General features: G+C 38.7%; 2 protein-coding genes across 2 annotated transcripts; both read left to right on the plus strand.

Moving 5' to 3' along the window:
• Positions 1 to 11,034: 11,034 nt before the first annotated feature.
• sp8b (sp8 transcription factor b) lies at positions 11,035 to 14,892 on the plus strand. The gene is made up of 2 exons (XM_088327902.1): positions 11,035 to 11,171; positions 11,360 to 14,892. Exons 1-2 carry the CDS (start codon positions 11,151 to 11,153, stop codon positions 12,668 to 12,670), a joined length of 1,332 nt encoding a protein of 443 aa, XP_088184028.1. The 5' UTR covers positions 11,035 to 11,150; the 3' UTR covers positions 12,671 to 14,892.
• A 3,964-nt stretch (positions 14,893 to 18,856) lies between these two features.
• Positions 18,857 to 29,355, plus strand: macc1 (MET transcriptional regulator MACC1). Its single transcript, XM_088326115.1, has 5 exons — positions 18,857 to 18,996; positions 23,034 to 23,129; positions 23,224 to 25,208; positions 25,290 to 25,478; positions 27,557 to 29,355. The coding sequence occupies exons 2-5, from the start codon at positions 23,042 to 23,044 to the stop codon at positions 27,758 to 27,760; spliced, it is 2,466 nt and encodes an 821-aa protein (XP_088182241.1). The 5' UTR covers positions 18,857 to 18,996; positions 23,034 to 23,041; the 3' UTR covers positions 27,761 to 29,355.
• Positions 29,356 to 58,735: the final 29,380 nt, after the last annotated feature.

The following is a 58,735-nucleotide window of genomic DNA, read 5'->3' on the forward strand; positions in this document are numbered from 1 at the left end:
AAGGAATGAATGGCATAAAAACTGGATATTAAACTGCTAGATTTTTTCAAAAGTTTAAACCCAGCCGCATATACAATGATGTAGTTAATTTATGGATCAAGTTGGACAAATATGTGAAAGTCAAGGTCTGCAGGCCACATGCAGTCTCCAAATGTTTTCTTGGGCCTATGAGATAATCTATGATTTATTACTGTAATATTATAAATACAGTATCATGGTTCACTTTTCACCGTTTAGATATTTTGAGGAGTTTCATCGTGCGTTTGGTTCTGAGTTCTGATTGGCTAAACAGTCTGCCCGCCCCTTTTCTGCCTTTGTTTGCCTATTCATCAATAACATTGTGGTCTTAGTTGTATACATTACGAAAAAAGAAAAGTGCGTACAAATCGTATTTATTGGGGCGGAGTTTCTTTAAAAGCCATCATGTGAACAAAACTTGCAGGTTTGAGAGTGTTCTCCATTCGGGCCCCGGTGCTGTGGAATGCTCTTGCCCCTGAGATTCGATCTGCAACCTCAGTGGAAATGTTTAAATCCAAGCTTAAAACACACTACTATTCTATAGCATATGAATAACCTATATTTTATGTTGACAATATATGTGTATCATTTGCCCTCATGGAGGTTTTAGATCAAGGGACGGTGTCACAACAGTCTGAGGTTTGCAAGAATCTGTGGTCTGTGCAGCCCTTTGAGACTCTTTGTGATTAAGGACTATACAAATAAACATGCATTGATTTTAGCAGGGCCTAGAAGGCAGGAAAACATGCTTCCCATCGCCAACAAAATTAGACCTCTCCGCACGCTAAAAGAACGTAAAGGTAGTTTTCTATAACGTCCACATGATGGCAATTAAATATCATGTGAAGTAAAGTGGATAGTTTTGAAACATTCAGAATTATTATCTAATTATTTTTGTGACGGCTTAACTGAAATGATTTCATTTCTTTTTACTATTTTCACTTGTAATGAGAAAATAGATACAACAGGGAAGAGAAGATGTAAGTCCCTACCCCTAAATGAATGGCAACAGTCAAGCTATATAACTACATAAAATCACACAAAAAATCAAATCAAATGAAAGCATGGTTTTGTGCTACACACCAATACCGTACATGTTTTATACACTTTTCTCAAAGGCTTTGTTTTTGACTCACTAAAAACAAATATTTGAAGGGTTCTTTTTGTAAAGCTGTCAAAGTTAAAGCATCGTTCAATTGTCAGAAAAATGAACACATTTTCCTGTTGTGCAGTCAAACGTGGAAGAAGTGTCTGACCAGAACAATAATAGTCATTGAATATAAATAGCTTTCTCTTTCCGTTTTACTTCCATGTTTTTTTGCCAAAAATCTATCTTTCCCTCACGTAGATTTTATATCAGAGTAATAATAGTCTGTAGTTAGCAATATTCTGTGGTCTGTACAGCCCTTCGAGACTTCTTGTGATTAAGGGCTATACAAATAAACATGACTTGAGAATTGAGTTTGTACGCAGTTTTTTTTTTTAACAAACAAAAATAGATTTGGCCTTTTTTATTTCATAATCAAGATTGTTACAGGTACTATTTAGAAAGAAATGTAAAGGTTTTGTATCAAACTCTGTCCGTGTATTGTCTTTCTTTGTAAATAATCAATCAATAAACATACATATTCAACACTTTTCATACAGCGAATTGCAATTTAAAGTTCTGTATAAATCATTCAACAGACAATAAGAAAATACAAAACGCTGCAACCCAATAGTACATTAACCTCCCCAAAAATGATTTGAAAGAACTACCTACTATACCTTATGTAGATATGAGAGCAAATGGGCCATTTTACAATTGGGGTACCTGCTGCTTTTAAAGTGGTGTGGTTTATTATAAGTACAAAATGTATTTTCCCTCGGGTGGGTTTAACACAGAGTGCCTTAAAGTGCGTTTACATGTTATATATGTGTGTTTGTTTTTTATTTTACTGATTTATGGATCCTCTAACCAGTGTTGGGCACCTTACTTCAAAAAAGTAATGTATTATAGTTACTCATTACTTCTTCCAAAAGTTAACTGAGTTAGTAACTGAGATGCTCTATCCTAAAATTAACTAGTTACTAGGGAAAGTCAGCATTTCCCTTACTTTAAAACAAAGTGGTTGTATTTTAAAGAATTTGAAATTGTCTGAGTAAATACGAAAACTGGGGTGACTTATTTGACCGGAGTTTACTTGTAGAGTTGGAAATGTTGACTGTTTTTAGAGAACCGTCTTTTTAGGCTCGGCTCACTAAAAAGAGTAGGCTCTTTTGGGTAGTTTTTGTTGTCTCGATCTTTACATTACCAATTATTATGTAACATTATGCACAGAATGACTTAAAATTGAAAAAAAAGACAAACAATGGGAGAAAAAGAAAGAGTACAATATCAAAAGGGAAAATTGATTTAAAAAAATAGACCGTTCTGGAGCCACAGTAATGCATCGCTTTTGACCGTCAGTAACGGGAACTGTGTTGTAACAGCAGAAAAAAATAATTAGTTCTATTGCCCCGTTACTGGAAAAATGACGACGTTCTTCCCAACAATGTGTTTTCTTTGTGTTATCTGGTGGTGTGTATTTGTTTGCATGTTGTTGTCTCACCTCGTGCCCCCAGTGAGGATCTTTGGCTCACACGAGCTGGCAGGAGGAGGAGAAAAACCCTCTCTGGGGCTCACCCAGGCGGAGAGGTCCTTCCTGCACCTCCTTTGTCACACAATTTGAGGCCCTTGTGTATGAGCATGGTTTTTTTCTTTTCTTTTTTTCTGGGATGCTCTTGGCAGCTATGTGCACTCATGGACATCTGCTCTTCCCACCAAACACCCTGGTGGAGAAGCACAACAGCAAACAAGAGAGCATGATATTATCTTGAAGAATTTATGCATGGTTAGTTGTTTATGCATGGCAGGGGTGTGAATATTTTTATTCTGTTTGAATGACCTTTGCTAATAATAATATAAAATCTCATCTCATCTCATCTCATTAGCTGCACCGCTTATCCTCAGTAGGGTCGCGGGGGTGCTGGAGCCCATCCCAGCAATCATCGGGCAGTTGGCAGGGGACACCCTGAACTGGTTGCCAGCCAGTCGCGGGGCACACAGGGACAGACAACTCGCTCGCTCATTCACATAAATTATGGTGAAAATATTTTTTTTATTAAAAACACAATACCTGCGAATTTGTGTACTTTGGTGCTCCTGTTTTGATTGGTAATATAGATTACATTAAATTGAATTAAATTGTCTTAATTTATTTGATATCAACGTAGTGAAACATTGTATACAACGAGATTAGACATGGAAGTCCAGGGTAAAGATGAAAGATGACAAGAGACCATCTTAATAAACGGGCATAAAATATTTAGATTATAGTGCCTTAAAACTGGCCTAAATTATAATAATGATGCAATGAAAACGGATGGTACGTCGTAACCATAGTGCAATGAAAAGAAACACAGTACAACATTTTAGCAGCAAGAAAGATCTATGATTGGTCAAAAGGTATGTTTTCACAATTGTGTACGCTCATTTAGGGTAGTTGATGGACCTGAGGGAGATGCTGTCATTGAGCCTGTGTTTCCTTGTTTTGAGGAACCTGTAGCGCCTACCATCGGCCAACAGGTCAAAGAGCTGGTGGCCAGGGTGGGTATTGTATTTTGTAAAGTTAATATATACATAATAAATACAATAATATATATGATAATAATCATCCATCCACTAAATTGACAGTATAATAGATTTTCTTGTCATTTGTGGTCACCGTGGCTCTGAAACCAATTTAGGTTACATATTTTGTTTGATAATTTAAGTCAAGTTAAGTCAAGTAATGACTAATTGGGTCTTTCAAAGGATTAAGGCAAGTTTACAGCACACCGGCGGATAAAACTGACAAAAAAACGTTAGGATTACTGAAATAATGATGATCTCATCACAAATTACTCACACTGACGTAAACAATCTGAAATTTGGACAAGCTTAATTAAACAAATATGCTTGCAGGAAGGCATGACTTCATTTGTTGTATGAATGTCAGCAGTTTTATCATCCCTTGCACCGTTTAATGGAAGAGCATTTTAAGTGTTATGTCAATCACGCTATGTCGCTGGCATAAATAAATGGATACAAATGTATTTTTGGGTAATATTGATAAGAATTGATATTTTTATTAGGAAAAACACAGTGGAATGGCTCAGAGTCTATTAAAAACTGCTTTAGTTTGGCTTCATCAAGAACAAAAGAAGAATGTTGGAACATGCAATTAAGACTCTGCCCAGCTTCACATTCCAGAAGAATAAGCATTGCTTACATGATTATAAATATGTTTCACTAAATTCCACATTTGAACCTTTTTTCTTTAAGAGAACACAGAAACGGCCTTTCTTTTGTCCCCTCTGCTTTACCATTCTCATTTTATTCTTCCAAAAAAACTTTATTTACTGTTTATTAGCCATTTTTAAAAGGTTATTTTCATGATGAAGACAAATTCCATCTGTGTTTTAACAACTTTTATTGTGATTCTGGTATGCACAAAGTTGTAGCTACTTACAATGCATTGGTGTCCTACCTACGGCATGGTTGCCGTGTACGGTACATTGTCCTTTTAGCTTGCTCTGTGGTACAGAATAGATTGAATCACTAGTAGATGAACATCAAGGTGCGGCTACAACAACACAGAATATATGTACATAGTTTTTTTCCTTTCTTTATATTTAAAGAATTAGCTTGCAACCGGTAAAAAAGTTGATCTGCAGGTTTGGTTGAAAGCAGACCTTCCCATATAAGTGTCTGCAAGTTGTTTTGTGCGTGGCGCGATTGTGCGGCACGCAATATTGCGCCTGTTTTGTTCGTGCTCAGCGGCCTGGAATAAGTCGCTCATTATGGCGGCTGAGGGGACAGGTTTTGAGTTTGATGTCACGGCGGCAATATAGCGCCCCAAAGAAAGCCTTCAATGGGGACATCTGTTGAAGGCGGCGGCTTACAGTTACAGCCGCCGCGGCAACCTGTGCACCGTCCCCGACCAAAAACAACAACAGGAATGTGCCGTTCAGATTACATGAGATATTTGATTCCGGTGTATTACACTAACTCGTGAGTTGAGTGAGCAAGCAACATGCTGGTTTTCACGCTGACCTTTAACCTGGCCCTTGCTGCAATAATCACTTGCTAATTTGTCACCATGGGCTCAGCAGGCACCCTCACACTCCCCCTCTGTAAACCCCTTGTGCACCAGCCTTGTGCTGGACCTGGGGTTGGCAAACTACAGCCCGCCGGCCACTTACGGCACGCCAGTCTTCTTAATCCGGCCAGTCAAACAAAACAGTCAAATGAATGAATAAATGAAGGAAGTTCACCTCTGAATGGCCCAAAAAAACAACAAAAGGAAGGTTCTGAAGACCGGACTTAAATCCACTTGATATGCTGTGGTGTGACCTTAAACGGGCGGTCAATGCTAGAAAACCCTCTAGATTCGAAACAGTTTTGCAAAGAAGAGTGGGTCGACTTCCCAAAAGACACGCAACAGGAAATGGTAACAACTACGGCCCTAGTTGTTAAGGGATCCAACCAACCAACCAGTATAGCACAATTGGAGGGCTTCCCTTTTCAGTGCAAGTAAATCAAATTAAAAGGGTAAACATATGCAAATGGAATAAAAAAACCTTACTCAAAAGAATATTTATGAAACATAATAACAAGAAAATATGATAAGATGTTATAATTGTTTTGATTAAATAAAACGAATGGAATGAGATGAATATGATAGAAGATTGGCTTGGGCTGCTTCGAGTATTCGGTGGTCGGTATCTGCGGTACCCAATTTGTCCACCATGAGGCGTTAGAGACCCCAAAGAAGCACACCACACTGAAGCAGATGTTTAACGATTTCGTTGATTTATTGGGGGGTGCCTTGAACAACACTTATCTAGAAACATTCTTGGAGGTCCAATGTACGACCATAAACATGTTTACAAAAATTGGTTCCGCTTTTTCTGAGCCTAGAGTCAAGTCATGTCATGGTTATTTGTATAGCCCATAATCACAAGGAGTCTTAAAGGGCTGCACAGACCAAAAAATATTGCAAACGACTAACTATTTTTACACCATCCACTGATCAAAACCTATATGAGGGCAAGGAAACACATACAAACACAAACACAGAAATCAGGATTTAAAAAGTAGTTTGGATTAGATTATATGGATTAGAATAAAATAGGTGAGATATGATATTTAAATATTTCAACATGCAGTTGTACAGAACATTATTTTCATGAACACTGTAAAATGTGAGTTCAGAGTGGTAATGGCTTTCAGGAAGATGTTTCTCATTCTGTTAGTTCTTTGCAGGTGCATCAAGCACTTTAATGAATATCTTTTTTTTTTTTCATTTTGATCATTCCTGGAAAAGCTAGGGCAGTGCTAAAGAGATAAATTTCGCTCAAGAGCCACAGGTTGCTGACCCCTGCGATACATTCATTACAGCGACAACTAGCGTTTAGATAATACCTACAGCCCCTTTAAAAACAGAGACCTAATATATGTTTTTTGAATTCTGATCAGGAACAAAAAATAATACAATGGTACTATAAAAATACTACTACAATAGTACTGTTATACAGAAATATTACCACAGAATTACGACTACAGTAATACTACAAAAATACTGCAACAAAGATATTACGGAAAAAACTACTGCAGAAATACTACACAAAAACCACTGATATTACAAAAACACTACAGAAAAAAAATCCTATTTTGGAAATACTCAAAAATTCCCATTGCTGAAATCCTCCAAAATTATACTAGAGTAATGTTGCAAAACTGAATATTAAATGATGAGTTTGAAACATGGACCTAATTTATTATAATTGTGAATATTTTAAAACCAATTAAATGCAACTAGAAACAAGATATGTTTGAAAATAAATATAACATGTAGATACCTGCATGTTTAAAGATTCTCAAATTAGAAAAAATTGGACAGGCACTTTGTGTAAATTTTCCGACCATCACAGCCCGCAACTTTAAAAGTTTGCCCGCTCCTGTGCCTCTTGCACCTCTAACGGATTTTATTTTTAAATTCCCCCAATTGTACCTCATTTGTTTTTTATATTAAAAATCACAATTTTTCAGTGGATTAATGTTGCATTCTTATTAAGGGGGTTGGCATACTGTCTACCGAGTTGGAGTTAAGTGAATCTACAAATGTATAATTTGTACGCACAATGCCCAGTCACGCTGCAGTATGTTGGTTTTGCAAAACTGAAAATACAATAATTACACCTTTACTGAAAAATGAACGCCGTTATGTAACTGCGTGATAGCCTGAACACGTTTAAATTCAAAAACCTTTTTTTTAAATTCAAAATCAGCACCTGTAAAAAATTGCGTTGAATTCATTTTTTTTTTTGTAAATACACATGCGATCAAACTAGTGTGAATTAATATTTGGGGGAGGGGGGTTAAGAAGGGGAGCTCGTGTCCAATAGTAGAAACACAAGAATTAATCAGGCAGTCCATCTATCACGCATGTGTAATAAAGGAAGCGACGCAGCCAAGGCAGATGATGTGATGAATAATCCCTTGGTCGTTTTAATTAACTTTTCCCTGTCCTGTAATGACCAAGCTGCTCAACAGAGCCGGTCAATAAGCATGTTAATATCAAACAAATAAAAAAAAGTGCGGATGATTAAAAACCTCCCGCATTATTAAATTTGAAATTCAAATGAAATGTAACGCTTCCCGGTGCACACTGCATGCAAAAGTGAGACGAGCGAGAGTGGCGTGCATCGAGACATCGTTATGCTCCCCCCTGCACCTTATTATGTAACAGCGTTCTTTAAAAAATCTAACCCGGGTGAAGCCACATTTATCTGATATCCAGCTTGAAAATACAATCACTTATTTCCATAAATCAGTGGTTCTCAACTGGGCTGTCTTAAGAACGCGCCATCCTACCCTAATTACAAGCTGCGACCAAAATCAAGAAGTAACTTCCACCTTTTAAATGTATTGAAGGAAAATAGTGTGCAGTTATATACTCGCAGAGATTTATTTACGTTTTTTAAAGGGACAGTGTGTATTGATTAGCGCCTCCTGGTGATGAAACAATAACTTCATTTGAAAAAGCAAAAACAATTTTGATTTAGATAATAAGCAAAAATATATGATATCATGCAAAAAATGTTTTTTAACGGTCGAGAAATTGGCATTTATTTGACATGAGATGATCCTCACCTAGAGGGAGTTGACAGGATTGCCGGCCATCTTGCTGCCAAGGCTACTCTCAAAACTTTGTTTTATTATTTTATTGCTTTTGTACATATATTTTTAATTCGAACATTAAAACACATTGTAAGATCATTTTTGCAGATTTAAAGTATTATCTTTTTTCTTTTTTTACCTTTTTCTTGCTTTTTCCAGTTTCTCTTTTTCCCATTTTTCTTTTATTTTCTTATCTTGTCTTTTTCTTTTTTCTTATAGTTTTATCATGTTTTCTCCTTTCCCCAATTTTTCTTCTTCTTTGTGTCCCTACTCATATAAAATATGTTATAAATTTAAGATAACAAAAATAAAAAAAGAATCATGGACATTTTAAAGCTAATTTATTTCTTCATTCCCCTCATTGGCTTTAATATGGAATATTGGTGAGTTGTGGCGCTGAGCTGATACTTCACGGGTATCGTAGTCAACGGGCATTGTGGTTAATGTAGTTTTTTGGTCAAAGCCCATGTATTTTAGACACTCAGACATTTTGGGCTCTTGCGGGCCACATAAAATTATGTGGTGGGCCATAATTGGCACGTGGGCCATGAGTTTGACACATGTTATCTAAAAAAAAAAAATATTCATGTTATACATGAAAATGCATTTAAAATGACTTATACATTGAGAAATGTGCGTTTATTTGACATAAAATTGACCTCACCATAATTGTCGGCCATCTTGCTGCTCCGTGTACAGCTTGTGAAAGGCTTGGCAAATAATGATGTAAATAATGATGTGGTTTGGTCACTTTGAGTCTCCATAGTTTTTATTCTTCACTGTGCTTTTTAGCACACGTTTTCGGTTGCATAACACAATACAGTGACATTTTGAGGTGAAACAATACACACTGTCTCTTACATAAATGATCATATAGCTAAAGCTTTAATGAAATCTGAAACGCTTCACTTTAGTAGCTTTTTCTTCAATTCAATTCAATTTCCCACATGCGTTTGGCCAAGTTAAACACGAGTCAACAAACTTTACCAGACTTTTTCGGTAGTGGAAAATGGAAATTAACTCGAATTTGCAGGACATTACTGCCATCTACTGTAAAGGAGTGTAATTGACCCTCAGTTTTCTGAGCAATATTTTGCCAAGGCAAATACCTACGACCCACTGAAAAGAGGTACAGGACCCACTTTTGGGTCGCAACCCCACTGTTGAGAAACACTGCCACAAATAACCCAGATAGTGCACAAGAATCTTGCATGCATTTTTTTATAATTTATTTAATTTGACGTTCCATCTACTCATCAAAAGAGCCAATAATTGACATCAATTATGGGAAAGTCATTTCAATATAGGCTCAAAAGGGTGGAGAACAAAGCAAGCTTTATGGGGTTGTGTATATTAAGGTAAATCCTGAAAAGGTGGTGAACATTTAAAAAGACATTGTGAAAGAAAACCTAATTCCTAAAAAATCTATATTGATTTGATTAAAAAGCAAAAATACATAAACTACTAATTAAATGTGCTTTTTAAAAAAATAGAATACTCACATGCCAAGAAATGTGTATTCATTGTACATAAAATGAGGCTCACCGAGAGGGAGATGACATGATTGTCTGCCATACTATGATAAGGGTACCCCCAAAAAAACAAAAACTTGCAAAAGGCTGGACAAAAAAACATTGAAAGTCAAATAGTGCTATTTGGTCAATTTGAGTCTACATAGTTTGTAATCTTCCTTTTTAGCACTCATTTTGACTGCAGGACTGGACTGAACCAAGCCAGTTAGATGGTTTCAATTGGCCTGCCCTAAATTTCCAAGTATGCCAAAAAAAGAAGCGAGTCCCCGGGTCATCTAGATCAAAAGTTATGATTTTGAAATAAATATAAACCAAGTACCCTCTCGGGGCCCTGGAGGGCAGTGAAGGATATGCTATCAGTGTTAGTCGGTCGAGCCTAGTAGTTTAATCTAAAGTTGTCAAGTGAAATTGTGTTTTTTGCCCGTATTCAAATAATATTGCTCATGCACTGCTAACACTTTTATGGTATCTTTTATTTTTTTTTCATTTAAAACTAGTGTGAAAACAAAGGCAATACTTATATTTTATGGTTATTTATTTCAAACAGTATGAAAATTAAGACAAACATTATACAGTATTCATTGTGCACTTGAGTTTGTATAGCGTGGTAATTTGGTTTAGGTGTAAAACTGTTCACTCTACTGTTAAAAAAGCAGTTAACATGCACATTCCATCATGAAAATAATTGTTTCCCCATTATTTTTGAATAAACATGTTATGCATAGAAAAGAACCTTTGTCATCCATAATTATAACGTATATGGTAGGCTACTATGAATGATAAAGCATAATACTAAAAAACTACTGTAAGCTAAAAGGTTGATATTATTTCACTGATGCGGCCTGCCTGAGAACTACAGCCAAACTGAGTTTGACCTCCCTGCTTTAAAAAGATGCAAGAAAACAGAGCGATTTTTATTTATTGCTAACTTTAATTTGACGCCCATTACATCCTCACTTTTTTTCCTAATTTATGGAAAGTAATGTTCCGTTGAAAAAAGAAATCTCAATAAGTGCCCCCCTAATTCCTCCCTCCTTATTCACTCTCATTTAACTTACCTTCCTTCCGCTGTCTTTTATTATGGAGGGGGCGGCCTGGGGGGTGGAGAGCCCCTGTCTGCTGATGACCTCACGGGGGCCGAGCGGTGGCCGTGCGGCACTCCGGAGCCTCTGATTGGATGTCGTTGTCACAGCGCCACTTCAAAGCCGGAGAGGAGCCGCAGGACCGTGCAAGAATGGGCGGAACGCATCATTGTATTGCACACCTCTAAAAAAAGAAAAGAAAAAACACTGCAAGGATTCATAAATATAAAAAGATCCTGAAAGGAGGGCTGTGTTTTGGTGTGTGTGTGTGTGATGGCAACTTCACTTCTTGGGGTGAGTCTCCAAAAAGGACTTTCTTACTGCTTCAATTAGTTCTTGTCATTGCCAGCGAAGGTTGTATATGCGCTAGATGGGATAAAAGTTTGTGTGAGCGTTTTTTTTTCAGTAGGTACGCGAGATTTAAAAGCGTATCTAAGGGAGGATTTGTGGTATTAAGTTGTTATTTTGTGTGTTTGATCAAGGAGGAGCCGAAGTTGGGATCGACTCCTTTAGCCATGTTAGCCGCGACGTGCAACAAAATCGGCAGTCCGAGCCCGTCGCCGATCTCGGATAATCCCTCTTCGTTTGGGAAAGGCTTCCACCCGTGGAAGCGAGCCTCTGCAGCTGCCGGGAGTTGCAGCCTGGGTTCGGGTCTGTCCGGTTTTGGCGTGTCCCGCAATTCGGACTCTTTTGGCTGCAACGGATCAGCAGGTTCTAGCAGCGCGTTTTCTCTCACGTCCGGTGCTTCACCGGGCTCCCACTTCGCCAACGACTACTCCGTGTTCCAGGCTTCGGTTCCGAACAGTTCCCAGGAATCGAACCACCAACCGGTCTTCATTTCCAAGGTGCACACATCCGTGGACAGTCTGCAGGGTATCTATCCAAGAATGAGCGTTGCGCACCCGTACGAATCCTGGTTCAAATCGTCCCATCCAGGCATCCCTGCAGGTGACGCCGGTGCATCCGCTTGGTGGGACGTGGGAGCAGGTTGGATCGATGTTCAAAACCCCAACGGGGCTGCCTTGCACTCCACCGGACTGCAAACGTCCCTGCACTCCCCTTTGGGTGGATATAACTCGGACTATTCCACTTTGGGTCACTCTGCCTTTAGCGCAAACCCCTCTCCTCACCTGTTGAGCACCGGGCAACACCTGATGGACGGTTTCAAACCGGTTCTCTCTTCCTATCCGGACAGCACCCCGTCCCCACTAGCTGGTGCGGGGGGCACCATGCTTTCCGGGGGGCCACCCGCTTCTCTAACGGCGTCCCCGCGCTCATCCGCGCGCCGATATTCTGGTCGAGCCACTTGTGATTGTCCGAACTGCCAGGAGGCGGAGAGACTTGGACCGGCTGGTGCCAGCCTCCGAAGGAAGGGCCTGCACAGTTGCCACATCCCCGGTTGCGGGAAAGTTTACGGGAAAACGTCGCACCTGAAGGCGCATTTGCGGTGGCACACCGGGGAGCGGCCGTTTGTGTGCAATTGGCTCTTCTGTGGCAAGCGCTTCACACGCTCCGATGAGCTCCAACGGCATTTGCGCACGCACACGGGAGAGAAAAGGTTTGCCTGTCCGGTATGCAACAAGAGGTTTATGCGGAGCGACCACCTGAGTAAGCACGTCAAGACTCATAGTGCAGGTGGTTCGGTTGGTTCGGGATCTGGAGGAAGCGGGGGGAAAAGGGGAAGCGATACCGACAGCGAGCACAGTGCACCGGGGAGCCCACCGTGCCACTCCCCGGACCTGTTGCACTCGGCCGAGGCCAGGCATGGCGTAGTGGGCATGAACGGCCTCTAAACTCAGCTCACCTAAACTCGGAACCAGAACAGAGAGTCTGAAATTGTCCTTGGAAAAAAGGCAAAGCTGGAAGATACTGTACAAACTATGTGCTCAAATGCGCCTTTGCGAATTTCGTTAGTAACTGGGAAAACAAGGTTCGGGTCCGTATTATTTCCATTGAGTGTGTGCTCCGTTTGGCCTTTAAATTTTCCCGTGATACGACATGCAGTACTTTGTTTCATTTTAAGGCCAATACATTTCTTAAATGATATTCTAATATTCGACATGCAACAGCGTCGCTGTCGATAATAAAGCAGGTCTATACTTTCCACAAGTTGGACATGCTTGTATGCACAATATAAAAACGAAATAATTTAAACAAAACGCAAAATTAGGCATTATTTTAATTTTACTTTGCAGGCCCGTTTCCAAAAACGAAACCGTGGAAATTTATGTATGAACGAACCTTCATATGTTGCTGTCATGTGAGAGAAAAAATAAAAGTTCGTTTTTGTTTGTTCATGATTCAAATGACCCCCCAATCGTTTATTTAAAAATGCATTTAACCCCTGGGGTTAGAAATAAATTTCTTTACACTCGAGCTATTTTGACCATGGAGTGTCCACACCTTTGCGTTGTTACAACTTTGTCATTTCCATTTTTTTTCACGTCCAACCACTCAAACTATTGAGGGGGACTTTAGCTACGCGTGCATTAATTCTTTTTTTGCCGTCAGTTTTTTTCTGATGACAAATCATCAAAACCCACAAAATACATAATACGTGAAAATACCTCCAAAGGGTTAGAATGATTGTTCGCAAAACAAAAACCAACAAAAAAACAAAATCCACTCTTGAAGTAATAATAGTGGGGGGGTTTCATGCTGAAATAAAACGAATTTCTTTTTCACATAATCGCAACAATTTACAATCTGATATTGGTTTAGACAATTCAACAAAACATACATAAATTTGTATTTACGAATCAAACAAGATCTTTTTTTGTTAAGTAAATTACAATTTTATTCTTTTAAATTCTCTTGTTGTCTTCACGTTGAAATGACCCGCCACAGTGTTGTTAAAACCCCAGAAGAAAAACTAAAGGATATTTAATTCAACTTTAAATGTTGTGGTTTTTAGTTTTTTCCCAACATTAGAAAGAATGAAACGTTTTTATTCATATTTCCATGTAAGCTGTATAAAAAATACAAACATTGTACTTAAAATAAGGACAACGCGAGGGCTATATCATCAGATAAAGGGTGACATTATTTTAATTAGAGAAATAAGAATTGTGATTTAGTGTATAAGCACAATGATCAGTGTGACTTATTGTGAAAACAGTTCCCTTTTCCCTGAAAAGGACAGTTATTGTGCCCGATCCAACTTCAATTTTTCGGTATACCAGGCCTCATAATTCCATGGGTAATTCTCAATGCACAATTCTCCAGAAACACTGTTGATTTTTATTATATAATTGTAAATTATATCCTTAATAAACTTATAGTGCATACGAAGCATTATGTCGTTTGTTGGGGAAAATATAGGCCTTTATTATGTATTATCGATTTAAAAACAAATAAGACATGTGTCATTTGTTGTAAAAAAATACATATAATAAGAACTCTCTTTTTCATAACTGTTCCGATAGAAATGATCTTCGACTTCGATTCACGCCTGGGTAAGGCTGTCATTTATTTTATTCACGGACAAACTCTGGCACTTTATAAATAAAAGGGAGATGTAAACAGAGCTCGTTGTGGAATAATTTGAGTATAATATTTTGTTATATCTTACCGTCATACACATTAAGAAATTTGGTGTTCAGTCCAGATGTGCGACATTATAAGTTTGCAGTCGAGGTGGTCCCGTGTAATACTGCAAAATGTGCTGTAAATATTCAACAATGTAGGTTAGTATATACGCCCATGTCAAAGGTGAGTAATGTATTTGTCCAGGGGACGATTTTTGTATAGTTATTTGTAGTTGTATATGGACGCTAGTAAATATTTGAAAATATACGGATGTGTACTTTGGATTTTTTTTTTCTTTGACATGATATGAAATGTATTGTGGGAGTTCTATTTAACCACCACTTTTCTTGTATTTAGGGGTCTTTCTCGTTAGGTGCACTTTTAAATTGATTTGTAAGATTTGGAACTGAGTTACCGTTTACCCATCCTTGTTTTTTTTATTTAAGTACGCATGTTGTAAAGTGGTTTTATTTTACAATGATGTCCCTTTTCCTTCCGAGAATGGCTTTTTCTGTGAGCCACTCAATAAAGTCAGTATGGACTCAGACCCCTGTTGTTGGGTGGATGAAATGATCGGTAATGAAACTGATGCGTATATATGAATATTTCTGGTGGCTTTCTCCTCTGATGATCTGGTCCATATTTCCCGAAAGAGGCCTTCGTTTTTAATTCAATAGTTTTCGTTCCAAAGAAGGCGAATCGCCTTTATAATGACCAACAAAATCCCTAGACTAAACGTGAACATTATGTCGGGCCGATAAAAAGAGCCCTGCGCGCAAATTTGATGTCAATTCCGTGTTGCAAGAGGTGTCTTATTTGTGTCAAAAATTTTGGATGATATTGAAAATGTACTGGCTCTAACGATTGTGTTAAATGCGCAATCATTTTCGTTTTGACAACATTTTTCCAACGTGAGAACATGAGTGAGCACAAATTGCTTGCGTGGGAATGGGGCCGTCTCCATTAATTATCATGCTACAAAAAAGTCTATTAAATTAAAGTTTGGAAAATGCAGCTCTGCATTCAAAAGATTTCTACAAAAGCATCGTCTCAAAGTACCATTGTATGTATAGAACTGGTTGAAAACAATTGAGAACGAGACACTGCATTGTTTCAAACAAACAGACTTAAAAACTCAAGTTTTAGTTGAGCACTTATGACCTCATTGTCCTTTCTACAGTCTCCAAGGCAAAATTGAATTGTATTTGTTGAAATTGATAACAGCATTCTGAACATTGATAGCAGCGAGATTAGACATGACATTCCAGGATGAACACGTAAGAAAGACCTAAAAAAAACAAAATATAAAAGAATGTCATGATAAATAGGTAAACATAGGGAGTGGTTGGAGACTGGCCTAAGTTGTAATAATTGTGCAATGAAAAATAGAGCATTGTAACAATAGTGCAATGAGAAGTAGTGCAGTAAAATTTAGCAAGAAAACAAATTCCCAACTGGCAAAATATATCTATACTGTATTTGGGAATTTAATAAAGTTGGGTTGAACGAAACAGAAAACAAAACTGCAGTGTTAAAATAACAACAAAAATAAATATGTGAAATTAAATATATGTTTATAAAAAATCTGCAGGATACAATGTGAAACAAATATTTGAAAGTCACCGGAGCTGGTTGAAACTTCTACTTTCAAATACAACTATTTAGCGCCCTCTATTGTTCCTAATGTTTTGCCGGTTCCTGTCCAGTAAAATATGCTAAGTTTTGAATAGTGATACGAAGCAATGAAATACAACGGATTTTTCTTCTTTCAAACAATACATACAATACTGCATATTTTGGACTATTGTTGTAGTTTTTTAACGAGGAAATCTATACATATCAGAGTATTTGATGTTATGGTTGTGTATACATCCTACTAAATAGGATTTAAATTTAAACTATTGATAACAATAAAAACTACAAAAAACGTTATTTTTGTATTTAAATGATGGTAACCTTATCATCTGTCAAGATGTTATATAAATATATTTTTTTTAAATATGGGTGCCACCAGGCTATACTGGCCTAAGACACACCACAAGAAATGGCGTCCCTACTATCGTGGTTAGGATCGAACCAACTAACAAACTAACCAACCATACTTATCCAGGACTCATACTTATATTAAGATAATATTGTCTTTCAATTCCTTATTGTACTCCAAAAAATGTCATTAGAGTATATACAATTATATTTGCCATATACAAGCGAAATGGATGGACTTATACATTAAACATAATGCATTGGTCACCAGTATGAATTCCTCAGGCCTCCTGCAATCTGTTTTTTCAAAGAGGACGTCACAGGACTGAATCGGTTCTCCGGGATGAAGAAAACAGCGCTCGATTTGACAAGTGTTCCCAGCCAATTGAAAAAAACAGAGGTAGTCTCCAGATCGTCTGTTGCAACTATTTTCCCAGACAAAATCACAGACTTGGTCTCTACCACTACCATCATCCTGAACAGTCTCGAGGCACAATCAATTGGAGAACACTCAAAGGTAAACAAGTCAGTCATTGCTCCGAATCTCTTACACTTACAGGGTACCGGTTTCCAAGTTTTCAGTTATTTGGATTATTTGGTGCCAGCTGGTGAGTCCTCACATGTTAATAGCACGGTTAGTATTTGTTAATAGGGTGAGGACCAGAACCAATGGCGAAGCAGCATTCCACCATTTCGGTCCTCACCTGTGGAACGGTCTGCTAGAGAACATCAGGTCTGCAGGGGACCCTTGACATTTTAAGAAGAGGCTTAAGCCTTTGATTTGTATAATCTTTTACTGTACCTTACTTTACTTTTACTTCGCATTTGTATGTTTTGTTATGCAGTCGTTATTTTTTTTATTTACAATTTCATTGAGTTTTTATCAGTTTTCCATAAAAATATAAAATAAAAAAATCCAACCAAAACAAACCCAAAGACCGACAGGCAAAGGGAAAGTTTGTCTTGTTAAATAAATGAATAAAAAAATAAATAAATAATGGGCGGCACAACTGATGAGTGGTTAGTGCATCCGCGGCACAGTTCTGAGGTCATGGGATCAAATCCAGCTACTGGGCCTTCCTGTGCGGAGGTTGCATGTTCTTCCCGTGCTTGTGTGGGTTTCCTCCGGGCACTCTGGCGTCCTCCCACATCCCAAAAACATGCATGTCAGAATGAGCAAGTGAGTTTCTCTGTGTGCACTGCGACTGGCTGGCAACCAGTTTAGGGTGTCCCCCTGCCCATTGCCTGAAGATAGCTGAGATGGGTTCCAGCACCCCCGCGACCCTAGTGAGAATAACCGGTGCATATTATCTCTGGCTGGATCGATATAAGTAAATAAATAAATATACCGTAGACTTAACGAGGGGTGAGGGGTTATGCACTATGAGGCGTTATTGACTACCAATGAATTAATTACAATCATAAAAACTTAAAATTAATTTCCAGTGTTATTATATTGCATTGGGGATGTTACTCCAATGTTATGACTTATTTGGTGACGTGTAGGCCTCGTATGTCTAACATGCTGTTGGTTGAGAATAAAAACAAAGTTATTAAATAGCACCACCGTATGGCAGAAAAGTGAAAATACAAAATAGTCACACAACTCAGTACTTTTAATCGACTATTATTGTTATGCGTTTTTAATGTCTTCATTTAGCATTGAGTCACAGTACTCAAACATAGTAAATTTCAATACTTTACTCACCATTTCATCTCTCAAAAGCCAAATATGTCCTCTGAACAAGTTTCTAAATTACTGCCACACTGCGCTGTACACAAATCGGCCTCTGCATCACCCTCGCCTAAAAAAAACATTTTACGAGATGAAATTGCTTAAGTTCAATTAATTGGTTGAGGGAAAAATAAAAAACAAAGTAAAAATACAGGAATAAACCTTTTTTTTCACAAATCAAATTCACCTAAACTAAGTGTTGTACATATAGCATGCTTATTACTTATTTTGCTTTAATTAACTCATTAAATTATATTTTGTTTGTATTAAGCGCGTGTGTTTGCTCTTTTAGTGGAGGAGTAAATGGTTACTCATGAAGCATAGCTGCTGCCCTTGACAGGATTTACTCAATTTAACCTTCGTTTGGGGATTTATCTCATGAAAGAGACACAAACAGAAAAATCAATATGTGGGGGGTGCTGGGTTTGGCTGTCTAGCCTGATAGAGAATTGCACGAAATATTCAGAAAATGAATATTTTCATGCGTTGTTGTTTAATTTTAAGATCTCATATTAAATAATATGTTTTAATCCCACGAGTTAAATTATTATTAGCCTTCTGGACGATATATTTGTCAGCGCTGCGCTTATCTGAAAACTCTCGAAACCGCCGCTCGGTTTCAGGTGTCGTAATGTCCAGCGTGTAAATATAGGTCTGCATTGTGGATATTGTAGTACTTTAAAGAGGGACATCCTGGCAAAAGCTTCTCCATTAAAACTCAGACTCCCATCATGCTTTGCTTGCGTGAAGGCGGAACGGAATCGTGATGAAGACACGCTTCAGGGGTCGGAAAACAAAGTGCCGATGTTTGGAGAGAAGACACATTTTCTGTCATCGTTCTCAAAGAAACACTATAACCCTCTAATGACGACGGTGAGAAATATTTATTATATACTTTAAAATAGTTTTCAGTGTGCTTTACCAAAGTAACAGGTAATGTGTCATTAATGCGTAACGACAGGACACACACCTGTCGAGACGTGTTAATTTTTTAATGACATTCACTGCATTCATCCTAAATATATTTATTCAAATTCGATTACGAGTCCAATTTGTTCTATTTGCAGAAACTGTTACGTACAATGTTAAAAATTGGTATTTTGTACACAGGATATTCTTATCGAAATCAGTGTAAACGTCATAATGTCTGACAAGACCAACCAGTTTTTGTGCACTGGTTGTAAGAAAACACATTATTATGACTGTCTCTTTTGTCATCTCGTAAATGGGTTAAATCCAGTGAGTGACACATTGACAACTTCCACTATAGGTCATGTTTCACTGCTCTGGAGACACATGGCTTCTTGTCTTAAACAAACACACTGAAATTAATGCTAAGGAATTCTTTTTTTACATCATTCTGTAAATTGTTCTCTGTCAGCCATTGCTGATTGGTATTCATATTTGCAATTACTTAGCAAGGATTTACATTTTCCTTAGACCCAAAACATTCATATAAACTCAATATAAAGCATTTCGTTTCTATTCATTTATTTATTCACAGACTGTCATTATTTAGCATATTTTCCAGACTAAAGGTCGCATTGTTTTTCAAAGTTTGGCTGGGCTGCAACTTATACTGCGCTTGGACTTATCTGTAAAATTATTGACACATTATTACTGGGTTAATCATTTCACATGACATTTTCACACTAAATCGCAAGAGGGCGCTCTAGGACTGTGTTGATGATTTCAACCTTGCCGCATTGTGCCGAAAAATGCCCCTTCCCTAGCATACGTCACTTGCGCAAACGTAAATTAAATGACTTAATATCTCAGGGAAATATAACAAAACAGTAAAGCACAGAGAATTTTGACCTGGTATAGAAATCACTTTTGAGAACGTTTGGTGAAATGACACCATATTTCCGGAGTCAGGAAGGTTTAGAAGGTAAGGCGTTATTTCATCTATCCATACATTTTTCTGTGCTTCTTATCCTCACTAGGGTTGTGGGGGGTGCTGGAACCTACCCCAGCTATCTTCGAGCAGCGGGCAGGGGACACCCTGAACTGGTTGCCTGCCAGTTGCAGGGCACACAGAGACAGGCGACTCACTCGCTCATTCAAACTTAAGGACTATTTGAATCTGGCAAATAACCTGACATGTCATTTCACCAAACTCAATATTTTCAATGTGCTCAAAACAGATTTCTAATTCATAAAAACAACTGAACAAAAATGGTACCGAAAAGAAAATCGTATTCTGCGGATTACAAGCTGCAAATAGTGAAATATGCAGCCGAAAAGCAGATAGCCGAAATTGGAAGCGGTCGATTTGATAACTGTGGCAGTGACAGCGAGGATAAAAATTTCATTGGATTTGGTGATTTGGAGTGAAAATGATAGTTTGGTAAGCATGTTATCTATGCTACAGTTATGCGAACATATTCATCCCTTTGCTCTCTTTTATCTTTAATTGCCTTACAATATTACATGTATGTTTTTGGTGTTGGGTTGTATCAAATAATTTCCCCACAAAAATGCCACTTATACTCAGATGTGACTTATATATGTTTTTTCCTTCTTAATTATGCATTTTTTCGCCCTTCACAACCTTTACTCTGGATAGATTTATAGTTAAAAAAAAAATACAGTATATACACGAATATCACATAAAACAAGAAAACAGCTCAGAATAATATTCTATTTTAAAGGCAAATAACAGTGTAACTTCCAGGGCTATACCAAACATTGTGAAATTACTTTTTTAAAACTCACAAAAGGGGAAATAATTGGCAGTTATGTATTCTATTGGGTCAAACTATCACTCTCATGAAACCTGTATACAAGTGTTTAATTAAGACAGGTGTCTTCAACCTTTTTTCAAGCTAAGAGCTACTTTTTGCTACTAATTAGCGCAAAGGGCATTAAGTTTGATATGCATTTCTAAAATAACAACTTATCATTTGATTACTATGTGGTTTCTATGATATAACTAGGTTAACTATCGTAAGTAGGGTTAAACAGACATAGTCAACCACTAAAAAAATAATTTTATTAGAAAATCACAGTGACCCAGCACTGGTGAGCTATTTTCAGAGCAGGTCAGCCCTGTTGCACGGGGTTATCAAGTTGGAGGCCCCCGGTATAAAATATCTGCTATTAGACTTAAAGGCACAGTGTGTATTATTTGGGGGCTTTTAGTGGTTTAAAAAAGGTCATCTATTTTAAAAAATAGATTGATTTAAATCATAAGCAAAAATGAACTATCGCATAAATGTCCATTTTTTCTACTTGTAGGTTGACATTTATTAATTTATTATATATAACATGAGGCTCTCCTAGAAGGAGCTGTCATAACAGTCCGCCATCTTGCTGCTAAAGGTACCCAAAAACTAAACATCTTGTTAAAGGCTGGACAAAAAAATATGAAGAAAAATGTTGTGGTTTGGTCACTTTAAGTCCATAAAGTTTGTTTTCTGTCTTGTGCTTTTTTGACACTCTTTTTCAGTTGCACTCCAAAATACAGCGGCAACTAGTGGTCAAATAATATATATTGTCCATTGAAAGTCAAAAAATGGTCTAACAACCAGGGCTCTACGACCATTGTCTAACGACTCTTATAAAAATAGTTCAAGAGGAAGTAAATGGCATATTTTATCGGGTCAAACTATCATCAACATGAAACCTATATACAAGTGTATACAATATGTGTTATAAGACTGAACAAAACATACCTTATGCAGTGTCTGAAATAACATCTTTTACGTCGGGCATACAACTTATAAAACGTCTCCGCCCGGATGGCCGACAACTTTTTCAAAGAAAAATAAAAAAAGTTTTTGTTTTTTTTTTCAAATCGAACTTTTGCTTTATTCTGATTTCGAAATCTTCGTTCGGTTTGGAAATTTCGGTTCGTTTGGCAGTTTGCATACTCGGCAGCCAATCAGAAGCCTGCATCGAATAACTGTGTGCTTCCGGACTTTATAAGGTCGTGCATTTGCATATCATTTTCCCAAGCGGGGGGGGATTTTTTAAGGGTTATTGTTCTATCTTCTTTATTCATTATCCATTACCTGTTATCGGTCAGTTCATTATACGCTACAAAGCCTAGGAGCCGGGGCTCTTACTCTCAGCCTAAAGGCCAAGCTAAGGTCCTAGCCCGTTCCCGGAGGTACTGCAATACCGGGCCAATGCGTGGAGTGGACAGAGCAAGCTCTTATTCCATCTTCGGATAGAAAAAATCAATGACACACAGAGAACACAAGAAAAATGGATAAGTGGTTAGGAATCAAGCCAAAACCTCAGCCCCAGAAGAAAGATTTGAAAGAAGCTAACAAAATTTATGACGCTACAAAACGTAAACGTACATTAAAAGCATCTTGGAAAGAGGAGTTCACGTGGCTTGTAGCAGACGACGCAACGCAAACATTGCATGAATGAAGATGAGTAAATACAGGTACAGGCTGATAACAGATGGAAAACAGCGATGTCATTTACATGCAATGAATGTGATAAGTACATTTGTAAAAAACTTTATTTTGAAGTGTTGTTCTGTTATATATTCTGATTATCAATCCTTAATACCTTGCAACAATGTTTTTTTTGTTTTGTTTTGCGATTAGTCGTCTTATTGTGTTTCAAGTTGTGAAAAATGGGGCAGGCAACGTTATGGCTGGTGTCCGGTAACTTTTTGTCATGAGTTTCAGACACCACCTTATGGTTAAAGATCTAATTTGTATTATGTAGTATGCAACATGTGTAGTAGTAATACTCGCTTGAAAAAAGTTATTAATCTATGTATTACTCCATGTCAAAGTTTTAATGACAGAATTAGATTCACTTTTCTGTTTGTTCACATTTAGAAATGGTTGGTGTGTATAACTTGCCCAGCTCCAGCTTCCACTTGTACTTTTTACTGACTTTGTATTTTTAATCGCAGTCAAGTTTTTTTTTGTAATAATTTACAGATGAAAATATGGCAAACTCCTTGCTTAGTGCAGGGAGTATTGTAAGAAGCAGATCAGAGGGGACACTAATTGATCTGGAGGAACTTACTTTGAATGGTAAATATTGGATTGGTTCAATCTTTTTTTTTGTTTAGAAATTTCATTTGAGATAAGTGTTCAAAGCACAATTACTGATATTTATTTTTCATAGATGGAAAATTGCCACAAACAAGAAAGTCAAAACAAAATCCCTTTTGGAGCAACTTATCTGGATCAAATCCATTCTTAGATGACATTGTTCACAACAACTCAGATGTGTTTATTTCCAACACATCTGATGCATTCCCAGGGTTTATAAACAACCAATACGCAGAAAATGGAGACAACATTAGCACGTCCTCCGATGAAGTCAATGCAGGAAACCTGTACAAGAAAAGCAAAGCCAAAAACAAATCTTCGAAATGGAGCAGCGCTGAAGACATTTTGGATGGAAATTTCGAGGGCAAAGCACCAACGAGGGGGGACAGCTTCAAACCGCCACAGCCTGTTCTAAATCCCGATTTTGAGTGGTTAAAAAATGACAGAGAGGCCTATAAGATGGCTTGGCTGAGCCATCGGCAGTTAACACGATCCTGCCTGGACCTAAACCTGATAAGCCAGAGTCCCGGATGGGCACAGACCCAAGCCACAAACTTTCAGGTCATCTGCAAAATTGGTCATGATGGAGGTACAGTCCAATTACCAGACTCTGAAATCAGTATTGCTGTACCACTAGGTCACGTTTCCCCCGGTGAAACACAGGAAGTAACCTTAAAGGCAATGCTTGACCCCCCTCCTGGACTTAACAGCAACTACACTACCACTATGAGTCCACTCCTAGAAGTAGTGCTAAGCAACATCAACACGAAAGGTCCAATCATCTTGAGGATTAAACTTTCCGGAGAGGTAAAGGGCGACCCCTTAAGTCAGATTATGGCCAGTGTAGCCGGACTGCTTTCCTACAAACGAGAAGGACCCTACATCAAAGTAAATGATTGTGAAGTTTTGAAGAATATGATGCAGATGAAGCTCCAACAGTTGAAGACACATTTTTACGTGATAGCAGTTGCAGAGGCTTCTGCCATTCAGTCTCCAATTTACTCAGTCTGGGATTATCTTCACCGGCAAATTACAATTGCTGTTTATGGCCCCAGGTACATCCATCCATCTTTTAAAGTTGTCATAGTAGTGTGCTGTCATGAAGAAGTTCCACCAAAGCTTCCTTTTTCAGATATTTGCAGAGGAAATAAACAACTGCCTCCACTAGTTCTACAGCTCTGGGGAGCTCATCATCTAAGGACAGGCAATTTGTGTGATCTTTTTGTCACCACCAGTATCAAGGGTTCTGTGTTTAAAATAAGGCTCGAGGACAGGGTGAAAGAAGTAAGGCAGAGGAAGCTGAAAATAGGAACTGTGCTGCATTTGCCAGTTGCTTTATCTTACGCTAGTAGCAAAGAAATAAGTCCTTTCCAGTTGGACCTGCAAGTAACCGAATCCAACTCTAAAATTGTTGCCGGATTCCAGGTGGATTCGCCTCCTCCAGCACCCATTCGATGTGAAAAACGCAAAGTTGAGATTTCAAGAACATCTTCTATCCCTGAGGACCAGGTGCCAGTTTCCCCTGTATTTAAAGACAGACCTGTAAACATCAAGTTGTACGGTGTGGCACTAAAATCGGTTCTCCGTCAGTCACGTGTGGACTACCTCTTGGAGTACTTCAAAGGGGACACAGTGGCTATCCTGTCTAAGTCAACCGTTAGATCTGTGGGGAATTCAAAGGGAAAGGAGTGGTATATTGGATTCCTCAGAGGCAAAACGGGTTTGGTGCATTGCAAAAACATCAAGCTCATTACGGCTGATCAGGTGATCGACTTCACCGGCATCCGTGTGACTACTGCAGTCCTCCTGGACAACATGATGCTGCCATTCAAAAAGCTTACATACATGTACTCATCTATCCAGACCCTAGTCACAGAGCACATCACCAACTGGAGAGGTTTTGCAGACTCCTTAGGGTATCACAATCTGTCACTGGACAGCATCACTCGCAGAGCTGCTGAAACAGAGGCCGATAAGGTGGCCTGCGTGCTTGAAAAGCTGAAGGAAGACTGCCACACTGAAAACAGTGGGAAAAAGTTCCTTCACGAACTCATGGCTGTAAGCAGAACAAGTGTCAACATTGTAATTTACTTGTGAAGTAATGTCAATGTAGAAACATACTTCTATGATGTCTTTTAGGGTCTATTAAAAATGGACCATGTCAGTCTTGCGGCCCATCTTATTCAGAACACGGTCATCCTGTCCACCGCCGTGGAGCTGGGGATTCGATGGCGGGAGCTCGCTGACAAAATGGGGAAGCGGACCAGTGCTCAGATTGCTGTCTATGAGGCACCACACAGAGGGCAGAATGGAGAAATTGGGCCTCAGGTCAGTTCAACTGTCTCCTAGGAGCTAAAAATATTGGACGTCTATTTTGATGTTTTGTATATTTCATAATATAACTGTATATATTTTAATGTTATGCAGGGCTACCAAATATTATGAAATTGCATAGTTTACTGCCACAGTTTATAGCAAATGGCTAAAAATGCAATTTCCATGAGCTTTAAGAAAACTAGAAAAAGGAATCATGCGATGCTCATTTTTGTATTGACAGTGTTGATTGGTCCTAGTTTATTTATGTGGCAGCAGGTTTGAGATGTGGTTTCTTTTTGTCCAAGAACCCCTTTCAACTTAAAAAAGGCATTCTTAAATACTATTATAAAAATATCCAAATTGTCTTCATCTTTTCTGAAATAAGATTTTCAATGTGATAATATAACACTTTTCAATGATACAGTATGATGCAATGTTGTATGCGGTTTCATTTACAAATTTAACCCCAATAGCATATTATGTCCTTAGGCCTTTTAAGCGTTAAATCAAAAAGAAAAACCCAATGTGAAATGTTACTGAAATTGTCAAAGCGTGAAGGTTAAAAAGATCACAAAACATTTGAAGTCATTACAAATGGGAGATTTTGAAATGACCATTAGGGGGACTGATAAGTTTAAACTTTAGTAGACACACAAAATAAGGAGAGAAGACATAAATTGATTTTGAATTTGCAAAGAGGGCAGGAAGAAAAGCCTTCAGATGAGAAAGTCTGCCCTGGTCTAAAGGCCGTCCCTTGAGCCCTTTCTTTTTTATATCTCTAAAGGGTATGGAAATCAAAGAACGGTAACATAATTGGCCGACAGTTACAATGATGTAATAGCAAAACAATGAACAACAGTGTGCAGCCCTCGGGCATGGCACGCTTGACTCTAACTCAAGAGTGTTCTGTACATTGGGCAATACTGACTATTTGGTCGGGAAATGGGGTAGATGTGAGTGTACTTATTCATAGAACTCTGCATCTGGTTTGCTCCTTGTGGAATCCCAATGGCAGACTATGGATCCAAGTCATGTTTGTTTTTATAGCCCTTAATCACAAGGACTCTAAGGGGTGTATAGGCAAAAGACTGCCATTACAACATCTCCTGATCTAAATATCCACAACTCATTGGAGCAGTTTCTTCGATTGTCAGATACACAATGTCATCTCCATGGCAATGGAAACTAACATTTTACTTGCAAATAATATCACTTAAAGCATACATGCTGAAAAGAAGGGGACCAAAGACTAAGCCCTGCGGAACGCCGAGGGAACTATTGCTAACCCGATCAGGCTGCTATGGTGTTAAAGCTTTCAGATTTGTTTCTGGATTGCAACTCCTCCAGCTCCAAGTCAGCTGCAGAATCACCCGTTGAGCGTCAGTTTACGGAAAAAGGTTAACATCATTGACAAAGGGCTAGGGCCTGAGGCTCGCGTGTAACAGCCATTCATTGCGGCTAGTGGGTGAATCTTTAGCCAAGCGCTTCTTTGAAGTGTCTTTGATAAGCTGCGTGTGCCTGATTCATTACGAGTTCAGGCTTTCGGTTAGAAAGCGGCTTTGGCGTGGCACCTGATTGCAAACAAACTAACTAACAAACATCCGTGCACAATAACAGTCCAAATAACGAACTGTCATCCGATGAAATAATAAACTTATAAAGGACCTTTAATTGTAATGTAAACATTTTTAATATTGTACCATTTTTACACCAGCTCAGTAGCCTAGATGGTAAGGCGCCCGCTTTGAGACTGGGAGGTCGGTGGTTCGCGCCCCGGCCGAGTCATTCCTAAGACTTAAAAAGTGGTCGGCGGCGCCCTCTGTTGGCTGCGGCTGCATCGGCTCGCTACAACGGGTCAGGTGCAATCGACATTTCGTTCTGTGTACATTGTTACACAGAATGACAATACAAGGAAATTATTATTATTATTATGCATGATATGAATATATAATACATCTATTATACTACTATATTATTCTAGCCTTTATTATTTTCACTTTTAACTAATTTAAACTGTTTTTTATACTAAGCAACTTTAAAGTCTACTTTATATTTGCATGGGTAGGTCTGATCTGATGACACTTTTACAGTTAATGTGGAAACCTGCTTACGACTTCCTGTTCTCTTGGAGTCAACGTTATGGAAACCGTTACAAAGACATGATTCAAGACCTTCACCTGATCCTGGATAAGATGAAGAGCCCTGCTACCAGACATTGGAGACAGTTGACCGGTGTCCTCATAACAGTCAACTGCCTCGATCTTTATCGGGCCTCTGCTTACCCCAAGACTTAAGCACTTTGCCATCAGATCCTGGCAACATGACTGCACTTCTTCTGTTAGTTTATATGAGTAGTACTTTCTGTATCTGTCCTTTTACTACAACTGTGATCAGCCTGTCTTGAAAACAGCCCAAAAAATGGAAGGCCTGTTTGTTTAATACCACATTGTGTTTGTTTAAATGTAATAACACATTACAGTAAAATTCACTTTGGAATTTTTCAGCACTGAATACGAAATTTTGCTTGTTTGTTTACTTGTTCCCTTCAAGTTATAGAACAGGGGTCGGGAACCTTTTTGATCAAAAGAGCTGTAATAGCAAAATATGCTTTTTTTTTTTGAGAAAGAGACACGCTGTATATTTTAAGGAAAAATTAAACAGAATCACCAAACCCGCGCATTTTATTTCACTGCGTGATATTACATGATAAAATTAAGGAAATAATAATAATGCCAGAACTTGTGTCCCATCTCAACAAATTTATCGCTTTACGACTTGTCTCCCTCCCGCAGTTACTCAAGATAATGGAGGCTGGTTTTTTTGTTTTTTGTTTTTTTCCGGAAATAATAGTTTCAGAACAAAGTGCTAGCAGTACGATGTAAAAATGTCACAAAATACTGCAAGAGAAAAGTTTCCGGCTGTACAGAGTTTCCCTTCACGGCAGTGGGTCTGTGCTGGGGAGAAGGAATCGTGCCGTGTGTGCAGAGAGCCGCTCATCCAATCAAACCCATCCAACTCCTACCTAGCTGTTTTTTTTGTAGTTTGTTCTGTGGGTTTTCAGCATAAAATGTCTCAACAGTGAACATGAATTCATTAATGAGCTTCCCTATAAATGATTACTTAGCGATGTACAGCCAAAACAGGGTCTGTTGGTGTAACACCTTGATATATAGGACCGAAACTCGATTGTTCAGGCACTTCATTTGCTTTGCGTGAAACATTTAAGGGCAAATCAGAGTTTTAACATCACCAATGAAACTTTTATCTCCAAGCCATATCCACCTATGAAAAAAAGCTATAGGTTCCCGAACCCTGTTTTAGAACATCACTGCTATCTTTTATAACATATTTAGTTGATTGAAAACAGGCAGCAACAAAAAAAAAAGTGTGACTCATTTATGTATCATGAATATTGTCTTAAAGTGATAATGACCATGTCCGTGATATTTTTGAACCTTGTATTTTAGAAAGCACCGTCCTTGTTCACAATGTATGGATAATTATTGTATAGGTTGCTGCCAAAGAAACAAAGTATTGTAGGAGGTAGAAATCTTAAATGCAATAAACCAGGAAAATGAATCATATGGAAAAAATGAAGTAAATGTCAGTTTTGTGATAGACATTTTTATTTAACCACTGTTGCTTTTTTAGACGTTTTCTGGCACTATGTATTCGAGATTGTGTTTCAGTTAGCCACAAACTCCTCGATGGAATTGACTTTGGCTGAAGGAACTTGCCTCAGGCAAATCTCCAAATTAGAACAGGCAACAAAGCCAACTTAATCACATGAAAGTAAAGCATCGTAGCACAGTAGAGGAAATTAAGAATATAAAATGTATGTAATATTGTGATTTTTTTTCATTAAATGAAAAAACTGGAATATAACGAACATTACCTTCTTCTACATTGTCCTTTAGTCGTCTTTGTGTAGAAAATCACAAACTACGAGGTGTGGTCTCAGACTCGTCTTTCTTCAAAAGCTTTTGAGAAAATCAACAGTAACACCCCTGATTGCAGTGTTTCAATTCCATTCATGTTCTGGAGCGGCCACACTGCCACAGGAAATGATAGGAAGCTTTACAAAAGTAATGTCAAACTAATTTTAGTGGGGTGGGACTAGAACATTAAAGAGAGAAAGAAAGAAAGCAACAATACAGAACAAGAGAGAAAGAACTAAAGACACAAAGAAAAAAGTAAGGAAGAGAGAGTGAGAAATAGAGAAAAAGGGAGAACAAGAGACAGAGAGATACAAAAAGGAGAGAGTAAAAAAGAGAATGAGAGATAGTGATACAGAGAAAGAGAAAACAGGGAGAGTGAGAAAGAGAAAACAAAGAAAAAAAGAGTATAAGTAAAAGAAAGAGAAAAGGAGAGAGGTAAAAATGAGAAAAATAGAGAGAAGAACAAAGGAGAGAGGCAGAGATATATGAAAAGAAAGAACTAGTTTCAGAAAGAGAGAAACAAAGACAAAAACAGCAAAAGAAAAAAGATTAAGAATCAAAGAGAAACAGAAATAGAGAAAAGAAGAGAAAGACAAATACAAAAAATGAAAATTAGAGAGAGAAAGGAAGAATAAAAGAGAGAGATGTAAACACATAGAGAGAGAATGAGAGTCAGAAGGAGAGAGAGACAAAGAGGGATGGGAAAAAGAGAGAGAGAAATAGAAGGAATATAGCTTCAGTGTCTTTGCGAGTGGCACCTGGCTTTGTCAACATCAAGCGGACATATTTCAAACTGGAGCTCATTTTTCTCTTGAGCCTCTCTCGGTGTCCCGTGGGCGGGATTTAAAACCCTTGGCGGGCCCGCAGGCTGCATCTTTGTCACCTGTGGTCTGCAATGTGAAAACATGTCATATTTATGATGAAAGTTAATAAAATATCTGTATATCTCCCATTCTGGTCTACACAAACACGCACAAAATGAGTAAAATAGAAAGAACTAGCACATTCCTTCAGATATTTTCTCTCTAAACACAGAATGACCCAAATAATGCCGTCCAACATGTTGATTCCATTTACATAAGCTCCATTATGATTTGTTTATTGATGTAGAGGTTTTTCGTACAATATACTAACCTATAGCACTTTTCCACTGTGGTACAAAAAAGTTATTTCATATTTTGCAGTTACTTTGAATTGGATCACCAACATGTGAACCATTTATGAAAAATGACAAAAACTAAAAAAAGAATTGTTTTTGGATATCATTATGTATAGAATCCCTTTTAGTCCATATTTATTCTCAAAAATGTAATACTATCTTCAGTATGGAGCTGCAAGCAGTAACACTTGTATAGGACAAAAAAGTGTATAATAATACTTATTATGATATATAATATTGTATGTGGAGTTGTGTGTGGAGTTAGATAAGGGTGATTCTTTTTTGCAGCAACATTTTGGTGTCATGATTTTTGAAGAAATATATATATATATTTTCATGTTTTTATGATTTTATTACAACACTCATATGTTTAACACTAAGAAATACACAATGGGACAGATACAATTATAATGATGGCATATTTTTCATTGCATTATTATTACAAAAACTTTTCCAAAGCACTACGCTGTGATAACTTTTTTGCTGATTTATCCTGATGTATGACAGTTTTTTTGTAACCTTTTTGAAGCACTAAATATTACACACTGTCCCTTTAAACTATAATACTAATCCACTGTTAAAAATCTTTGAAATTTACAGGTTCAAATAAAAACAAATAATTGAACGAATAAACAGCAAGCCAATTTATACACAAAAACATGAATAGATACATAAATAAATGATTCCACTTTAATTTGCTTTTAGATCAAGTGTTTGCTATTCTATCGGGGTAGCGAACACAATTACACTTCATTGGTTCCGCTCTGTAAAACGACAGACACAATTATTATTTACTCTTTGAATAAATGCAGTTATATAAACGCAGTGTCACATTACTTTTTCCTGCATTTTTAGCTATTCATTGGGTCTTTTGACCCCTATTCGGGAAAACAGTATGCTCAAAATCTGCGGTGAAATTCACTATCCAGTCGGGGGCGCCATTGTTCCAACAATTGGGCATCAAGCGCCTAAAAAATAACCTTGCCGCCAAGGCATGTAAACAAAACATGAGTTTATTCTACATATTGATATTAAAAGTCAACTTTTCAAGAGTTGCAGCTAACTGAAGTCCACAATCTATTACAAATGAAGATAAGTGAGATTTGGACGTTTAAGAGTGTCTTGTGCAGCCAGCAAAACTTGGGAGCGCTCCACAAATCACTTCGCTTAAACAGAAGCATTCCTGTGTCCCCCTCGGGTGCATGAAGCTTCATTTGATTCGGTGATATATGCCGGGGCCAAGAAGTCATTTTGCTTTTCGATTTATTAGCAGTCTGATTTATGCATAGTGCGGAGGTTGTGAAGGCGACTGCTTACACGACACCCACCCTTTTTACTCTGCGCGCTAACAATCTGGTAAAGAATGATGTGAAAGCTGAGCAAGTTGGATGATTAAAGATGGTGGAGAGGGGGTTGTTTGAGGGCCTCCGTCAACATTTTAAAGAGAAGCACTTCTTTTATAACTCAGGATTGTGTCCCCTTCCCCATCAGGCAGCAATTGAGATGGTGATTAGAAAAAATACATTTGTATCCAAGCATATGAGATTGATTGATATTTTATTTGTAGACTGCTATTAAAAACAAAATTCTACTTTTTCTACTCGGCGTTGACTAAAGACAGCGGTGGGCTGTGCATTTCACACCTAGGCCTTTAGCAGAGGTAAGCTCTTAAACCCTTTGCTCGAATGTATAAAATGTCAAACATTACGTTCAGGTCGAGCAGGGCTGCTCTCTTACTGACTTTTTTAAAAGTCTAATTCAACGGTCATGGCTCTTTTTTGTCTCAGTGTCTCTCTAGTTAATGCTCCAATTTCAAACAAGGGCTGCAACTAAAAATATTTTAATAATAAAAGAATTGGTCCATTCTTTCCATTAATCTAAGAGTCGGATTGACAAAAAACACATTTTTAATATACTCCTACATTCAAATTTTAAACTTTTGGACAAATAGAAGCATAGTGCACAAAACAACAGAATATTATATACTTTAGAACGATAAATTATACAAGAGTTTGTCAAATAACATAAGAATTTAAAAAAATACATACAGATGTATGCTATTTAACTGCAAACGTGTAAGATAGACTTTTCCTACCACCTTACCCAAAGATCCTGTTGCACTTGGACTTAACATACAAAACTAAAATGAAGAAAGATCATATCATTAAATTTTGTGTGTGGCAAAATATGTATCCGCCAAAAATATATAAATTATAAACCAATCTTTCAAAAAGTGATCAATGTATTTGTTTTCTTGGTTTAATTTTTGAAAATGATAAATCTTCCGAATGTGCAAATGATATATAATATGCTTAAAAATCTGCCCCTTTTGTTAAGGTAAACAAGTCTTTTTTTTTCTTTTTACTTTATATGTTTTATTTTCCTTATTTTTCCCCTGTATTTCTTCAGCACGTTCTTTTCCTTTGAAAAGTCTTAACTGTGTAGTGTTTAACTGTTTCATGCAAGTCTTGTTTGTAATAATGCAATATTCAATGAAAAGGGATTTAAGACAAACGTAGGAGACTTTTATGAAAACGGTCTCAAGGCTCCCTCTGCCAGACCAAAACAGTAGTACAACCCTAAACCTCACAGCAAGATCCAAATCGCTTATTTACATTGATTCAACGTTCAAAGTGGCTAATAAATCACGCGACATGACAAATCGATGAGGTAATTAATTGCCAACGTTTTTAATAATCAATTTTAATGGATTTTATCAATTATTTGTTGCTGCCCTATTTTCAACTCATTAAAATGACGGACTGGCTTAAAATCTTGCCGTCAACTGTTAAAAAAAACCTTAAATGATGGAAGATTATTGGTCAGTGTAACGTCTGCAGACACAGAAAGACTTAAATGTGTATAAAGTCTTGTTTATGTCATGATTACTGATGCGAGGCACCTGTGCCCGTTCCTTGGCGCCAAGAGCCCTGGGCGCTGATTGGCTCCCTGCCTCTTTTTAAACCCCCACTTTTCTGTCATCATTTGTCGGATCGTCTGCGAACCTATGCTACCCGCTAGGAAAGCTTTTGTGACTCTCCGACTCCTCCTGCCCTGTTTTCTGTCTGATTCCTGTTGCCGACCTCTTTTCTGGACCCGTTGATGTTTTCGCTCCTCCGCCTCGGCCACCGACCTGTTTTTTCTCGCTTTCAACAACGACCTACGCTCGACACAGAAGTGCTACTTCCGCGTCCCAGCTATCTGCTACCCGTGATCAACGATCATCGGATTGTGGATGCAAGTCCTTTCATCCTTCTAAATAAAGCTGAGTAAAACGAATGCAATTGGGTCCTGTCTCCATTCCTGGTCCGTGACAGTTTAACTTATATTTAGTTACAAAAGGTCCTGCAATTCAAGTTAATTGATCAAACTTCGAAGTTGTCCAACCATTCCAAATATGTCTAGTTTTTCCTGAATAGTCCGTCTAGAAAATGGCTTTGACAGTAAATCTGTGACCAAATGAATTTCTTCTCCTCCTTCAGACATTTTTGGGTGACAAAACACTATTAAATCCACACAATACATTGTTTGTGCAGCTCATCCTCAACTGTGGTTGGTGCGATCACTTTGGTGCATTACTGCCCCCGAGCCAATCATAGGCCTTCTAGAAGGGTCCGGCTTTGCCAACTGGAAATCTGTTTGGCTAATACAAAAGCTTTATCGACACTTACTTCATCCTTCACTGATTGTGAAGGTCCCCGGGTAGATTTTTGATCCTAGCAAAAAGTTATATCTGAAATGTGATTGGTTAAATACGTAAACATGAAAGCACACATCTGGAAGCAATGCAACTGGGGGAAAAGCAATAAAAGGAAGGTGACATGATTTGGAATTATTCAATTAGTATTAATGGACAAAATATAATTAACCTAAGATATGATAAGCTCCAGCACCCCTGTGACTCTACTGAGGATAAGCAGTGCAGATAATGGATGGATAATTCAGATATGTTTTAGGCCAGCAGAGAAGGCCATGCAAGCCCCGACAGCCCACCACTGACTGAAAATAATGTTAAAGTGGATGGGTTGAGATAATAACCCATCACATCTCATCTGTTTTTGACAACCACTCGCAATTCACCTTTTTATTGGTCCCAAGGAGGGAGGGGGTAAGAGGTTTCCTTCTTCCTATTGGAGGCATGAGAGAAGGAACATTGAGAGACACTGTATTAGAATAGTGAAATACTGAAAAATACGTTAAAAAATGTGGAAACATAAGTATAAATGATACTATGTATTTTTAAGAACCTCCTAATGCTATTTTTTCATTAATAAAAAACCTGTATACAAGTGTAAAAGATATGTGTTATTGGACTTTAAGGGACAGTGTGTATTGGTCACGGTTGCCATGGCGCCCAATTGGCCCCGCCCATGTGGCACGAGCTGCGCCTTATTGACACATTGGCTTCTCGTCTTTTTAATCTCTGTGCTCTTATTTTTCCTTTGTCAGTCCGTCAACGAACCTCTGCCCCGCAAGACGTGGGTTTTGACTCTTGTCTTCTCTTGTTATTCCCTGTCCAGTATTGTTCCCATTTATTTTTGTCCTGTTTAATAGTGCTTTCCAGTTTCGTTCCTGTCTATTTTTTCCTTTTTATTATTCTCTCCAGTTTTCATTCCTGTCGAGTTTGTCCTCTTTATTCTCGATATCCCGTTTCTTTATCAATCTTGTCTGTTCCGTCCTGTCCGGTATCGACCCCATCTGTCCGATATCTACTCGGGCAATTGGTATCGATCTCGTCGGCTTCTGGCTTCCTATCATCTCACACCAGACTGTTGCTTAACGTGAATGACTCCCCATTTCCTGTAAAATAAAAGGCTTGTGTGAGAAACGTCACGTCTTTGGGTCCTGACCCCGTTCCGGTTCATGACAGTATTATTTAGTGGATTCCTGTGGTCAAAGTAAAATTCATTCGTTAAAAAAAATATCGATTGAAAGAAAAGAAGCAAAAATTCATGAAAACATAGCCGGAGAGGTAGCCTCTCAAAGACACCTTTGGGGGAGCAATGGTGCTCATACTTGTGTATTTTTTAAAATACTCGTAGGTCAGGATATTTTCACGTATTTTACACAAAATGAGCCTCAACTAGTAGGGGCCGACATAATTGCCCACCATCTTGCTACTACGGGTATCTGATAACCAAAAGACCTCACGAAATGTTGGGCAGAAAAATTGCGTTTTTTGTCACCTTAAGTGTCCATAGTTTTCATTGTTCCTTCTGCTTATTAGCACTTGTTTTTTGTTGCGCTATACAACACAGCGATTATACACACTGTCCCTTGAAATATAATAAAATGCGCTGAAAAAAATAAATTATTAAACAAGATTTGATTCTAATAGGGATAGCTGGAATGTGAAACTGGGCAAAAAAAATCAGCAAATTGCAAGTATAATCTATTGCAAAATTCGTCAAAATCAAAGAACATGCATTTTGTAATTCACAGCAGCGGCATGTTTGCGGTGTTACAAGGTGTTTGATGGCTTTGCTTTGACTAACAGCCCGCTTGGAGCCTCTTCCCATGACCACCGCTGGGATGGAGGAAGCTCCATTACCACATGACTCACAAAGAACTCCCCCAAAAAAATACAACATAAAGTGTTTGGCAGCGTTCTGGGGCAGCTTTGTGAGTAATCTCCGTCCACATCCTGGCAGCCTCATTTTCTCTCACTTTTTCCATCCAGGCCGCTTCACAGAAGTCAAATTTCATGAATGTAGCAGCGCACCAATAAGTCCTTTGAGCCCGGATAAACGTCGGCTCCGACGAAAAGGACTAGCGAGGAGGGGAATCCCTTATTTATTTTTCAGGTCGAGGTGATCACATCCTATGTTGTGCTGGAAAGTTTTGTCAGGTGGGGCGCGAGGTTGTGGGGGATGTGCAGCGCATGGCTGCTGACAGGCCCCAAGTACAGAGCGTGACACCCCCCAGTCCACCAATGATGTAAAAACCAGATGGCGTCAACAGGGCTGGCGTTGAGGTATGCTGATAATCAGAGTTTTTATAACACACATGCTTTCTTTCCTAAGGCCTTGGGACGAGGAGCTGCCGCTGCCTATCGGTGTTGGGAATAACGCCGTTATAAATTACGCTATTACTTAACCACGTTATTTTCAGTAATAGGGTAATCTAACTCATTATTTGTTCTGCCGTTACGATTAATATCCGTCGAAAGCGAGGCTTTACTTTGAATCAATTGAAGAAACTACCAGCCGTAGCCGGTCGACTCGGATCTGTTTATTTGTCATCCGTGTTTGTTCAGATTCAAGAATAGCGCTCGTAGGAGCCAAAATGGATGTGTGTCATTCATTGTTATTCCTCTTGAATTTGGTGGTCTATAAAGGTACCAATGCTTGTGTTGTCAGAAAGGTATATGAACCGGAAGGGCAAAAAGCTTTTGACCGCTGCACTACGTCTGAGCTGCTTCTTTGTTAACCCTTGGTTCAAGTGTCTTGTGTTTCGGAGAAAGGTATCTGTTGCAAGTTTGAGAAGGTTCTGCTCCTCAGATACAAGGGTAAGGATGGTCTGGTTGGCTGGATAGTTGATGGAAGAATTACAGAATGTCTCATTCATCCCAGGTTGTTAGATTTACACTGTAGTGGTAAACACAGTGTGTGTATTTTATTGCTGAACTATTTTACTTTTGTGAATAAATAAATGTAAATATTTGAAGTAGAGTAGCACATGTCTACTTGACCAGTTGTTTGCAACAAGACTGTTATTTATGCTACGGAGTAAATCTCACTTTATATTGTTTTCCTATCGACTTTTGTTATAAAGAAAATAATTTGAGTTCAGTTGCCAATGTCTACTTGAACAGGTGGCTCAAGTTGTGAGAGTTAGATTTAAACATACTTTATTGTTTCCTGCTGATTGTTATTTTATTATATAGTTTACTGGTTATATTTTTTGCACTTTAAGTGTAGGATAAATATGTTGCTGGGGACGTGCAATAAATATAACAAAGTTTATAACACAACCATCTGTCTGTTTTTTTCTATTCAATTGATTCAAATACTGCTAAGAAAATTTCAAATTCTTTGATATACAACAACTTATTTTTAAAGTTACAAAACTAGTTACTTTCCCTGATAACTAGTTACTTTTACAATGGAGTAACTCAGTTAATTTTTGAAAGAAGTAGTGAGTATCTATAACTAATTACCTTTTAAAAGTAACATGCCCAACTCTAGCTACGTTAACTGAAACATTCAGTTAGAATTAGATTGAGTCAGTGGTCTCAAATAATGCAATGGCACCTCCACGACACCAGGGAACTGTGGCACTCTCTTCGGCATTGTTTTTGTTTACATTTAATCCCGAGTCATAGCATCGAGCAGGAAGTGTAAATACGAAGTGGATCAGACCCTCAAGTGATCCCATGAAAAACTAATTAACCCTGATGAGGAAAAAGACTTATTGGGAGGGTGCAAGAGGATTTCTTCTTCCGAGGGGAGGCGTGACGGAAAATAATTGAGAAGCTCTGACTTAACTGAACCACTTTGAAATTGTGAAGACTCGGACTTTCGACAAAACCTTCAGATATTGCTTGGAATTAACCAAGGTGACATTCCCGCTCCAATGACATCATCTCTAAATGGCTGACCACACAACTTCCTCAGCGATGGAGTGAAAATAAACACAACTCCCAAAAGCAAATACACAAAAATCCCCAATCAGCTGAGGGAGAGCTCTGGGGGGAATCTCTCCGAGGACGTGTCCTTGGCTAATTTGTGTCAATCGAGCCGGCCCCGAAGGGTTCCTGTTCCAAAAACAACATAGCCGGAGAGGTAGCCTATTGTGTCCATGCTGAAGAGGAGGAGAAAGGAATGGAGGAAGAAGAGGTCGCGTCTCAAAGACACCTTCGGGGAGCAAAGGTGAGCAGAGATGAGCGGACAGCTGCGATCATGATCGGTGCGCTCTTCCAATTCTTTCACACAGTCCGTTAGGGGATATACTCAGAAGTTCTGAACATGAACCCTTACATGAATGATTGTGGAATGACAGAAAAAAGATAAGAGTCCTGCCGATTTAACATTCAAGTCAGCTGGATCCTGTGCCGTGTTGTTTTTGGCGAGAGCTGGAAGACCCTCCTCCGCCCAGATCACTCCCCATGTCGTGACACCCCAGCCCCTCTCTTCTGGCCATCATCTCCCTCGCACGATATTCATCCCGAGACACAGCTGGATGAATCTGCTTGACTCACTTGTCGCTCTTAGCAGCAATTGCTGGTTGATCATTTAACGCAGTGGTCTTAAACCTAGCGCTCGAGAGCCATGTATGGCTCTTTTCATGAGCACATCTGTCCCGAAGATTAAATAGAAATTTTCCGATTATTTATTGTATTGATAGCCCATGGGGAGCAGAGACAACACTGGTTACAAATGAAGATCGGTCCAGTATATATAGGGCACAGTCTCAACTACAGTTTACATTCAAGGTATTACAACAATTCACCCAATTTTAGCTGTAAATTGCTTAAGAATCCTTTGTACGGAAACTTATTGAACAATCTATGTTTATTGTTGAGACACTTTATAATGAAAACCCACAAAGTACACTGCAATCACAAAAAAAATTCTAGCAGAGACCCCAGAGAAATTTGATTGGGTGAGCTTGCGGAATGGGCAGAGGTATACACACAGTGCGCACACTTCTTCTTTCTCTCAACATGCGCCCAAATGTATTGAAGATAAATACGTTTGCAAAACTTTGTGTCATTTTTCCGAAGAACTTTGTTTGCACCTTTTTTAAACCATTATTATGACAAAGACGATGGTCAAAATGAGCCTCAACACTTTTTATCCTTGGATGCATGACCTACCTGTACATACACTCTTCCATTTGTGGGGTCAAAAATTAGTGGCGGAAATAATTTAAACACTAATCAAGATGCCTTCTGAGGAATAACTGGAGTATGAAAATATTTTTCTTTTTTTTATCTTTTTAAAGATTTGGAAGATTAGCAATCCATTGACCCCACATATCCATCCAATGGTTAAGTAACACAAATTATAAGTGGTATATTTATGTGACACAGGCTCAGGCATTATTATTATTTTAGAGATTTTATCAAATCATCAAAAGTTAAAAGTGATATAAAATGTGGCTCTTTGGATCAAGGTTCCAGACCCCTGCTTTAACGTATTGATAGGTAATCATTTAATGCTTGTCCAGATTTGTTTTTATTCTGCTTGTTTACAATGAATATTGTCTTTCTGTTTTTTTTTTTTTCACACCTTCTTAGGAGATGCTTACGATTTACTTTGTACCGTGACATACTGTATGTTTTAGTACTCACATTATTCAATCCCAAATGGATTATGATCAAGTATATAAATGTTTCTATATCCCAATTTTATAGTTTTTGTTTTGTTGTGCCACCACAAGATTTGAATTGTCATGCCTCTAGTATGAAAAAAATACTGAATACAATGATGCCGTCACTTGCAAGTTACAGTATATTTATCCCATAACCAAGTTTGTTACTAGATTTATTTGTTAAGAATCGGTGCTTTAGCCCGTAGGGCGTAAAGTGAGCAATGTCTGTAACTTATATTTGACTTTTTGTTGCTCATTTACCACGTTTTCACACTTTTCTCACCTTCTGAGCATTTTCAATTTTGTATTTGTACGGCATCAAAAATTCAGCAACTTATGGTGCTAAGGCAAACAAACAAATAGACAAGTCAAGTCAAAATAGTCAAGTCAAATTTATTTATATAGCCCTTAATCACAAAAATGTCTCAAAGGACTGCACAGGATTACAGTTACAAAATTACACAATTACCTCATCTTAAACCAGCAAACCAGCATGCGGGCAAGGAAAAACTCAAAAACCTCAGCGTGGGGAGAAAAGAGAAACCTTGAGAAAGGACCTCACATGTGGTAATCCCCCTTCCAGGATTGAACAGGGTGAATTACAATTAGCATTACTGTATTCAGAATAGTAAACACTAGGTAAAATGTTGAAAATGTCCGGAAAGAGCATGACATCAACGACGACGCCAGCTGGTAAATGCAGGGGTTGACATGCTGCAGGTCAGACCCCGGTCCGTTGACCCATCCCAGATCATCCTTCTCCTTCGTATCAGCCAGGCAGGCCTCAGAAAAAGACAGGACAAAACAGAATACAAGGTGGGCATCAATCATATGCTTTGGAATAGAAGTGTGTCTTAAGCCTCAATTTAAAAACTTCCGTTGAGGTTGCAGATCTTATCTCCAGAGGCAGGGCGTTCCACAACACCGGGCCCGGATGGAGAACGCTCTCGAGCCCGCAGACTTCTTGGCTCTCGGAGTCACAAGTAGACCGGCATTTTCCGAGCGCAGACTCCGTGCAGGAACATAGGGGGAAATCAAATCGGAGAGATAAGAGGGTGCAAGCCCATGCAAACATTTATATGTTAATAAGAGAACCTTAAAGTCACATCTTAAGTGGACTGGGAGCCAGTGCAAGTTGGCCAATACAGGTGTAATATGCTCAAACTTTTTAGTCTTAGTCAAAAGTCTAGCTGCCGCATTCTGAACCAGCTGCAAACTTTTAATGCTAGACATCGGGAGACCAGAAAGCAATACATTACAGTAATCAAGCCGAGAAGTAATAAACGCATGAATTAAAATCTCTGCATCTGATTGGGACAGCATTGAACGAATCTTCGCAATATTACGGAGGTGGTAGAAAGCTATTCTAGTAATATTTTTCACATGTAACTGAAACGACAGGTTAGGATCAAATATAACACCTAGATTTTTGACCGAGTCACTATGGGTGATATTACATTTGTCTAGGTTCAGGGTAATGTTTGAAAACAAATGACGACAGTGAGCTGGACCAATAATCAACATTTCAGTTTTTTCTGGGTTAAGGCGTAAAAAATTATTTGACATCCATCTTTGAATCTCAGTAAGGCAATCCTCCAGATTTCTAAAACTTAAATGTCCAGTTTTTTCCAGTGGCACATACAGTTGAGTGTCATCTGCATAGCAATGGAAACTAATATTATACTTGCGGATAATGTCACCAAGCGGGATCATATAAATACTAAAAAGAAGGGGGCCAAGTACAGAGCCTTGAGGAACACCACAAGGGACATTAGATTGTTTAGAGGTCATATTGCCATAGTTAACACATTGCATCCTGTCTGACAGGTAGGACCTAAACCACGAGAGTACAGTTCCTGAGATACCAATGCGTTCTAGACGAATCAATAATATGTTGTGGACAAGCACATCATGCTTTCAGAAAACAACACAAAAAGATTAAACTTTTTGTTGGATCTGAAAAAAAAGAATTTTTCAACAGATTACTTCTTCCATCCATCCATTATCTGCACCGCTTATCCCTAGTACGGTTGCGGGGGTCCTGGAGCCCATCCCAGCCATCTTCAGGCAGTGGGCACGGGACACCCTGAACTGGTTGCCATCCAATCACAGGACCCACAGAGACAGACAACTCACTCGCTTATTTACACCTGGGGACAATTTGGACCGGCCAATTAACCTGACACGCACGTTTTTGGAATGTTGGAGGAATCCGGAGTACCCGGAAGAAACCCACGCAAGCATGGGGAGAACATGCAAATTCCGCACAGGAAGGCTGGTAGCTGGCTTTGATCCCATCTCTCTGAACTGTGCAGCGGACACGCTAACCACTCATCCACCGTGCCGCCGTTTTACAATGTGCAAGACATTCAAATCGTTAAATTTAAAGTAAGTGGAGTGTGAAGAAGTTTACCTGGGAAGTCCCACGCGCTACTGAGTCTCATGGAAACTATTTTTCTTTATTAGTAGGTATTAGGTAGATAAAACAAACGTCCCTGGCTCCTCCCACCATCTTTATTGGGGAAGTTGTCAAAATACGAACTTACAGGTATTGGTTGCTACGAAGACAAACACCCCTTTCCAGCTACAGACTCTGTCAAAAAGAAGGAACCTCGAAAGATTTACCATTCACCCAAGAAACCCTTTTACTTGGATCAGTGTGTGTGTGTGTGTGTGTGTGTCAGTGTGTGTGTGTGTGTGTGTGTGTGTGTGTGTGTGTGTGTGTGTGTGTGTGTGTGTGTGTGTGTGTGTGTGTGTGTGTGTGTGAATACGTGTGAAGCACATTGTAAAGCACATCGGGGGTCTTTAGTGACTTGAAAAACGTTATATAAATGCAGAACATCTACCATTCGCCATTTATTGGACTACCCAAGCCGCCTGATAAACTGTCTTACGCCAGTCTCCCCACAACCCTGATGGACAGAATCCCACCCTTCTACCCACTGCCTCTACACCTGTTTCCCCATGGCAGTGATGAACTCAACCAAACCTTTCTACAAACGCCGTCTCGCTGATGGACAGCGCTACCCCTGTGATGGACAACTTCAAAAATGTACACCAGGCGTCTACAAGTGTGCCCCTGGAAAACAATGTTTCCAGTTCCAGGAGATGACTAGCCTCTACAGATTCATGACAAAGATTAATTTATCTATGTGTGCTGCGTCATGATTTGTGATTGAGTATTTTATGGCGTGTTTGATTAATTTGGGCCAATTTGGCGTCTTGTTAAAGTTTCCAATATCTTGGGAGGAATTCACACAGCAGGTTCCAATAGCATCTTCCGGTGGTTGATGACGTCACGAGGCATTTGAAAGTAGGTGGTAAAGTTTGCCTTGCTCTTTTTTCCTGGGCTCACAAGCTGAGCGTCATACTATCCAAATTTGCACGCCCATCTCCTCTCTCGCTTAACCACCCTCCCTCACTCGACCATCACGCCGAACAAAGCCAGTCTCGCCAGCTTGAAAAGTAAGGGAGTCCCAGCTTGCCAGAATGAATGCCATGGTGTGCTTACAAGGTAACAGCAAAGAAAGAAAACTGCTGTTTTGTTGCTGGGGTCTTATGCTTCTAATATGCCATAGAAAGTCTGCTCATTTCTTTCCGTAACCTTTTTCACTTTGCAGTTTACCCTCCACTTCAGCAAAGACGAATTTTCTCCCTTCCATATGTTCCCAATTCAAATTAGAGACGTGCTAATCCCCTCTTGTTGAAATGTTTGTTTATTTACATTTTGTGTAAATAAGTCCTGTCGTGTGGTAGATCAATCGGTTTGTGTGGTTTTGTTTCACACTTTTCTTCGAATTACTCATTCTTGTCCAAATTAATGAACTGCAAAATTGGTAATACTAAAACTAGAAATAAAAGTTGATGTACTGGGTAATTTCCATCAGAGGGAATGGAAAATTTAAGAAAAATGAATACGGTTTGAGACCGGGTGGAACATTTTTTGTCAAAGAGAGAGATGAGCACACCCAAGCTGTACTTACCCAAGACACACCACAGGAAATGGTGCCCCTACGACCTTAGTAGTTTAGGGAAATCAAATAAATGAGACTGATTTGACAACACTCCATTTTTACCGAAATAGATCAAAATTAAACGAAAACGCTATAAACTCAACCTGCAAAGCTTCCACTTGCTGTATCATTTTGTTACAAATAAAAGGAAGAAATTAAGTATTAAAACTTTTATTTTCTTCTCTCTTTCCGGCCAATGCTTATTAAAAAAAATAAGTAAATGGTCACTATTTATGTTTCCAAAAATGTTTGTTACTTTTTAACTCATGTGATTTATTTATAGTTTATTGGTCTAGTCCAGATTTTTTTTATTGTTTAAAACAATTGACCTATCGCTAAGCCCCGCCCCCTTTACCACTCAGTTGAATTCAACATTTGGTGAAGAGCGCTATGGCAAGTGTCACAGTAGGAGACATTTGGCAGGAGGAAATTTATGCTTTTTGGGCCCAGAAAGATCCCATATCATCTCAAAGTCACCAAAAGGGCCTAAACTATGCATTAAAGGGTTATATTAATTATGCAATTGTTGAGAAGTTCAATAAAAAGCTTCAGCTAATCTAAGTCTAAGATGCGTATTTTCCCCAAGACATGTTTAGGCTACCAGGAGTGTCTCTTTGTTAGTTTGGTGCTCCAGTATTTATGTTGGATTTTTCACCAAAACATTGCCAACATTTGTTATCTTAGTTATTTGAAGGTAAGTTAAAGAAGCTAAGCTCCCAAAGTTAGCGATACTATGTCTATGTCCTTTGGACAACAGCTAACAATCATGTATGATTCCCAAAGTACAAAAAGTAGCACATAACTGGCCACTGAACTCTCAGTATAATTCAGATTCAGATTCAGATCTACTTTATTGTCATTCTAGTACACGTGTATACAGAACGAAATGTCGATACATCTGACCCGCACAGTTTCCTTGAATGTACAGGTATAAGTAAAAGTTGTATTTTATTATGGCTACGTATAGTATTTTACCATAGTGCCGATAGTGCAAGAGGAGTAGCTAACCAGATGTGCAAAATGGGCAGTCAGGTTAACAAGTCAGGTAAACAGTAACATTAACACTGTAACAATAACGCTGTAAGTACAATAGTGCAGAGAGCTAATGTGCAAGGAGTGGCAAGCTATAAAGAACTGCCAGTAGTGCAAAAAGTCAGATTAGCAGCCGTTTAGATTTAGGTTAACTATATGTGACTATAAGTGACGTGATGTACAACGCAGCCAAGAGCTAGCGTTAGCTAGCGTCATTCTAAGGTTGGAGATGGTAACTTTATAAATAAGTGACAATATGTTGCTTCAAATATTATAATGACTTACTTCAGAACAGACATCCTTATTAACGTTATCCACGTTGAGTTGGTGCTGCGGTCGACTGCATAACTTTATCCAACTCGTTTTGTTTTAGATGTGGCTTGTGAAAGGGTAAAAAATACACCGCATTGCCCAGCCTGTCAGGATACCTTGTATCAGATTTGCATGCACCCCATGCACACTGCTTGATGATTTTAAAATGTAATAAAAAAACGAACTAAAACTGACAGTAATGCATTTCAATGGCGTGGGAGCAGAGATCGTTCGAGCGTTATGAGTTGGCTACACGCATTGTGATTAGCTCATTGTGTTTGAGGACGGGGCTCAGCCATAGGTCACTTCCCCCTAAAAGAATTTGAAATTTACAGTTGCAGTACGTTGGCGATGCCACGACCGACTCGAAGGCTGTCAGACAAACGAAACTCCGGTTTTGAGAAAAGCTGCGATAAAGCCATCAGGATCGTTCGAGCAAACGTTTTCACTGCTCGGGTCACTGCGCTGCCTTCGCCCGACTGAACGTGCGTGTGTGGTCTGCTGGATGCCAGCGAGCTTTTATGGACGGCAGAAGGAACGGCTCGCTGGCCTCCGGGTTTAAAGATTTAACTGCAGCCAGGGTGTCAAAATCACACAAGCTAACTTTCCACCGGTGTTGGGACTAATGCGTAATGAAGGAACACGTTCCTGGAATGCAATTACTTTACTCGGTAACGCGTTATTAATTAAATTTTGCAACAGTACTGTTGTTAGCACATGGTGCGTTACACCGTTATTTTAGCAATTTATTTAATGCAGATTATGAATTACACTGCCCTCTGATTAGAAATGGGTAGTAACAAGTAACATCTAATCAATTAAGTTTACTTAAATTTGTTTCGGGTACATTTTCGTACTTCTTGGAGTACTTGTAAATCACTATACTTTTTTACTTTTACTTGAGTACACTTGGGAAGAAGAAAAAAATTGGACTCACTCCGCTACATTAGGCTACATTGAACCCATTTCTTAAATCCCCTCCACGTAAGTACGCGCTTTTCACTAGTTTTTTTCTCGTGTCTCCTGTTTGAGCTCCTATCTGTGTGGCCCAAGCCCCGCCCCTTTTAAAGGAGCTGCGTCACTAGCCAGGCAGGTAGCAAACAGGCATACGTGTGATCCGCCACACGATAAAAAGACAAAAATAGTTGCGCAGAAATCAAACTTTAACAGTATTAAAGTGATTTTATCTACATTTTCAAAGGTTGCTGTTAATTTTTTATAAATGCATGTTGCATATAATTGCACCCTTTTTGTTGCCCAGATAAGGAGCACTTATGCATCTTTACTATTGTTTTTTCAAACCCTGGGTTTCTTAAATGCATCTAATTTTATCAGAACAGTTAAGCATTCCGAAATGCAGTGATATGGTAACCAAGTTAAACTTGAAGCGGTATCGTACAAGAGCATTTGTTATATATAATATTATAGGGTTTGTATTAGGCTATTATTTTTTTGCAGCTCCTGCCCATTTTTCGGTACAATATGGCTCTTTCAGCATTTTGGGATGCCGACCCCTGGGCTAGCTTGTTGTTCTGTTTGCAGAGCCTGTGAAAAAAAGTATTGGGACTTTAAATATGCTACTTGTGCTTAATTAATTTATTTGATTCATACTATTATTATTGTATTGTTAATTAAAGTACTTCAAATTTTAATGTATTTCTAAATTATATGTATTTAATTGTTGATTGGATAGACGTTGATGATGTAATGATCCGATTGAATGTTTTTTTGAAAATAAATCAATAAATAAGATGTTGTTGCAGTTTCAAGTTACAAGGACATATAAAGCAGATTGCAAGTTGATCATCTGGAAATCACACAAAGAGCGTCTGCCGGAACAGTGTGTTCAAAAGGAAGTCAAAGGATCGGATGTGTTCCCATTACACAGTGCTTCAGTATTTTTTTCACTAAATACCTTTTTACTTCTGTTCAATTAATATTTTGGATGACTACTTTTTACTTCTACTTTGAGTCATATTATTCTGAAGTACTTGTACTTGAGTATTAGTTTTGACTACTCTACCCATCTCTCGTTACATGCTACTTTTTGGTGTCAGTTGTCACGATTCTGTCACTTGCCCACTAATTGCCCTCACCTGCGCTCACGCTTTCAGCCCCAGCTGCCACTCGTTCCCTAATTAGCTCTCTCCCTATTTATGCACGTCATTCTCGTTCACTCCTTGTCAGTCCATCAGCGAACCTCAGCATATGCAAGGAGATCACTTTTTGACTCCTGCTCCTGTTCTATTCCCGACCTGTTCCTACACCGTGCCTGATTCCGTCCCGTTACCTGTATCGATCCCCTGTCCCTGGCTTCCCGATCGTCTCCGGTTACCTGACTTGCTTCCGATCCCAGACCACACTTCGTTCTCCTGTCCTGGCTACCCGACTCTCTATCGATCCCCGACCACGCTTCATTCTCCTGTCCCGGCTACCCGACTTGCCACCTGACCGGTTGTGAGGGCTTCCTGCTCCTCCTTCGAGCACCAGATCGCTGTATTTTTCCTTTCGCCTTGACTTCCCTGATCCCTCACTTAAGCATTGTGTGAAACATTACACATTTGGGTCCACTGCTTGTTCCGTTTGTGAAGGTCAGTAATCTATTTCTAAATCCTTATCTTTTCTTTTTGAGTTTGTATACAAGGATTGTCACCTTCCAAGCTGTGCAAACATAATTTTATCGAGAATATTATTTTCGTAAAATTTGGACTATAAAGCGCACCTGATTAGAAGCCGCACCCAGTATATATTTTAAAGAAAAACTATGTTGTAGATATACATAAGCCGCAGCTGATTATAAGCCGCATGTGCCTACATTGAAACATGAGATTCTAACAAAGAAAGACGGTACACAGAAAGAGTTTTAATAATAACATTCCAACGGCCCTCCAGCGGGCCACCGGACTTTTGACGAAAAAATATGTGTCTTTACGATGTCACCAGTCACTGTATCATTGGAAAGCTAAAACTCTTGGGATTCAAGATATCATTTCAAAATATACTCATCAGAAAAAAACTCGAAAACTATAAAGCCGGCATAACTAACCATTACGTCCAATGGCCGTTATCTACTTCTTTGAATGTCCGCCAAAATAGCATTGTTACATCAAAGAAAGTTCATTAAATCCAACTAAGTAAAATCATGTTTATAAAACACACAATGCAGACAGATAAAACAGGAATCCAGAGAGAATATTTTTGTTTCCGTTGGACGTTGCTTCTTGTAATCCATTCATTTCGCCTCATCATTGCATAAGCCGCAGGGTTGAAAGCTTGGGCAAAAAGTTGCAGATTGCGGACTGATTTTTAAGGTAAGTTGATTTCCCCCTTTAAATTTTAGAAACTAATATAACTAAGGCCAGAAGTGGTAAATGGTTCATCCAATTGGAGAGGTGTTTATCTTGCACCACATTCATCTATTCATCTATTTCCTTGACCACTTGTCCTCATTAGGGTGATGGATGATCCAGACGCCAGCTGACTAAATGAGGTGGCGCACACTGAGGACTGTTCATTGGTCAGTCGTAGGAAATGGATGTTCAGATAGAAGAAGTGTGAATAGAGTTCTAAGGCAGGGGTCTCATACTTGCGACCTGCGGGCCATTTGTTGCCCTCAGTACAATAATTTGGGGCATTGTGAAATGGTTATGTTAGTGAGGCCCATGCAAGTTGGATATAGATGCTGATTAGATAAGCAGGGTTTAAAATTCACACGCTAATGTTCAAGATTGATGTATGTCCGCCCTTCATTACGGTTTGACCCATGGCAGTGCCTACACAACACTGACTATACGTTTCAACAAATTAAATGATTTAATTAATCTAGGGCTGTCCAATTTTTTCAGTAAGCCGGCCAAATATAGTAAGCTGAAATAAGTGGGGGGCAACTATTCAACCTGGCATTCTTTGAACCATTAATATTCAAAACATGCATGAGAAGCTAATTGGATACAACAAATTCTCCATGGGTGTGAATATGAGAGTTGTCTGTCTCTATGTGGCCCTGTGGTGAACTGGCGACTCATCTTGGGCGTACCCCGCCTTAGCCCAAAGAATGCTTGGATACGCTCCAGCCGACCACGTGACCCTAAGCTCAGGAACAAATGAGTAAAAAGAATGAAAGAATTAATATTAAGACATGATTTTTTTTTTTTTTTAAAGTTTTGACAAAATCACAAACTACTATGAATTGAACAAAAAGTCTGTCTGGGAAAAGAATATTTATTTTACTTATTATTTATTTAGTAAACAATTATATTTTATCATTTTCATTTGACCCTCCGGGTCTCGTGAGAAAGCACTGCTGTGCTGATAAAACAGCTTCCATTTACTTCACCTTTTCACAGTGTTTGTTTCCAGTTAGCTTTTTGTAGTCAGCACTTTTTGTTTGGAAGTGCGTCTATACAGTCACCATGTTGGATATCGGGTGGGCTGAAATTCTCACAGAAAGCCATCATCTGGTGAAATTGTGTTGTTTTTTTTTATACGAATTTATTTTATACAAATGTATTTTATATTGCGGTTAACATTACTGGCGGGCCACATAATAATAATTCCAAGACAGGGGTGGCGGGCCAATAAAAAATTGATCACTAATAGTAACTGACCCCTGGGCCAGACTTTGTATATGCCTTGATTAATCATTTTCTCCAAACTAATTGCAAAATACGGAACTAGGAGCTGCTGGAGTAGTCGAAGGAGATAATCAGGGCTGTTAAACTCAAATCTAAAGGACAGTTGACGTATCTTATATGGAAATATGTTAGGTTTCTGCCTTTGAAAACCTGATGGAGTCCAACCTCATCGAGACCCTCGTTTCAACGGCTCCTAATCAATGTTCCCTCTAATTTTCCACGGGTCCGAGCGTTCACACAAAGTTGGTGAGCAACGCTTGAAACAACAGTGAGCAACCATAATCCCAAGTGTGGCAAGATAATTAATTATCAAACATGTCCAAAACTTGACATAAAGTTACATTTTGCTGAGTTTCCGGCAATGCAAAATCATTTTTCTCTTTTGAATGAACTATGCAAAGGTTGTACGGCCTACAAACGTCGTTTGTTCTTACAATTCTTTCACAAGATATCCATTTATTTTTATTTCCTGACATATTTTGCCGCATAATATTAACATTTTTGGGGGCTTATTTAGTCGGTTGTAAGATACAGAACTGTACTTAATCACATTTTTTAGTGGAAGTACAATGTTGGCAACAAGATTCACTTGATATGATTGGAAATTATTTGACTGCAACACAAACTTTTGCTTCTTCTTTTTTTTCCTTTTTTTTAAAATTCCTTTAGAAAAAAATCTCATTGTGTTTATTTTTTCCGAGCTGTTCCTTTTTTTCTTTTTGTTCTCTATTTACTTTTTTCCTACATTTCTTTCTTTTCTTTTTTTCAGTTTTTTTTCTAAATTTTTCCTTCTTTTTTCTCTTCCTTTTGTTTCTTTTTTTCTCAGCTTTTCACTACTTTTTCATTTTGGTATTTTTTTCTTTTTTTGTTCTATTCCCCCTTCCTTTAAATCATTTTGTGCATAATTTTACATAATATTTAGTCATGTTGGGATTAAAGAAGCAAAAACAACCCGAAAGAGCCGGTTCCTTTTAGTGAGCCGAGCCGAAGAAGCCGGTTCTCGACAAACTCTACTAACTTTACTTAACTTCGTTCCATTTCGACTCGACTTCAAAATACAGCATTTAGGACACAACGTCAGGGGAACACGTGTATGCACTGTAACTTTGACTGAAGTCGCTTCTTAATTAGTCATTTTGAGCCCTCATTTTTGTGCGCTGGCTAGATTTTCTTGTGTGCTGAGAATGTGCGAGCAGTGAGCAATTGCGCACACGCGCAGCTTAGAGGGAACATTTCTCCTAAGTAAATTGAGTTTGAGACCCTCGTTCTAAGGCTTAAGTCACAAAACGATAGATTTCAAAGACTAGCAAGTTTTCCTTTTCAAAGTAAACCCACTTTTAGTTTAAGACAACATGCTATGCCGCTTTTCATTTATGCAGTTAGATTAAGTTTGCATCTTTTGCAGTTTCATCTTTGCGGCCATTATTATGTCTCTCAAAAATAGCAACTGTTTTACTAATGGGTGTTGACTCAAATAATATGAAAAACACTTTTTTCTAAAAGGCTTTATCCTGAATAACAGAATTTTCCTGGACAATGATGTATTACCTTTTTCAATTGGAAGCTCTGAGTTATTATTTTGGGGAAAAGAGGATACTTACCTAAGGGGTAATTGTGTATTATTAGGCAACAACTTTATATATTAAAGAAGAGAATATTGTTTTAAATAATAACCAAAAATATGCAAACTCTCAAATAAACATGCATTAAAAAATACTTGTAGATCGAGAGTTTTTAAAATTAATTTTACTTAACGTTGGCCTAACATGATTTTCGTCCATCTTGCTGCTAGTGGTAACGCCAGAAAAATAAAATCCTCGTGAAAGGCTGGGTAAAAAAAACTAGAAGTAAAATGGTGCGGATCGGTCACTTTGAGTCTTCGTCATTTGTATTCTTCCTTGTGCTTTGGAGCACCAATTTGGTTGCACTACACAATACAGCAACATCTTATGTTCAAATATTACAAACTGTGCCTCTAAGGAACAATGTTATGCCACTCCACAATTGAGACCTCCACATAGGGATAGACCGAATACGGCAAGAATTTTAGCAATTTTAAAGTGAAGTATTTTAAATTTCAATTGTTAACTAAATTTTTCCTAACACAAAGTAATTTGGAAAAACAAGCACAACAGTTTATAAAAATCAGACATCATTTAATTTGAACAGCGGTGTATGAATGCCTGACTTTTTTGCAGCTTAATGTAAAGTACAAATCAATTAACAGATGTACAAGTATTTGTGGATGGTTTAGTTCTCAATTATAAATGCACAGTACTAAAGCTAGTAAAACGTATAAGTACTCGATACTGATTCAAACATGTTCATGGTTCCTTTTGGTGATCTGGATTTGCTTCCCCACATGAAGCAAATAGGGCTGGTTTCCATGGTTACCAGTAGCAAGCAGTGTTGGGCATTTTACTTTAAAAAAGTAATTAGTTATAGTTAGTCACTACATCTTCCAAAAAGTAATTGAGTTGGTAACTGAATCACTCTATGTCAGGGTTGTTGTGGCACCCAGTTGGCCCCGCACGTGTGGCGCCAGCTGCGGCTTGTTGACAGATTGGCTTTCTGTCTATTTAATCTCAATGCTCTCACTCTTCCTTGGTCAGTCCGTCAACGAACCTCTGCCCCGCAAGACGTGGGTTTTGACTCTGTCCTTTTTCCTGTTGGTATTCCCTGTCTGGTATTGTTCCCGTTTATTTTTGTCCTGTTTAATATTGGTTTTCAGTTTCGTCTATCATCTATTTTTTTCCTGGTTATTATCCAGTTTTCGTTCCCGTTTAGTTTGTCCTGTTTTTTTTCAATAACCTGTTTTATTATTAATCCTGTCTGTCCCGTCCTGTCCGGTATCAACCCCATCTGTCCGATATCTACTCAGGTAATTGGTATCGATCACGTCGGCCTCAGGCTTCCAATCATCTCACGCCAGACTGCTGCCTAACGCGCATGACTCCCCATTTCCGGTAAGATAAAAGGTTTGTGTGAGAAACGTTTGGGTCCTGATCCTGTTCTGGTTCATGACACTCTATAGTAAAAGTAACTAGTTAACATGGAAAGTAACTCTTTCCGTTATTTTAAAAAGAAGTTGTATGTCAAATGATACAAAATTTTCTGAGCAGCATTTCAATGAGTTGAATAGAGAACAACAGACAGGTAGTTGTGTTATAGTACCTTGTAATATGTATTGCTCCTCACCAGCAACGGAGTTATCCTGCGCCTGAAGGGCAACACAAATATTCAGTAAACCATATAATAAAATAACAATAAGCATGTACATAAACACGCGCAAAATTTTACATAAACACACCGGTACATAAAAAAAGAACAGATACATAAAAAGTACTGAAAGTACGGTAACAAAGTAGCTTTACGTCGTCACATTCCACCACTGCGTTATATGGCTTGAAGTTTGATTTGGAACAGTCCAAGTGGCATAAATCCGACTTCCTTGAAAGTAGCATTAGTTGAACTTTGCTTCCACTCTCAGGTATCCATATTGGGAAACATAGGCGGCATTTAAAGGAGTCTTTACATCTGGAGAGTCTCTTATGATGTCATCAGCTACTACAGTATCAGCACAGGTTCAAACGATACTTTCGTATCTGTCTTTTTGCGGGCGTCGGCAGACCTCGACTCGGACCTGTCAGACCCTAGGAAATTGTGCAACATGCAGGAACAGCAACTTGAAGCCCGATTAGAGCCTACGACTTCAAAGCTCTGCGCTTTAAAGACTTTCTTTTACTACTTGGTCCAGGAGTCCTGGCTCCTCCATGTCCAGACAGCTTATAAAGGCTTGTTTTTATTCCTCACCTCCCTTTTCAACACTCAGAACGTCTCTCACTCTCACACGACTGCTTTTATCCGACAAAAAAAATCCAGTACCTGGATTTCTCTTCTGAATGGCACATTATATGTTGCTATGACAATGGCGCCATCCAACAGTCACTTGTTCTCGTTAGCACCTTGGGCTTTTTCAAGCTTTAGGGATCTCTGTCTTTCCTCACGGCAAACAGCTGATCCATCTTTGCGAGCTGGCATCGGATTCCTCGGAGTCGGCCCGCTTTAATGGAGTGAGTGCAGATATCGCAGGCGATTCTGGGAGCGTCTTACACGTGGGGGCCTGTGGTTTGTTATTCCAGCAGATATGAGTGGGCCGATAGCGGAAAAACTGCCTTCCAAGGTCCCGGCAGGGAGAACAGACAGGTCTCTGCGGATCTGGCTCGGGTTAGGATTGTGTAGTCCAGTGTTTCTTAACCGCTGTGCCGTGGCACACTAGTGAGCCGTGAGACGTTTGTCTTGCATGCCCCGGGATTTTTTCCAATTTCAACCTTATTTTACTAGGGAAACAAATTCAGATAATATTGCAAAAAATGTTTCCACTGGTAAATAGTTTTGGAAATTTAACCCTTTATTAACAAAGTATCATACAGGCCGCCTGGAATTTATTTGTTATTTTGCCCATGAAAGTGTCAGAAATGATGTTATGAGTAATCTCTTTTGCCCCTTTTTTCAGAACAACTCAAACTTTTAATATCTGAACCTATCTACAATAAATATATGTTAATATATTGTAATAACAGTTAAAATGAGAGGGAAAGCAAAAAAAAAACGGACTTGGAATTTTTAGGATTATACTGAAGTAGAGACTGCAACTGAATATAAACACATTGTAAGACAACATAAACTGAAAATAGAAACTGGTATAAATATATTCGAAAAAGGTTTTTGAGCTTTGCTCTCTCAGTTGTCCATATATTGTCAACTATTTTGTAACATGACTATGCATTTTATGGGCCTGCATGGTAGATGGTGAAGCAATTCCTGGATACAGAGACCCACATCATACATGACCCACCAGTATCCCATTAATTTACCCTTTTACAATCAAAACTGAGAAAATAATGTTGATAGGATTTAATTGTTTGTTTTTATTGGTTACAAATGACAATGCATGCTTTACAAAAAGCATTACTTATTATGTCTCGTCGGTGTTATTTGTTGCCTATGATTGGTCCGTTGCCACATGTGGATGCCTGTGAAATACCTCTGTGGGGAGTTGCTTCCACCTTGTGAGTGTTTTGGAGAACTACTTCGATTGAATTAGATTTGTTTTTATCCCTGAAAAGTCCGTAATCTCTCCTTTTAGGAACTGTTTGAATTTTTTTCTTTAGCCCAACGGTCGTGGAATTACGTCAATTTAGATAGCGTTTGTATGACGAGGATGTTAATTGTATCACTTTACAAAAAAATGATAAGAAATTATAAACAAAATAACAAAAAAAAATACAAATACAGTAAACCCTCATTTATAACAGGGTTAACGTTCCAAAAAGAACCAGTGATGGTCAAAATCCGTGAAATAGACGCTTTTATTTTTTTACAACATTCAGGATGCAGAACACAATGCACGATGCAAATAATTGTGTTCACTAGAACAAATTCATATCAATTTAAATAATAATCAAAAGTACATGAGCAATCATATAGACGTCCATGTGTTTTTTAAGGGCAGCAAAGCGGCGCAGTGGTTAGCGCGTGTGCGGCACAGTTCTGAGGTCATGAGATCGATCCTTACTGTGTGGAGTTTGCATGTTCTCCCCGCGCTTGTGTAGGTTTCCTCTGGGCACTCCGGTTCCCTCCCACATTCCGAAAACATGCATGTCAGGTTCATTGGCCGGTCCCAAGTTGTCCCTTGGTGTGAACGAGCGATTGAACCGGTGTCCCCTGCCCACTGCCCGAAGATAGCTGGGATGGGCTCCAGCACCCCCGCGACCCTACTGAGGGTAACCAGTGCAGATAACGGATGGATGGAAGTTTTTTTAAAAACCCATTGGTTGAGAAATGACGATTTATTTTACATAACATTAAGCCCACCTAGAGGAAGCTGACATGATTCTAATCTTGATTCTTAAGGTAACCCCTAAAACTAAAACCTTGTAAAAGGCTGGGCGAAAAAAGGAGAAAAAAAAATTGTGCTGTTTGGTCACATTGAGAATGTAGTTTGTGTTCTTCCTTGTGCTTTTTAGCACTCGTTTTGGTTGCACTGCCCAATACAGAAAGCTCTAGTGGTCAAATATTACAAAATGTCTCTTTAAGAGAAGCAAATCATTCTAGGAAGGGCGAAAGAATATAAAAGAGGAAGACTCTTCCTGCAAAAATACATCTACGGTTCACTGATCCCTTAACCGCCAGGGTCTTACGGGCACCAATTCCTGCGGTATGTCTTGAGCAAGTGCAGTCCGGCGGCGTCCATTGTTCTCTATTTTTGGGGGGGCAGGGGTTTGCTTTACATAAAACAAATGGTACTGGTTTCCATGGTTGCAAGTAGCGGGAGAAGCCTCTTGATCTGACTCGGATACAGTACCTTCATCATCTGGTCGTTGTTAATTTTTGTTGTCAAGCGTCATATCGCTCTCCAGAGATGAGCCAGACCTCAGAATTGACATACAGTGGTATGTACAGATACTGGGGTGAAAATATATTACAAAGTTAATAAAAATCCATCTTGTACTTTCCTGTCTTACTAAAGGTTTTAAAATGTTGTTTTTAAATGTTTGTTTGATACATAAAAAAATTGATCTTTTAGTCATATGTATGGAAATCCCCCATCCCACCCTCATTCTGTTTTACGGTTCATCCTATTTTTTTTTTTAAGACACCAGGGGTAGATAAACGATATGGGAGGATATGCGCCCTGCAAAAATACTTAACAGCAAATTCCGTGCAATGAATCCATGTGAGTTAGCTCTAAGTCTCCATTTGAGCCTGTATTGACAATATAAAAGGTAAAAATTTTAAAGTAAGGGTTCGAAAAAGTTCAAGAAACATTGATGCCGTGAGTGAGATCCAGAGTAGCATCTGCTTTGGTGATGCTCGCGCGTGTAAATGATCAGAAGACCGAACCGGAGATCATTGATATAGTAGGCGGAAACCTGCTTTCTAATTGTGTCCTTCTTTTCCTGACAGTGGGATGAAGGTTAGGCTTTTATTAAAGATCAACACCGGTGGAGTTGTCCTGTGATGACATCATGTAGCTAGGAAGCAGCTGTGTTTTCTCAGAGTCGCTTCAGCAGCAAAGAAGTGAACTCGACAGGGAAATCTGCCAAGGATTATAAATATAGAGTGGACCGAAATACAAGCTTCTATTTTTTTACGTTCATACCGTGCAAATGGCCACCGCCAGAGGCTTTTCTGCTTTGATGACCTTTTTTTCAACAGTCAATGCAACGTAATAAATAACATGTACTTAGCAGCATTACAACCAAAAAGTCCTCTTTATTTGAAAAGTTTATGTTACAATCAGTGTTGGGAAAGTTACTTAGTACCTAGTTTTAGTTACTCATTCATGTAATTATTGAGTAAAAATTTAAACATTTTTAGTGCCTAAAATATTTGTGATGTGTTTATCGTAATTTTAAAGTAATTTAGAGGGGAAGGGTTCAGTTACTCGACGATCATTTCCGTGCAAAAACTTTTCGTATCGGATCTGTACGGATTGATACTACCATGTACTTCATGGATTGGATCAATACTAAAATTCCCAGTATCGCCCACCCCTTATTAATGTCTTCTCTCCTTATTTTGAGTGTCTACTAAACTTTTTCAATTTTTTTCCACAGGCAATGGAAAAAGTGCCTTCGCTCTAAAAAGGTTGGGTAACACTGCGTTCGGTATATTATTTTAATTTACCTTTTCTCTCGACGCATTAATAAACACTATATTCGTAATTGCTAGCTAACTATTAGTTAGTCCCTATTTTGAATGGTGACATGAGCTGAAAAGATGCGACGAAAACAACTCCGAGGAGAGCAGAAAACTGCTTTATTCAAAGTAGTGCACTGCTTTTCCCCACCAGTAAGGGGCGGCAGTAGCTCAGGAGGTAGAGCGCTCGTCTTGAGATTAAGGGATCCCAGTTCGAATCCCGGCTTGTCCGAGTTACATGTCGAAGTGTCCTTGGGTAAGACACTGAACCCCCAATACCCCCAATATGCAGGTTAGCGCCTTACATGGCTGCACAGATCACGGCCGCTATTGGGAAATGTGAAGCACAATGTAAAGCGCTTTGGGAAGTCATTGACTTGAAAAGCGCTATATAAATGCAGATCATTTCATTTCAGTAACTGTAATGACATCACAACGGCAGAAATAAAAAAATGGAATGCCTTCTTGAAAGACATCTATATCTGTGGTGGTTGACTAGTTATGTGTTTGCACTCTCACTGCTGTGACTCGGGTTAGATTCCAATGATTGCCAATTAGTTCAGCAACAATCATTCCTTTAATACAGGGATCTCAAACATGGTGCCTGGGTGCACAAGGGTGCTCCATAAGAACAGCTGAAGTGAACCGCTGACGTGTTCTGATAATAGCTTATCAATATTGATCATTGTGATTTTCTTGTAAAATAATTTGTTTTGTGGTTGACTGAGTCTATTAAAACGTACCTCCAATAATTAATGAATTGAATGAATGAATGAATGAATGAATTGAATGAATGAATGGATGGTCTTATGCAAGTGTAACAAAATTGGCAGGCTTTGTCTTTCAGTGCATTAAAAAGGTGAAAATGTGCATTCACCTGGTTAATGCATTTGACATGATAACCTGTAAAACATTAGTACAAAATATTGTTAACACAAGTTGTTACTTTAGACGTATATGAATCTAGATGTCCCATTGCACTAATTAGTAACAAAAGGTAGCACTCAGCTTGAAAAATTTTGGATACCCCTGCTCTAATATTGACCCTTTGCACATGATTTCACGTTGCCTTTCCGCGGGAGAATAAGGGCCCTGACAGATAGCAGGAGCACTATAATGGACAGCACAGAAGAATTTAACCACGACCGATTTCTTGCTGTGC

The sequence above is a fragment of the Urocampus carinirostris genome, chromosome 2 (assembly GCF_059441175.1).
Source record: "Urocampus carinirostris isolate Australia breed hairy pipefish chromosome 2, RoL_Ucar_1.0, whole genome shotgun sequence".
Classification (NCBI taxonomy): Eukaryota; Metazoa; Chordata; class Actinopteri; order Syngnathiformes; family Syngnathidae; genus Urocampus; species Urocampus carinirostris.

Excerpts from the sequence above, each read along its gene's own strand:
- macc1 (XM_088326115.1), top strand. The coding sequence starts at position 23,042 with ATGGCAAACTCCTTGCTTAGTGCAGGGAGTATTGTAAGAAGCAGATCA. Across the intron at positions 23,130-23,223 it reads GGAGGAACTTACTTTGAATG|ATGGAAAATTGCCACAAACA; the intron begins GTAAATATTGGA and ends TATTTTTCATAG. Across the intron at positions 25,209-25,289 it reads TCCTTCACGAACTCATGGCT|GGTCTATTAAAAATGGACCA; the intron begins GTAAGCAGAACA and ends GATGTCTTTTAG.
- sp8b (XM_088327902.1), top strand. The coding sequence starts at position 11,151 with ATGGCAACTTCACTTCTTGGG. Across the intron at positions 11,172-11,359 it reads TGGCAACTTCACTTCTTGGG|GAGGAGCCGAAGTTGGGATC; the intron begins GTGAGTCTCCAA and ends TGTTTGATCAAG.